Below are 58,646 nucleotides of genomic sequence, written 5' to 3'. Positions count from 1 at the left end.
AGATTATTGTTATGATGTTGTAAGTAGTATAGAGATAATTATGTTATTGATTATAATTGTTATGAGATTCATTATTATGTAGATTTTTGTTATGTTGGTCTCTAAGCTATGTAATCAACTTCATGCTTTTAATAAAATTACTGTCTGTGTGATTCCCCTCTTGGACAGACTACAACATACAGTATGAATTAACTGAGATCAGTCTGTGTGATTCCCCTCTTGGACAGACTACAACATACAGTATGAATTAACTGAGATCAGTCTGTGTGATTCCCCTCTTGGACAGACTACAACATACAGTATGAATTAACTGAGATCAGTCTGTGTGATTCCCCTCTTAGACAGACTACAACATACAGTATGAATTAACTGAGATCAGTCTGTGTGATTCCCCTCTTGGACAGACTACAACATACAGTATGAATTAACTGAGATCAGTCTGTGTGATTCCCCTCTTGGACAGACTACAACATACAGTATGATTTAACTGAGATCAGTCTGTGTGATTCCCCTCTTGGACAGACTACAACATACAGTATGAATTAACTGAGATCAGTCTGTGTGTAGTAGGGTTTCTCATCATCAAGCAGTATCTCCCTCTGGTACCAAACATCTTCATGTATCAGTTAGTGTAGTAGGCTCTCTCTCTCTCTCTCTCTCTATGAAAAAAGACAACAGACATGGCATTGACTCAAATCAAATGTATTTATAAAGCCCTTCTAACATCAGCTGATTTCTCAAAGTGCTGTAAAGAAACCCAGCCTAAAACCCCAAACTGCAAGCAATGCAGGTGTAGAAGCACGGTGGCTAGGAAAAACTCCCTAGAAAGGCCAGAAATCTAAGAAGAAACCTAGAGAGGAACCAGAATTTACAGAATGAAAGGACCAGGGCTGAGCACGGACTTCATTTGTACTTTGGACCTTTAAAGTTAGAAAGTCCATCAAATTCACATACTGTAGTGTACACATTCATTTATTTATGATTTCATGACTGTTTGATAGAAAAAAAACTCTCCACATAGAAGTATGTAGCTAAAAATATTTGGCAGATATATCTTAGTCTCCCAGAGGCAGGTCCAATCAAAGGCTCCAGCTCACTGAAATGGAACCTCCCCTCTCCAACAGAAGATAACAGAATGTTGACATCCTGAATGGAATCTCCCCTCTCCAACAGAAGATAACAGAATGTTGACATCCTGAATGGAACCTCCCCTCTCCAACAGAAGATAACGGAATGTTGACATCCTGAATGGAACCTCCCCTCTCCAACAGAAGATAACGGAATGTTGACATCCTGAATGGAACCTCCCCTCTCCAACAGAAGATAACGGAATGTTGACATCCTGAATGGAACCTCCCCTCTCCAACAGAAGATAACGGAATGTTGACATCCTGAATGGAACCTCCCCTCTCCAACAGAAGATAACAGAATGTTGACATCCTGAATGGAACCTCCCCTCTCCAACAGAAGATAACAGAATGTTGACATCCTGAATGGAACCTCCCCTCTCCAACAGAAGATAACGGAATGTTGACATCCTGAATGGAACCTCCCCTCTCCAACAGAAGATAACAGAATGTTGACATCCTGAATGGAACCTCCCCTCTCCAACAGAAGATAACGGAATGTTGACATCCTGAATGGAACCTCCCCTCTCCAACAGAAGATAACGGAATGTTGACATCCTGAATGGAACCTCCCCTCTCCAACAGAAGATAACAGAATGTTGACATCCTGGGAAGATCACCTCCAAAGGTCATTCTCTCTTTGCCTCTCAACAATCTTCTGACAGGGAAAAATTCTAAACTACAGGGACAAACAATTGCTTCTGGCCTGTTAGGTTGTATTTGACTATATTATTGTACCAACACTTCTCAGACTAGAAAATACAATTAGAAAGAACATTTATCAACTATGATTAGAAACTATGATTGGAAACTATGATTGGAAACTATGATTGGAAACTATGATTGGAAACTATGATTAGAAACTATGATTAGAAACTATGATTGGAAACTATGATTAGAAACTATGATTGGAAACTATGATTAGAAACTATGATTAGAAACTATGATTAGAAACTATGATTAGAAACTATGATTGGAAACTATGATTAGAAACTATGATTAGAAACTATGATTGGAAACTATGATTAGAAACTATGATTAGAAACTATGATTAGAAACTATGATTAGAAACTATGATTGGAAACTATGATTAGAAACTATGATTGGAAACTATGATTGGAAACTATGGCCAACTATGTTCAAACTGATTATAAGCGATAATTAAAAATGGTGAGAAACTATGATAATAAACTGTGAACAACGATGAAGCCACATTTGTGTGTGTGAGAGATGATCTATTATTTAACTGTGTAATATTGCACATTCTCTTTCAATATGTATAACATTTCACTCAAAACCAAAGTAACAAATATTTAACAATGTTTCAATGTTTTGTGTTGCAACAGTTATGAGAGAGAATGACATCCCATTTTTAGGGAATTATTAATATAATGTGTTTTACATAGTGTGCATCTGTGATAACTTTATGTAATAGATCCTCTCTCTCTCAAGCTATGTGACCTTTTTAACCCCTCAAAACAGCACCTGTGACCCAAATCCCTCTCAGCCATCACAGATGAACATAAGTTCATGTAATAGATCCTCTCTGTCTCTCTCGGCATGAAACATGAAAATAATATTAATGACATAGTTAATAACTACTTTAAAATCTATTCATTCTCATTAAAATATGTAAACAGTTAAATTAAAGTAAAATCTCTGTTCATTCCTCCTGTTTGAAATGGGGAATGTTGTTGTCGGAGATATTTCCCAAATCCAGCCAGCAGATCACAATCCAGAGGGTGCTTTTGGTATAAACCACTGCTTTGCATCCCCTTTCTCAGTGTGGTGTCCCATGACTGGTTCAATGGTCTGGAAAATATCTGGTATGCAGATTGGAATTAATAAAATACATCCATGTTTGCTTATATACTTATACGTACTACTTGTTCATGAGATGATTTCTATTTGCATTTACTTACGGTTGGTACAACGCCGACTGGTCCATGTTGACGTCTGAGTCTTCATCTATATGTTCATCTGTAGTTGGTGCCAACACTTGAGCCACTTCCACTGAAATATCATACAGATTAACAAAAACGTTTTTATTATTTTACAATCAAACATAATTGGACAACAGTTCAAATGAGTTCCAATGTAACTTGCACATATATTATTTTATCAGTGTAAAACAGTAGCTTACCCAGTTATTTGATTGTCTTCTGGCTTGTTCGTAACAAAATGACCCATTTGTTCACGATTCTTAATCAGAGGTTGGAGTGCGTCCTGTTGTGTCACGATACAGCTGAGTATTCTGTAGTCAGTGATCCTGCCGTGCCAAAGATGCTCTATCATGGAATCGCGGGAATTATGAACTTCCTGATCAATCTTTGGTTTTGATTCTGTCTTCATGCACACTCTGCTGAGATGTATAGATTATGTTTTCCTGGTTCTTCATGCAAAATCTGCACACAATAGGGATCCTTCTTTGTTTTCTGTGAGACAGTGAATGCACAATAAGTACATGTAATGAAGTTATTACTTAAACCCTCTCTGGGATATGTGGGACGCGTCCCACCTGGCCAACATCCAGTGAAAATGCAGAATGCCAAATTCAAATAAATGACTGTAAAAATTTAACTTCATGAAATTCACACATTCAATATTAAAGCGACACTTGTTGTGAATCCAGTCAGATTTCAAAAATGCTTTACAGTGAAAGCAAACAATGCTATTATCTGAGGATAGCACGCCAGCTAACAATCACAGACCATCATTTTTCAACCCTCACTGCGCGACACAAAACACAGAAATAAAGAGTTGCCAAGTGATTTCAAAAACATTCTGCACACTCTCACCCTCTAACCCTCTGTGAAACATGATATAAAGCAATTCATTTATGGTCTGATTTAAGAGAAAGAGCCAAATGAGAGTCTAAAACCCCCACACTGAGAGGTGTGCTATTCCCTTCATTTAGAGAGAACTTACCTTGAACCAGTAGCAGTTGCAGATGCCATCTTGTTCCAAGGAGAAGGAAGTCAATTCTCAATGAAATGTTTTCAGAATATGGGAAAAGGGCAATAATCCAGCTCCTTCTAAGTGTCTCAGTATAACGTTCTGTAGTGAATGAGTTCAGACTCTGGAAAGGTCTTTATGTTTACAATCAGATAGGCCCAACCCCTTTACACGTTTAAATATTCTATTCAGGGCAAATTGTTTGGTGAAGGGAGGGAATATCACACCTCTGAGTGGGGGGTTTTCTCACAAGTTGAATTTGCATTAATTCCATTTGAAAACAAAAGGTTGGCAGTTTGGAAAAACTCTCTCCAAAGGTCACTATCTCAAACTCTCATAAATGTTCTGAAGGGGATCAAAAAAATGCAGGGACAATTTAAGGTTGCTCCAGGTGTTATAAATAATTTAATGTATTCAATAGCAGAAGCCTTTATCCAGTAGTATTTACAGCTGTAGTTATGTGACTAAATAAAGTACATTTTCGTTATACCTAATATACAACATAATATGTCATGTGTAAAGCCCTGAAAGCCTATGAAAGTACCAGGGCAGGGCTATGGGCTTTGGGCCTTTGGGCCTGTGGCATGTGAGCATATGGGCTTGTGGCATGTGAGATCCCCAAATCCGGAGTGGTGGAGATGGGCACCGCAGTGCGTACAGTGCGGTAACGCGAACGATCCCGGAGGAGCTGGCGGGAGCCCTTGGGAGAGTTCTCTTTTCTTTGTGAAGGGCAGGGCGCCCTGGAATGGGTTCGCCCCGAGAGAGGGGCCAAAGCCCTGGAAAGTGTTGCGGTTCCGGCGGCGTCCGGTGAGCTCTCGCTGGCCCTTGAAATTCTGGGGAAGAGGATGTAAATGTCTGGGGGTGTTTTAAAAATCGAAAAAAACTCAAAACTTTGCCAAAATGCTCTCAAATTATAGGTCGTCACACTGGAACAGAGCATTTGTGATACATCACTGTGACTGTCCAATTTATGGATCTATGCAGCCTCAAAACAGGCTTGTTTTTGCTTAATGGTCAAACCATGATTTTTTCTCTAAATTGTCTGGGGGTTTTTAAAAATCGATAAAAGCTCAAAACTTTCCCCAAATGGTCTCAAATTATATGTATGGGCACCCTGGAACATGGCATGTATGATATATCACTGTGACGTTCCTATTTTGGGATCTATGCAGCCTCAAAATAGGCTTGTTTTGCTGTATGTTCAAATCATGGTATGTTTATATAAATTGTCTGGGGATGTTTAAAAATCTCAGAAAAGCTTCAATGTTTATGAAAATGGTCTCAAATTGGAGATCTAGTTACACTGGAACAGGGCATGTGTGATACATCACTGTGGAGATCTAGTCACACTGGAACAGGGCATGTGTGATACATCACTATGGAGATCTAGTTACACTGGAACAGGGCATGTGTGATACATCACTATGGAGATCTAGTCACACTGGAACAGGGCATGTGTGATACATCACTATGGAGATCTAGTCACACTGGAACAGGGCATGTGTGATACATCACTGTGGAGATCTAGTTACACTGGAACAGGGCATGTGTGATACATCACTGTGGAGATCTAGTTACACTGGAACAGGGCATGTGTGATACATCACTATGGAGATCTAGTTACACTGGAACAGGGCATGTGTGATACATCACTATGGAGATCTAGTCACACTGGAACAGGGCATGTGTGATACATCACTGTGGAGATCTAGTCACACTGGAACAGGGCATGTGTGATACATCACTATGGAGATCTAGTCACACTGGAACAGGGCATGTGTGATACATCACTGTGACTTTCCAATTAATGGATCTATGCAGCTTCAAAACTGGCTTGTATTTGCTGAAAATTAAATTCAGGTATGTTTATCACATTCATCTGGGGATGTATAAAAATCTCAGAAAAGCTTCAATGTTTACGAAAATGGTCTCAAATTGGAGATCTAGTTACACTGGAACAGGGCATGTGTGATACATCACTGTGGAGATCTAGTCACACTGGAACAGGGCATGTGTGATACATCACTGTGGAGATCTAGTCACACTGGAACAGGGCATGTGTGATACATCACTGTGGAGATCTAGTCACACTGGAACAGGGCATGTGTGATACATCACTGTGGAGATCTAGTCACACTGGAACAGGGCATGTGTGATACATCACTGTGGAGATCTAGTCACACTGGAACAGGGCATGTGTGATACATCACTGTGGAGATCTAGTTACACTGGAACAGGGCATGTGTGATACATCACTGTGGAGATCTAGTCACACTGGAACAGGGCATGTGTGATACATCACTATGGAGATCTAGTCACACTGGAACAGGGCATGTGTGATACATCACTATGGAGATCTAGTCACACTGGAACAGGGCATGTGTGATACATCACTGTGGAGATCTAGTTACACTGGAACAGGGCATGTGTGATACATCACTATGGAGATCTAGTCACACTGGAACAGGGCATGTGTGATACATCACTATGGAGATCTAGTCACACTGGAACAGGGCATGTGTGATACATCACTGTGGAGATCTAGTTACACTGGAACAGGGCATGTGTGATACATCACTATGGAGATCTAGTTACACTGGAACAGGGCATGTGTGATACATCACTGTGGAGATCTAGTTACACTGGAACAGGGCATGTGTGATACATCACTATGGAGATCTAGTTACACTGGAACAGGGCATGTGTGATACATCACTGTGGAGATCTAGTTACACTGGAACAGGGCATGTGTGATACCAGGAGTTCAGTAAAACACAACTACACGAAAACCACAACATGCCGTGGCCCCCAGATAGACCCTTCTCAAATATATATGCTAAGTGACTTTTTGGAAACTGATCAGACAAAACAAGGAGTTGCCGATTATTTTATTGATTTATTTTTATTATATATTTTTTTTATTATTATTATAATATTTTCTTTCCGCCTTTATTTAATCTTTATTTAACTAGGCAAGTCAGTTAAGAACACATTCTTATTTTCAATGACGGCCTAGGAACGCAGAATGACAGATGTTTAACCTTGTCAGCTAGGGAGTTCCAACTTGCAACCTTACAGTTAACTAGTCCAACGCTCCAACCACCTGATTACATTGCACTCCAGGAGGAGCCTGCCTGTTACGCGAATGCAGTGAGCTACGTAAGTTTCTAGCTAGCATTAAAGTTATCTTACAAAAAACAATCAATCAATGACTGTCGTTGCTCCAATGTGTACTTAACCATAAACATCAATGCCTTTCTTAAAATCAATACACAAGTATATATTTTTAAACCTGCATATTTAGCTAAAATAAATCCAGGTTAGCAGGCAATATTAACCAGGTGAAATCGTGTCATTTCTCTTGCGTTCATTGCACGCAGAGTCAGGGTATATGCAACAGATTGGGCCGCCTGGCTCTTTGCAAACTAATTTGCCAGAATGTTACGTAATTATGACATAACATTGAAGGTTGTACAATGTAACAGGAATATTTAGACTCATGGACCCGTTAGATAAAATATGGAACGGAACAAACGTCTTGTTTTCGAGGTGATAGTTTCCGGATTAGTCAAAGGTATCTGGTTTAGAGAGAAATAGTTGACGCGTTATACTTCCTGTAATAACTTGCGGCTGAATTTGAAAGGGTTTCCTTCGTTATTTTACTGTTCATGTCTTCCATAGAGAATGTCTTCATCTACTTCAGATAAGGTGTCACGTTCTGACCTTTATTTCCTTTGTTTTGTCATTATTTACTATGTGTGTTTGTCTATGTTGATGGCTTGTTTCAGCGCAGCTCGCATTAGCTTCACGGTTGTTATTTTGTTTACTGTTTTGTATAGGGTTTCAGTGTTCAGTTATTTCTTTAATTAAACATTCAACGTGAACACATATCACGCCGCATTTTGGTCCTCCGATCCTTCTCGCCTCTCCTCTTCAGATGAAGAGGAGGACGACTGTGACATAAGGTCTGTGTTTCGTGCAGGTTAGGGTGCAGGTTAGGGTGCAGGTTAGGGTGAATTTGTCTCCTAAGCAGACTCTTCAGTATCATTGTCACTTCAGAGGTGTGTGTGTGTGTGTGTGTGTGTGTGTATTTGTGTATTATATTAAGTTAAAATAAAAGTGTTCATTGTTCATTCAGTATTGTTGCAATTATTATTATTATATTATTACAAAAATGTGTGTGTGAGTGTAACGGATGTGAAACGGCTAGCTTAGTTAGCGGCGGCGCTAAATAGCGTTTCAATCGGTGACGTCACTTGCTCTGAGACCTTGAAGTAGTGGTTCCCCTTGCTCTGCAAGGGCTGCGGCTTTTTTGGAGCGATAGGTAACGATGCTTCGTGGGTGACTGTTGTTGATGTGTGCAGAGGGTCCCTGGTTCGCGCCCGGGTATGGGCTAGGGGACGGTCTAAAGTTATACTGTTACATGTGTATGATATATATATACACAGTGGGGCAAAAAAGTATTTAGTCAGCCACCAATTGTACAAGTTCTCCCACTTAAAAAGATGAGAGAGGCCTGTAATTTTCATCATAGGTACACTTAAAGTATGACAGACAAAATGAGAAAAAGAAATCCAGAAAATCACATTGTAGGATTTTTAATGAATTTATTTGCAAATTATGGTGGAAAATGAGTATTTGGTCACCTACAAACAAGGAAGATTTCTGGCTCTCACAGACCTGTAACTTCTTCTTTAAGAGGCTCCTCTGTCCTCCACTCGTTACCTATGTTAATGACACCTGTTTGAACTTGTTATCAGTATAAAAGACACCTGTCCACAACCTCAAACAGTCACACTCCAAACTCTATGCTGGATTATACTATAGCTGAGATCCCAATACCCATGTAAACACAGCTAAACATAGCTTACTGCCAGGTTAGATCCCAATACCCATGTAAACATAGCTTACTGATAGATCAATGAGGTTAGATCCAATACCCATGTAAACATAGCTTACTGACAGATCAATGAGGTCAGATCCAATACCCATGTAAACATAGCTTACTGACAGATCAATGAGGTCAGATCCAATACCCATGTAAACATAGCTTACTGGCAGATCAATGAGGTCAGATCCCAATACCCATGTAAACATAGCTTACTGGCAGATCAATGAGGTCAGATCCAATACCCATGTAAACATAGCTTACTGACAGATCAATGAGGTCAGATCCAATACCCATGTAAACATAGCTTTCTGACAGATCAATGAGGTCAGATCCCAATACCCATGTAAACATAGCTTACTGACAGATCAATGAGGTTAGATCCCAATACCCATGTAAACATAGATTACTGACAGATCAATGAGGTCAGATCCCAATACCCATGTAAACATAGATTACTGACAGATCAATGAGGTTAGATCCAATACCCATGTAAACATAGATTACTGACAGATCAATGAGGTTAAATCCCAATACCCATGTAAACATAGATTACTGATAGATCAATGAGGTTAGATCCCAATACCCATGTAAACATAGCTTACTGGCAGATCAATGAGGTCAGATCCCAATACCCATGTAAACATAGCTTCCTGATAGATCAATGAGGTTAGATCCCAATACCCATGTAAACATAGCTAAACATAGTTTACTGGCAGATCAATGAGGTTAGATCCAATACCCATGTAAACATAGCTTACTGACAGATCAATGAGGTCAGATCCAATACCCATGTAAACATAGCTTACTGACAGATCAATGAGGTCAGATCCAATACCCATGTAAACATAGCTTACTGGCAGATCAATGAGGTCAGATCCCAATACCCATGTAAACATAGCTTACTGGCAGATCAATGAGGTCAGATCCAATACCCATGTAAACATAGCTTACTGACAGATCAATGAGGTCAGATCCAATACCCATGTAAACATAGCTTTCTGACAGATCAATGAGGTCAGATCCCAATACCCATGTAAACATAGCTTACTGACAGATCAATGAGGTTAGATCCCAATACCCATGTAAACATAGATTACTGACAGATCAATGAGGTCAGATCCCAATACCCATGTAAACATAGATTACTGACAGATCAATGAGGTTAGATCCAATACCCATGTAAACATAGATTACTGACAGATCAATGAGGTTAGATCCCAATACCCATGTAAACATAGATTACTGATAGATCAATGAGGTTAGATCCCAATACCCATGTAAACATAGCTTACTGGCAGATCAATGAGGTCAGATCCCAATACCCATGTAAACATAGCTTCCTGATAGATCAATGAGGTTAGATCCCAATACCCATGTAAACATAGCTAAACATAGTTTACTGGCAGATCAATGAGGTTAGATCCAATACCCATGTAAACATAGCTTACTGACAGATCAATGAGGTCAGATCCAATACCCATGTAAACATAGCTTACTGACAGATCAATGAGGTCAGATCCAATACCCATGTAAACATAGCTTACTGGCAGATCAATGAGGTCAGATCCCAATACCCATGTAAACATAGCTTACTGGCAGATCAATGAGGTCAGATCCAATACCCATGTAAACATAGCTTACTGACAGATCAATGAGGTCAGATCCAATACCCATGTAAACATAGCTTTCTGACAGATCAATGAGGTCAGATCCCAATACCCATGTAAACATAGCTTACTGACAGATCAATGAGGTTAGATCCCAATACCCATGTAAACATAGATTACTGACAGATCAATGAGGTCAGATCCCAATACCCATGTAAACATAGATTACTGACAGATCAATGAGGTTAGATCCAATACCCATGTAAACATAGATTACTGACAGATCAATGAGGTTAGATCCCAATACCCATGTAAACATAGATTACTGATAGATCAATGAGGTTAGATCCCAATACCCATGTAAACATAGCTTACTGGCAGATCAATGAGGTCAGATCCCAATACCCATGTAAACATAGCTTCCTGATAGATCAATGAGGTTAGATCCCAATACCCATGTAAACATAGCTAAACATAGTTTACTGGCAGATCAATGAGGTTAGATCCAATACCCATGTAAACATAGCTTACTGACAGATCAATGAGGTCAGATCCAATACCCATGTAAACATAGCTTACTGACGGATCAATGAGGTCAGATCCAATACCCATGCATACATAGCTTACTGACAGATCAATGAGGTCAGATCCAATACCCATGTAAACAGCTTACAGACAGATCAATGAGGTCAGATCCCAATACCCATGTAAACAGCTTACTGATAGATCAGTGAGGTTAGATCCAATACCCATGTGTTGCGAACAGGTCGATTGTAGCAGTAGTCGTTTCGGTGGAGAATAACTTTACAGTTATTTTGACCGCGGTGGTTATTGTTGTCGTGGTTTCGTGGAAGAAACCGTTGTTGTGCATCATCTTTCAACGCTCCAATACCTGATAATGACCAAACCTGTTTAGGCTTTTTGGGAATTTAACTTCAATGAACCTGAAAGTGTTCATAGTATAAACATCTGTTGGGTTGGTAGAATGTGGAAAGACCCACCTCATTGGTTAATATTCCCTGTAGTAGAAACATCTGTTGGGTTGGTAGAATGTGGAAAGACCCACCTCATTGGTTAATATTCCCTGTAGGAGAAACATCTGTTGGGTTGGTAGAATGTGGAAAGACCCACCTCATTGGTTAATATTCACTGTAGCAGAAACATCTGTTGGGTTGGTAGAATGTGGAAAGACCCACCTCATTGGTTAATATTAACTGTAGCAGAAACATCTGTTGGGTTGGTAGAATGTGGAAAGACCCACCTCATTGGTTAATATTCCCTGTAGTAGAAACATCTGTTGAGTTGGTAGAATGTGGAAGTAGGTTTTAAATTCATACTTAATACAAATCTGCAGTTGTCTGACTATTATATTATTATTTAATGAAAGAAATGTAAAAATGCACTTTTTGTCTGGAAATAAAATAAACATTTATCTGCGTTAACCACTCCAGTCAACAGATGGCGATATGCGTTTTTCAGGCGATGCTATCAGAGTGACGTATAATGTAGTGGACGGGACGCTTCTTCAACAACATCTCGTCAGCCACCTCGGTAGCTTCCTAGCGGGACGTTCAAGCTGTTCAGACTGCTTCGGTCTATATTTACTTCTGTATTTGGAACATAATTCTGTCTTTTAACTAGTTTCCCCATTTCATGTCATATTTCCGTTTAGTCAGGTAACGGTAGCTGGCTTGATAAATGAGCCTATCACTAGGCTAGTCGCTAACTAGCTAGGTTAGCTGGCTAACATCCCCGACCATGAGCTCAGCAAGCTGCTGCCCTCCTGCTAAAAAAGAGGTCTGCTGGAAGGAGAAAGAAGGTATTTGGCTGAACGTTGTCGTGAAAGAGGAGAATGAAGAGGAGGATGTCACAGTAAACGAAGAAGTCGAGGGTGAGGCTGTTACACAGAAAGAAGAGGAAGAAAACCATTATACTTTTTTTGGAGTGAATGAAGGAGAGATAACTGTCATATTGAAGGAGGAGGAGAGGGAAGAAGAGGAGGAGACAGAAGATCTGAGTAACACCAGTAAGTCCTGTCTTGAAAATAGTTGTTGAACTGATACGTGGTTTTAAAACGGCATTCTACTCTAGTTCTGAGCTTAAATGCCGTTTTTTAATGTAGGAATTGATAAAGCTACACTGTAAGATGTGAATACCATCAAGAAGCTGGCCAACAACAAAACTTTAACAATGGATTTGCACCCAAAATCACAACTTAAATGTCTCACGGAATGGACTTGCCTTCATTCAATACTGCAATTCCACTGTACTAAGCTGGAGGCGATTTCCAGCCCACCGTTGACTGCGGTCAAGTGAGCCGACAGTCGCAAAACGCGGTCAGGCCATCTGCTCTTCGGTTTCTTCCTGAATTTGCGTGCGCGAAAACACTTTACGGAATGGCGTTTTTTCAGGTAGGGAAACTGAGTTGAATGGACACTCATGCACAGGTAGTCGAGACGATGGCTACAAATCATTACAAGCAAACCGTTTGAAGCACACCTATTCAATCTTCCATAATAAAAATGATACCAAATTGTTTATTTAATTTTGGCGTTATCATAAAGTACTTTATCATTGCTAGAGTGTCAAGCGTAGGCTGGACTGGTGTAAACGCTACAACATACAATGACATTCTAGACCATTCTATAGGCCTCTCTGACTAAGAACACACAGAGACCTGCATTTTGTAGTGGCTTTAATAACACTTGTGAAAAGTGACTTCAGGTGATTGAGGGATCTAGTCTAGATTAAATGTCATAGGAAGTTTTATCATGTGGAGGTTTCATTCAGGTCTCTGTTTAATTAAATCATCTGTTTGTCTTTGTCAGGAGAGAGACCAGACTCTCCTTCTGACAGCAGGAAGAGTCCTTCAGGGAAACCAGACCCCGAGACGTCCAAACCAGCAGGACGACATCACTGCTCCCAGTGTGGAAAGAGTTTTACTCAGTTAGGGAGCCTGAGAACACATAAGAGAATACACACTGGAGAGAAGCCTTACCACTGTTCCCAATGTGGAATGTCATTTACCCAGTTAGGGAGCCTGCAAACGCATGAGAGGGGACACACAGGGGAAAAGCTTTTCCAATGTTCCCATTGTGGAAAGATTTTTGGCCAGGTAGGAAACCTGAACAAGCATGAGAGGACACACACAGGTAAGAAGATGTACCGCTGCTCCCAGTGTGGAGAGAGATTTACCCGGTTAAGGTACCTGAAAGAGCATGAAAGAATACATACAAATACACAGGAGGAGAAGACATACCACTGCTCTCATTGTGGAAAGACATTTTCCCAGTCAGAAAACCTGAAAACACATGAGAGAATCGAGAGGCTGTGTTCTGACTTGTGTTTTTGACTGAGAATGTGTGTGTTTGTTTGGGCTGTCAGACTTGAGTTCACTTCGTATAATGTTAGTGCACTATTTTTAATTGTGATTAATCCAGTGTCTGAAAGGGTTAAAAACACACTGAAAACATCCAGAATACATCCTATATACAGCTAAAATCTACAATGCCATGTAAACACAAGATGACATTGAGGTTAAATAAAGTGTGATTTATCAATGGAACATATTTTGACACGTCCACTGTGTGTCTCTGTAGAGTCATAATATTCATAACAACTAGAGGTCAAACAGGGAGATGGTTCCATTCATTTTCCCCACAGGGCTGTGTTTTGTTTAGACTCACCCTGGTGTGATGTTTTGATAACCATGTAAACCTCTCTGGGACAAGGTGACTGAGGACACAGTGTGTTGTGAATTTATTGTCATGTTTTTAAAATGGTATGACTGCCTTTATTTTAGCTGGATCCCAGGAAGAGTAGCTGCTGCCTTGGCAGGAACTAATGGGGATCCATAATAAACCCCAGTAAGAGTAGCTGCTGCCTTGGCAGGAACTAATGGGGATCCATAATAAACCCCAGGAAGAGTAGCTGCTGCCTTGGCAGGAACTAATGGGGATCCATAATAAACCCCAGGAGGAGTAGCTGCTGTCGTGGCAGGAACTAATGGGGATCCATAATAAACCCCAGGAAGAGTAGCTGCTGTCTTGGCAGGAACTAATGGGGATCTATAATAAACCCCAGGAAGAGCAGCTGCTGCCTTGGCAGGAACTAATGTCGATCCATAATAAACCCCAGGAAGAGTAGCTGCTGCCTTGGCAGGAACTAATGGGGATCCATAATAAACCCCAGGAAGAGTAGCTGTTGCCTTGACAGGAACTAATGGGGATCTATAATAAACCCCAGGAAGAGTAGCTGCTGCCTTGACAGGAACTAATGGGGATCCATATTAAACCCCAGGAAGAGTAGCTGCTGCATTGGCAGGAACTAATGGGGATCCATAATAAACCCCAGGAAGAGTAGCTGCTGCCTTGGCAGGAACTAATGGGGATCCATAATAAACCCCAGGAAGAGTAGCTGCTGCCTTGGCAGGAACTAATGGTTATCCATAATAAACCCCAGGAAGAGTAGCTGCTGCCTTGGCAGGAACAAATGGGGATCCATAATAAACCCCAGGAAGAGTAGCTGCTGCCTTGGCAGGAACTAATGGGGATCCATAATAAACCCCAGGAAGAGCAGCTGCTGCCTTGGCAGGAACTAATGGGGATCCATAATAAACCCCAGGAAGAGTAGCTTCTGCCTTGGCAGGAACTAATGGGGATCCATAATAAACCCCAGGAAGAGTAGCTGCTGCCTTGGCAGGAACTAATGGGGATCCATAATAAACCCCAGGAAGAGTAGCTGCTGCCTTGGCAGGAACTAATGGGGATCCATAATAAACCCCAGTAAGAGTAGCTGCTGCCTTGGCAGGAACTAATGGGGATCCATAATAAACCCCAGGAAGAGTAGCTGCTGCCTTGGCAGGAACTAATGGGGATCCATAATAAACCCCAGGAGGAGTAGCTGCTGTCCTGGCAGGAACTAATGGGGATCCATAATAAACCCCAGGAAGAGTAGCTGCTGTCTTGGCAGGAACTAATGGGGATCTATAATAAACCCCAGGAAGAGCAGCTGCTGCCTTGGCAGGAACTAATGTCGATCCATAATAAACCCCAGGAAGAGTAGCTGCTGCCTTGGCAGGAACTAATGGGGATCCATAATAAACCCCAGGAAGAGTAGCTGCTGCCTTGACAGGAACTAATGGGGATCTATAATAAACCCCAGGAAGAGTAGCTGCTGCCTTGACAGGAACTAATGGGGATCCATATTAAACCCCATGAAGAGTAGCTGCTGCATTGGCAGGAACTAATGGGGATCCATAATAAACCCCAGGAAGAGTAGCTGCTGCCTTGGCAGGAACTAATGGGGATCCATAATAAACCCCAGGAAGAGTAGCTGCTGCCTTGGCAGGAACTAATGGGGATCCATAATAAACCCCAGGAAGAGTAGCTGCTGCCTTGGCAGGAACTAATGGGGATCCATAATAAACCCCAGTAAGAGTAGCTGCTGCCTTGGCAGGAACTAATGGGGATCCATAATAAACCCCAGGAAGAGTAGCTGCTGTCTTGGCAGGAACTATTGGGGATCCATAATAAACCCCAGGAAGAGTAGCTGCTGCCTTGGCAGGAACTAATGGGGATCTATAATAAATCCCAGGAAGAGCAGCTGCTGCCTTGGCAGGAACTAATGTGGATCCATAATAAACCCCAGGAAGAGTAGCTGCTGCCTTGGCAGGAACTAATGGGGATCCATAATAAACCCCAGGAAGAGTAGCTGCTGCCTTGACAGGAACTAATGGGGATCCATAATAAACCCCAGGAAGAGTAGCTGCTGCCTTGACAGGAACTAATGGGGATCTATAATAAACCCCAGGAAGAGTAGCTGCTGCCTTGGCAGGAACTAATGGGGATCCATAATAAACCCCAGGAAGAGTAGCTGCTGCCTTGACAGGAACTAATGGGGATCCATATTAAACCCCAGGAAGAGTAGCTGCTGCCTTGGCAGGAACTAATGGGGATCCATAATAAACCCCAGGAAGAGTAGCTGCTACCTTGGCAGGAACTAATGGGGATCCATAATAAACCCCAGGAAGAGTAGCTGCTGCCTTGGCAGGAACTAATGGGGATCCATAATAAACCCCAGGAAGAGTAGCTGCTGCCTTGGCAGGAACTAATGGGGATCCATAATAAACCCCAGTAAGAGTAGCTGCTGCCTTGGCAGGAACTAATGGGGATCCATAATAAACCCCAGGAAGAGTAGCTGCTGCCTTGGCAGGAACTAATGGGGATCCATAATAAACCCCAGGAGGAGTAGCTGCTGTTTTGGCAGGAACTAATGGGGATCCATAATAAACCCCAGGAAGAGTAGCTGCTGCCTTGGCAGGAACTAATGGGGATCTATAATAAATCCCAGGAAGAGCAGCTGCTGCCTTGGCAGGAACTAATGTGGATCCATAATAAACCCCAGGAAGAGTAGCTGCTGCCTTGGCAGGAACTAATGGGGATCCATAATAAACCCCAGGAAGAGTAGCTGCTGCCTTGACAGGAACTAATTGGGATCCATAATAAACCCCAGGAAGAGTAGCTGCTGCCTTGACAGGAACTAATGGGGATCCATAATAAACCCCAGGAAGAGTAGCTGCTGCCTTGGAAGGAACTAATGAGGATCCATAATAAACCCCAGGAAGAGTAGCTGCTGCCTTGGCAGGAACTAATGGGGATCTATAATAAACCCCAGGAAGAGTAGCTGCTGCCTTGGCAGGAACTAATGGGGATCCACAATAAACCCCAGGAAGAGTAGCTGCTGTCTTGGCAGGAACTAATGGGGATCCATAATAAATACAAATACTCTTATCAATATATTTGTCTCTCTTTACTCTCAGATTTGAAAATGCTAATTAGCATCAAAGTAGACAACATGCAAGACTACAAATCCCTGCAAGCTCCTGCAAGTCATCTCTAGCCAACACATTTCACAGAACAGTTCATAGAATTGTCCATTGAAATAAATGTTGACAATTTAATCATTGCTACATTAAGGCCTGATTGGTGGAGTGCTGCAGAGATGGTTGTCCTTCTGGAAGGTTCTCCCGTCTCCACAGAGGAAATCTGGAGCTCTGTCAGAGTGAACATCGGGTTCTTGTTCACCTCCTTGACCAAGGCCCTTCTCCCCCGATGTCTCAGTTTGGCCGGGCGGCCAGCTCTAGAAAGAGTATTGGTGGTTCCAAACTTCTTCCATTTAAGAATGATGGCGGCCATTGTGTTCATGGGGACCGTCAATGCTGCAGACATTTTTGGTACCTTTCCCCAGATCTATGCCTCGACACAATCCTGTCTCAGAGCTCTACGGACAATTTCTTTGACCTCATGGCTTGGTTTTTGCTCTGACATGCACTGTCAACTGTGGGACCTTATATAGACAGGTGTGTGCCTTTCCAAACCATGTCTAATTTATTGAATTTACCACAGGTGGACTCCAATCAAGTTGTAGAATCATCTCAAGGATGACCAATGGAATCAGGATGCATCTGAGCTCAATTTCGAGTCTCATAGCAAAGGGTCTGAATACTTAAGTAAAGACATTTGCGAAAATGTCTGAAAACCAGTTTTTGGTTTGTCATTATGGGGTATTGTGTGTCGGTTGATGAGGGGAAAAACATTCAATTTTAGAATGAAGTTGTAACGTAACTAAATGTGGAATAAGTGAAGGGGTCTGAATACTTAATGAATACACTGTATACGACTGGAAGAGGTTTCTATCATTGGCAGTTTTGTACACAGTCAGGTGATACGTGGTATAGAAAGTCCAATCTTAGGAGAGAACATGGGAGGCACTATACTGTGTGTCTGCAGGTGTCTATCTGGTCAAAACCACTGATACAGGTGCCCCTCCATTCTCTGGTGGGATGGATCATGTCTACAGAGGAACCTACATTCAAATACTTAGATTTGTGAAATTATTAGATATTACTTGTTAGATATTACTGCACTGTCGGAGCTAGAAACACAAGCATTTTGCTACACCTGCAATAACATTTGCTAAACACGTGTATGTGACCAATAAAATGTGATTTTGATTTGAAATAAACGTCCTATTTATCAAAGGTGCTTTTGGCTGGAGTCAAAATGACTCCAAATGATTTTAATTTGTTAAAAGTCCTTATTGATACAGAAACACTCAACCATGATTTAGATGTATTAAGAACAAGTTGATTGACAAAGTCATGAAAAATTGGATGAATTGACTAAACCACATTTTGGCTGTGATAAAAGATATGCCTCAGTTCAAAATGATCCATGTCAGAACTATGGTTCAATGTAAATATGTAGTGGGTCTAAATTATCCATGTCAGAACTATGGTTCAATGTAAATATATAGTGGGTCTAGAGTTTGTTTTAAATTCTCACTCATTAAAAACGAATCAATCAACACATGCTTTTCTTTGAACGACTTAATATGATAATCAACTTTAATGAAATAAATGAAAAATAAACTTTTGGTTCCTCAACTGCGTTGCCACTCCAGTCAGCAGATGGCGATGTGCGTCTTTTAGGTTCAGGCGACGCTGCCAGTGTGACGTATAATCTAGTGGACGGGACGCTCCTTCAACAACAACAGTTAGACACCTCGGTAGCTTTATAGCAAACATAGCTACAACATTCACTCTCTTTACACTGTTTTGGTGTATATTAGTCGCTGTGTACACTTCTGTCGTATGTACGTGTTGGCCCATTTAATTATATAATTACGTTGTTTGTCAGCTAGCTGGTTTGCTAAATTAGCTTAGAGCTAGGCTAGTTGCTAATGCTAGCTAGCGAACATCTCCTCCGACCATGAGTTCACTAAGTTACTCTCCTCCTGCTAAAGAAGAGGAGGTCTTCTGGACGGAGAAAGAAGCTCTCCTGAAAGAGGAGGAGGAAGAGAAGGATGTTACAATACAAAAACAAGTAGAGGGTGAGGCTGTTACCGTGAAAGAAGAAGAGAAAGACGTTTCAGTGAAAGAAAAGGAAGTCTCGTTCAGAGTGAAAGAGGAGGAGGATGTTACAGTAAAAGAAGAGGAAGCGGAGAGAGAGGAGGCTGCAGTTTATGGAGTGAAAGAGGAGGAGGAGGACGAAGAGGAGGAGGGGGAGATGACTGTCACATCGAAAAAGGTCGAAGAGGAGGAAACTGGATATCTGGGCCCGGTTTCCCCAACGCATCTTAACGCATCCTATGGTTCTGACGGTGAACTTAGCCATAAGATGGTTTTGAGAAACCGGGCCGTGATTAACACTAGTAAGTACTGTCTTAATAACAGAGGCACAAACTCTGCAGTTGTTGAACTGATGTGTGGTGTTAAAGGGGAAATATGTAATTGCTACATTTATATTATTTATAGTCATTGATTGTTGAAGAATATAACACATACCTCATGAGCTTAGTTCAACTGTTGTACCCCATCAGAACCCCAAATAAGATTTTTTTACTCCAATGTTTAGAAACAATGTGAATCAACACTGTAGAGCCTCAACATGGTTAAAACTATCATGTTGATTTCATGGATGGTCAGTCCTTGCATCCGTAGGTCTGTCTATGAATTTGAGAGTAGTTACATTTCTCCAGACCCATCCATCATCTTATTACCAAAACAGTGGTGGAATGACATCTTTGTTATTGTTTGATCTGCAGATTGGTTGATCGATTGATTTGGCTTTTTTAAAGGGACAACCTAGGATTTAAACGGCAACAAAATGCCTGCCCTGAGACTTGGTTTGGTAAACAGCTGAGGGATGGGGGCTGAATAAATGTAACCACTCTCACATTCAATTCATTGCCCTCGTGCGCCTATTTTAGCAAACACAGAAAGGGGCCTATATTGGTGACCAAAGGTTGTCTGGCACACTGCTTAGTGGTTCAGCAACTGTAATAACTTATTTATAGCCGACAATCATCGATGTTACAACTAATGTGAAAACAAGACTATGACTATTGTTGCTCACTTGACTGTCTCAAGACAATTGTCAAATGATTTTAACATTCATTACAGACGTCACTTGTTGTACAATATCATGGCTACGCTGTTGGCATCACCTTTTACAGTGGATTTCTGCTGTTGTGGGCCTTTAACCATCTGTCTGACTTGTTGTTCACACAGGAGAGAGACGTGACTATCGTGGATCCTCTGGGGAGCCTCAACAACATCATGAAGCTGACGAGGCAGGGAAGAGTCCCTCCCGATCAGAACACCTCAAGAAACACCAGTGGAGACCAACAGGGAAGAAATCTCACTGCTGCTCTGACTGTGGGAAGAGTTACTTAAGATCAAATTCACTAAAAGTACACATGAGAATTCACACTGGAGAGAAACCTTATAGCTGTGATCAATGTGGAAAGAGTTTTACTACATCTAGCCATCGGATTGTACACCAGAGAACACACACAGGAGACAAATCTTATAGCTGTGGTCAATGTGGGAAGAGTTTTACTCAGTCAAGCAGCCTGTTATCTCACGAGAGAAAACACACAGGAGAGAAATCTTACAGCTGTTATCAATGTGGGAAGAATTTTACTCAGTCAAGCAACCTGGTATCACACCAGAGAACACACACAGGAGAGAAACCTTATAGCTGTGAACAATGTGGGAAGAATTTTACTACATCTAGTCATCTGATTATACACCAGAGAATACACACAGGAGAGAAACCTTATAGCTGTGAACAATGTGGGAAGAATTTTACTACATCTAGTCATCTGATTATACACCAGAGAACACACACAGGAGAGAAACCTCATAGCTGTGGTCAATGTGACAAGAGATACTCTGATGAAAGATCTCTGATCAAACATCAGAAAATACATTAATGATGGAGTTGTTTCATGATATCAATGAATTAATGTCACAATGTAGAATGTTTAAACGTAGTAGTAGAGGTATTTTAATGATGTCACAATGTAGAATGTTTAAACATTGTAGTAGGAGTATTTTAATGATGTCACAATGTAGAATGTTTTAACATTGTAGTAGAGGTATTTTAATGATGTCACAATGTAGAATGTTTAAACATTGTAGAAGGAGTATTTTAATGATGTCACAATGTAGATTGTTTTATGTAGAACAATGTAGAACACTAAACGTTTGCACCCTGTTCAATTGATTTCTGCATGATATGGATATTAGCCTCAGGGGGAAAATCCAGGCTCTGAATTGAAAGAGTGCTATTTATATGATATAACAGAAAGTGACTAACACAAAAAAGAGCTGTGTTACACTTACAGCATTGGTGACCCACTTGAATCAAAATGTAGCTAGATGTTTTCTACAAGTTGTCCTCTAACCAGTGATGTACACATTATTCCCAGATTCCATGTGGTTTTTGAGCTGTTAGTTTTAACAGGACAACCTCATCTCCCCACTCTCACACAAATGATTTCAACATGATATCGCTGAGGGATGAAAAATAAGTGTTGTGTTCCTTTGTTTAACGACCTCTAAATGTAAATGCATCTCTCCAAAATGTAGCTGACTGTCTTCTGCAGGTTGTCCTCTAACCAGGGAGGTAAAATATATCTCCCATTTCCATGTGTGTTTTTAGTTGTGTTAGTTTCAACAGCACCAACAACCTGATTTGTCCTCTAACCAGGGAGGTAAAATATATCTCCCATTTCCATGTGTTTTTAGTTGTGTTAGTTTCAACAGCACCTACAACCTGATTTGTCCTCTAACCAGGGAGGTAAAATATATCTCCCATTTCCATGTGTTTTTAGTTGTGTTAGTTTCAACAGCACCAACAACCTGATTTGTCCTCTAACCAGGGAGGTCAAATATATCTCCCATTTCCATGTGTTTTTAGTTGTGTTCGTTTCAACAGCACCTACAACCTGATTTGTCCTCTAACCAGGGAGGTAAAATATATCTCCCATTTCCATGTTTTTTTTTAGTTGTGTTAGTTTCAACAGCACCTACAACCTGATTTGTCCTCTAACCAGGGAGGTAAAATATATCTCCCATTTCCATGTGTTTTTAGTCGTGTTAGTTTCAACAGCACCAACAACCTGATTTGTCCTCTAACTAGGGAGGTAAAATATATCTCCCATTTCCATGTGTTTTTAGTTGTGTTAGTTTCAACAGCACCTACAACCTGATTTGTCCTCTAACCAGGGAGGTAAAATATATCTCCCATTTCCATGTGTTTTTAGTTGTGTTAGTTTCAACAGCACCAACAACCTGATTTGTCCTCTAACCAGGGAGGTAAAATATATCTCCCATTTCCATGTGTTTTTAGTTGTGTTAGTTTCAACAGCACCTACAACCTGATTTCCCCCCTAATTGATATCAGTGATTTATTGCTACTTGTCAGAACAACAGTGTTTCTGGTGCTGGTGCATTTTAAAAGGTGCTTGTTTCAGTAATATGATTATTGTTGCAGATGTTTGTGCAGATGGTACATTTTATGTTGAGGTTTTCAGTATCACAAATGGTTTCTGCATATTGGTTATTGATTTGGACACATTAAAGCTGTGTTTTGACATTGGGCTGTACCACCAAGCTAAATGTCATTGAAAAGACGTTGAAAAGAAGACGATACCCAACTTCCAATATACGTTTGGTTTTAGTTGAAGGTTGTTGTTAATAACGACTTGAAAACAACTTAATTTCAAAGTTCTTACAGTTTAGACACATTGACTGTTGTTGAAAATATTGAATCAACTATTTCACCAAACCAGAACCTGTGAATTCAACTAGACTTTATTACCAACAGTAACAAAGCTGAACAATTCCATGGAAGAACTGACTCTTCATTCTTAGTACTTGGCTTTTATACAGTCTGACCCTGATATAACATTCTAACCACTAGGCTACCCTGCTGCCCCAATAATACACTAAATACATGTAATATAGCCTATACAGTCTGATCCTTATATAACATTCTAACCACTAGGCTACCCTGCTGCCCCAATAATACACTAAATACATGTAATATAGCCTATACAGTCTGATCCTTACATAACATTCTAACCACTAGGCTACCCTTCTGCCCCAATAATACACTAAATACATGTAATATAGCCTATACAGTCTGATCCGTACATAACATTCTAACCACTACCCTGCTGCCCCAATAATACACTAAATACATGTAATATAGCCTATACAGTCTGATCCTTACATAACATTCTAACCACTAGGCTACCCTGCTGCCCCAATAATACACTATATACATGTAATATAGCCTATACAGTCTGATCCTTACATAACATTCTAACCACTAGGCTACCCTGCTGCCCCAATAATACACTAAATACATGTAATATAGCCTATACAGTCTGACCCTTATATAACATTCTAACCACTACCCTGCTGCCCCAATAATACACTAAATACATGTAATATAGCCTATACAGTCTGATCCTTACATAACATTCTAACCACTACCCTGCTGCCCCAATAATACACTAAATACATGTAATATAGCCTATACAGTCTGATCCTTACATAACATTCTAACCACTAGGCTACCCTGCTGCCCCAATAATACACTAAATACATGTAATATAGCCTATACAGTCTGACCCTTATATAACATTCTAACCACTACCCTGCTGCCCCAATAATACACTAAATACATGTAATATAGCCTATACAGTCTGACCCTGATATAACATTCTAACCACTACCCTGCTGCCCCAATAATACACTAAATACATGTAATATAGCCTATACACCTCTTGCACTGAGATGCAGTGTCTTAAATACATAAACATACATTAAATGGCCAGCAGCATACCATCCTGCATACCACTGCTGGCTTGCTTCTGAAGCTAAGCAGGATTGGTCCTGGTCAGTCCCTGGATGGGAGACCAGATGCTGCTGGAAGTGGTGTTGGCGGGCCAGTAGGAGGCACTCTTTCCTCTGGTCTAAAAAAAATATCCCAATGCCCCAGGGCAGTGATTGGGGACATTGCCCTGTGTAGGGTGCTGTCTTTCGGATGGGATGTTAAACGGATGTCCTGACTCTCTGAGGTCATTAAAAACCCCATGGCACTTATCGTAAGAGTAGGGGTGTTAACCCTGGTGTCCTGGCTAAATTCCCAATCTGACCCTCAAACCATCACGGTCACCTAATAATCCCCAGTTTACAATTGGCTCATTCATCCCCCTCCTCTCCCCTGTAACTATTCCCCAGGTCGTTGCTGCAAATGAGAATGTTGTTCTCAGGCAACTTACCTGGTAGAATAACAGATAAATAAATACAAATGTGTTGAATACAACAGGTGTAGACTTTACTGTGAAATGCTCTGAGACCCAACGATGAAGAGTTAAAACATCATAAATTTTATGAGGTACATTTTCACATCTCATAGTACAGAACTCCTAACTGGTCACCTTGTGACACAGACAGTCTTTCATTCAAAACCTGTCATTCATTCATTCATTTGGATTGTAAACATCTCACCACACAACCATTGATTCAAAATATAAGTTTATTGTGAAATGTAATTAGAACGTTGGTTTAATCACCAAAACACAACATATTGAAATCTTTTTTCAATTTAGTCGTTTTAACTACCAGTTGATCCAATAGAAAACAATGCAGGATACGTGTTTCAAATGTCCCTTAGAAGTGCTGACAGTAATATACTACAGTACTGTAAATTATAGTAGATTACACAGTTCACATTAGACAATACACTTAGTGAAATTACAAGATGATGTCATAATACTGCATCAACTGGTTGTTTGATGCAGCAGAATGAGGTTCTTAGAGTTCTACTGTGTCTGAACTGAGAGGAGCTTCTGAGATGGAACTCCAGCTACTGATTGATGATGGTCAGTAGATCTTCTGAGATGGAACTCCAGCTACTGATTGATGATGGTCAGTAGAGCTTCTGAGATGGACCTGAATCAAATCAAATGTATTTATATAGCCCTTCGTACATCAGCTGATATCTCAAAGTGCTGTACAGAAACCCGGCCTAAAACCCCAAACAGCAAGCAATGCAGGTGTTGAAGCACGTTGGCTAGGAAAACTCCCTAGAAAGGCCAAAACCTAGGAAGAAACCTAGAGAGGAACCAGGCTATGAGGGGTGGCCAGTCCTCTTCTGGCTGTGCCGGGTGGAGATTATAACAGAACATGGCCAAGATGTTCAAATGTTCATAAATTACCAGCATGGTCAAATAATAGGTCTGGGACAGGTAGCACGTCTGCTGAACAGGTCAAGATTCCATAGCCGCAGGCAGAACAGTTGAAACTGGAGCAGCAGCACGGCCAGGTGGACTGGGGACAGCAAGGAGTCATCACGCCAGGTAGTCCTGAGGCATGGTCCTAGGGCAACAGGTCCTCAGAGAGAGAGAAAGAGAGAAAGAAAGAGAGAATTAGAGAGAGCTTACTTAAATTCACACAGGACACCGAATAAGACAGGAGAAGTACTCCAGATATAACAAACTGACCCTAGCCCCCAACTACTGGAGGATGAGACAGGAGGGGTCAGGAGACACTGTGGCCCCATCCGATGATACCCCCAGACAGGGCCAAACAGGAAGGATATAACCCCACCCACTTTGCCAAAGCACAGCCCCCACACCACTAGAGGGATATCTTCAACCACCAACTTACCATCCTGATGTCCACATACTTTTGTTGATGTATTGTATGTACTGCAGACAGACAGACAGACAGACAGACAGACAGACAGACAGACAGACAGACAGACAACTACTAGTCACCCCTCCACTCTCTCCCTGAGTCCAGGCCCCAGACATACAGAACAGCAACACCGTCAGAACTATAGCAGTCTTCATTCTGAAATGACTCTGGTCTTCTTCAGAAGTAGTGCAGTAGTCTACACGGTTCAGAACTCACCTTTTTAAACACTTCTTATCACTCATATCATGAGGTTTCACATGTGTTTGGTTACATAGTGCCCAATGTTCTTCTGAGTGATAAAACAGCAAACATTAAGCGTGTTTATTTATCAGACCCACATATATAATAAATATACTATAATATACTACATTCAGGTGCTTTTAGTACTCACACATGAATTATATCCTGTTTGCAGGTCATGTGTTGTTTTGAGCCAGCAGTAAAAACACACTGACAGGACAGTTCCTCTTATGGCCACTAGCATTGCTTGCTGTTTGGGGTTGTAGGCTGGGTTTCTGTACAGCACTTTGAGACATCAGCTGTGTAAGAAGGGCTTTATAAATAACATTGATTTGATGATTGATTTGATAGTCCTCTGAGTGGAACGGTGGGAGACAAACAGGACCCCCCCCCCATCTCCCATACTCTTCTTCTCTCCCCTCTCCACTTCTCTCTCTCCCCTTTTCTACCCCTCTCATCTTCCCCCGCTAATCTCCCCTCTCCTCTTCTCCCCCTCTCATCTCCCCCCCCCCTCTTCTCTCTCTCCTCTTCTCCCCTCTTCATTTCTCCCCCCTCTCCTCTTTTCTCTCCCCTCTCCTCTCCTCCCCTCTCCTCTCCTCTCCCCTTCTCTCCTCTCCTCTCCTCTCCTCTCCCCTCCTCTCCTCTCCCCTCTCCCTCCCCTCTCCTCTTTTCTCTCCCCTCTCCTCTCCTCCCCTCTCCTCTCCTCTCCCCTTCTCCTCTCCCCTCTCCCCTTCTCTCCTCTCCTCTCCTCTCCCCTTCTCTCCACTCCTCTCCTCTTCATATTTTATCACTGACTTCTCACTAATGATGTCATCATAACCAGTAACCTTTTCCTCTCTTGAGTTGACTTGGGTAACAGACCTCTAGCTTCTACACCACATCCCCCCTTCCCCTGCGATGAGACCTCATCAGTACTCATTTTGGGTGCTGGTACTGTTTATACAGTATTTAGGTGCTGGAACATTAAGCTAATATTCTATAAGAGGTGAACTCAAGCAGTATAAAGTTAGAGGTGATATTATAGGTGTCACGACTTCTACCGAAGGTAACTCCTCTCCCTGTTCGGGCGGCGCTCGGCTTGTTTTGTCTGTGTTCCTTTTCACACCTGGTTTTCAATTGCTTTGATTTCTGTGGGTATATAGGGCACCTGTTACCTGCCGTAATTCGTGCAGGATTAGACTTGTGTGTATTGCGTTCGATGGTATTTGATGTTTGTTGTTTTTTCGCTATTACGCACGTGTATGTAAAGTGTCGGAACTGTGTTTGTTCCTCCGTGTGTTTGCACGATTATTCGAGAGCGTAGTTTTGGGATTTTGTTCTGTGCCGTTTGCATTGGTGGACTATATTATCAAACACGCTTCTCAGACATCCCTGCTCTCCTGCGCCTGACTCCTACACCTCTCACCAAGACGCATGTTATCACAATAGGACACACTATGTGAAATGTTGCTGCTCTGCCAGCAGTTTCCTGTGGAGTTTTTTTAACATATCAGTTTGCTGTAGTGTGTTCAACCACTGATCCAAGATAAGTTGCTAAGAAGTTAATCTCACATCATTGACGTTAGGACGTAATGAGATAGAAGTCATATAGTCTAGCAGTATTTCTCACTCTTCAGTCCTCTCTTTATGACAGTAGACTTGTTTCGTCAGTGGAGCCCCAGTTAGAGACAGATATGATACCTGCAGTGGTACTGATGACCCTGTTGTGGAGCAGAGGTAGGATTTTGTTACACTGATATACACTTGTGACAGTTACTGAGATATGTTTTGATATTGTAAGATATATTATAATTTGCAGGGTTAGTAAAATAACATACAACTGGAAGCAGACAGTAAAAATGTGTCTCAAAGCAGGACAATGATGTGATCACCTGTAAATGTACTTTACTGTAGTCTAACTGTCCATCTGGGGACAGGCACTAATGTCAGTTAAGTTGTGATGGTGTCATGCATCTGACTGTTGTATATTCAGTGTGTCAATGATTGATTGTATCTGTCTCTATGTAAATGAATGAGAGTATATATTATGTATTATATAGGTGTTATGTTAGAGTAGGAGAAGGGAGGGGTGTAGATGATAGAGGTCTATGAACTGAGTCAAGATCAACAGGTCCAACACTATATGTCAAGAAGAGAAAGAGAACGAGAGAGAGAGAATGAGAGAGAAAGCGTGCGCGCAAGAGAGGAAGAGAGAGAGATTATCAGAGCAAGAGGGAGGAGAGAGGAGAGGTGTGGAGAGCAGAGGATAGGAGGGGACATGGGAGGGTGAGGGAGAGAGGAGGGTGAGAAAAGAGGGAGGGGAGAGAGATTTGTGTAGGAGAGAGACAAAGAGAGAGAAGTGGAGGTTAGAGAGAAGGGGAGGTGAGAGAGAATTGTGGAGAGAGAAAGAGAGAGAAGGGGAGGTTAGAGAGAAGGGGAGGTGAGAGAGAGAATTGTGGAGAGAGAAAGAGAGAGAAGGGGAGGGGAGGGTAGAGAGAGAATTGTGGAGAGAGAAAGAGAGAGAAGGGGAGGTTAGAGAGAAGGGGAGGTGAGAGAGAGAATTGTGGAGAGAGAAAGAGAGAGAAGGGGAGGTTAGAGAGAATTGTGGAGAGAGAAAGAGAGAGAAGGGGAGGGAAGAGAGGGGAGGGGAAAGAGATGATGGAGGAGAGAGCAAGAGTAAGGGAAGTGCTCCACTAGGGCCCTCTCAGCCAGCCGGCTCCACTAGGGCAATCTCAGCCAACCGGCTCCACTAGGGCCCTCTCAGCCAACCGGCTCCACTAGGGCCCTCTCAGCCAACCGGCTCCACTAGGGCCCTCTCAGCCAGCTGGCTCCACTAGGGCCCTCTCAGCCACATGGCTACTTTATGGCCCTCTCAACCACCTGACTACTCTATGGCCCTCTCAGCCCGCCTGTCCCACTAAGGCCCTCTCAGTCAGCTGGTGTGTGTAGGACAGTGTGAGCTGTGTGTACAAAAAGTAGAAGTACAAATGTCAAGGGAAATGAACTAAAGTGATAAATCTAGTCCTAGGTTTTATTTACTGTGGTGTTTGTTCTCCACTGGTTACCCTGTTCTCATCACAACAGGTCACACATTCTGCTGACATCATTACACACTATGGTATTTCACCTAACAGATACAGGAGCTTGTCAATATTATAATTGTTTTCAAAATATTTTGGGGTCTTTGTAATCTGAGGGAAATATGTATCGTCGTACATTTGGCAGGTTAGGAAGTACAGCTCAGTATCCAACTCATTTTGTGGGCAGTCTTCTCTCTGCCTATGATGACCTCTCTCAATAGCAAGGCTATTGTCACTGAGTCTCTACATTTTCAAAAAAAAATTATGTTTTCTATCAGTCACAGTGGTCAGATAGTCTGCCACCGTGTACTGTCTGTTTAGGGCCAAATAGCATTTAAGTTCACTTTGAGATTTTGTAGCTGTGTAGTTCTAGATACTGTGTGGGTTTACTATATTTCCTAGTCAGTAAAAATGTAATAATTGTGTAGTTCTAGATACTGTGTGGTTTACTATATTTCCTAGTCAGTAAAAATGCAATAATTGTGTAGTTCTAGATACTGTGTGGTTTATTATGTTGTCACCCACAGCAGTGAATGAAAGGGAAGCCAGTGAGCATTTGGCCTCCCTTGATAAATGTTTAACTAATTATTAGCCAATCAGCATTGAGCTAAACTGAGTGAGCTCAGCTGTGAATGGTCCTGGTGCACCAAAATAAAAGTGTAAAGGGAAGCCAGTTTGGATTTGGCTTCAGACCAATCACATCACAAGCCAAATGTCATAATTTACAGGATAAAAACTTGTATGCATCTCATTGTGTTTTGTCTAGCTAGCTAAAATTGTCCCTTTCCTAAATTAGCCATGGATGGAGATAGGGATTTGGACTTGTGGTTTTAATTCTCTGTACTGGACAAATATTAAAACAGAGATTCTATTCCAACTATAAATTCCTACATTGTGCCCCTGGCCTGAGAGGATAGAAGTTCAACATGTACTGTAGCTAGATGTAGTAGGCTAATGTTAACTAGCTGGCCTGAGAGGATGGAAGTTCAACATGTAGCTAGATGTAGTAGGTTAATGTTAACTAGCTGGCCTGAGAGGATGGAAGTTCAACATGTAGCTAGATGTAGTAGGCTAATGTTAACTAGCTGGCCTGAGAGGATGGAAGTTCAACATGTAGCTAGATGTAGTAGGCCTAGTAGAACTGTAGAGCTCTTTAACATCCACACAATATAGCTGGGTCTCCCTGTCCTGTCCCTATGTGTCCACTGCCCTGCAGAGCCCCAACCCAACACATCCCACTCAGCTTTAGGGTCTGAGTGAAACATTCATTATTGGTTACAGGTGTGTTAAGTCAAGGCCAGAGTGACAACACACAGGACAGCAGACCCCCAGGGCAGGACTGAACAACCCAGCAGCTATTGAAAACAGGAAGTGGGCATCTTTTCAATAGACTCCTTTTGTTGTACTGTTTTCAATATAAGACATCCAGACCTTATTCAAGTTGTCCAGTAAACCCTTATAAGAGGTGAACTCAAGCAGTAGAAAGTTAGAGGTGACATTATAGCAGACACTATGAAACATTGCTGCCCTGTGAGCAGTTTCCTGTGGGGGTTTTCAGAACAGATGAGTTTGCTGTTGGTAGCTTGGTTCAACCACTGATCAAAGATAAGTTGCTGAGAAGTTTATCTCACATCATTGAAGTAAAGAACTTACGAGATTAAAGTCATACAGACTAGCAGCATGTTCCACTATTCAGTCCTCTCTCCCTGACCCCCACCAGTCTAGTACATAACTCAACTCTCTCCCTGACCCCCACCAGTCTAGTACATAACTCATCTCTCTCCCTGACCCCCACCAGTCTAGTACATAACTCAACTCTCTCCCTGACCCCCACCAGTCTAGTACATAACTCAACTCTCCCACTGACCCCCACCAGTCTAGTACATAACTCAACTCTCTCCCTGACCCCCACCAGTCTAGTACATAACTCAACTCTCCCACTGACCCCCACCAGTCTAGTACATAACTCAACTCTCTCCCTGACCCCCACCAGTCTAGTACATAACTCAACTCTCTCCCTGACCCCCACCAGTCTACTACATAACTCAACTCTCTCCCTGACCCCCACCAGTCTAGTACATAACTCAACTCTCTCCCTGACCCCCACCAGTCTAGTACATAACTCAACTCTCTCCCTGACCCCCACCAGTCTAGTACATAACTCAACTCTCTCCCTGACCCACTCCAGTCTAGTACATAACTCAACTGTCTCCCTGACCCCCACCAGTCTAGTACATAACTCAACTCTCCCACTGACCCCCACCAGTCTAGTACATAACTCAACTCTCTCCCTGACCCCCACCAGTCTAGTACATAACTCAACTCTCTCCCTGACCCCCACCAGTCTAGTACATAACTCAACTCTCTCCCTGACCCCCACCAGTCTAGTACATAACTCAACTCTCTCCCTGACTCCCACCAGTCTAGTACATAACTCAACTCTCTCCCTGACTCCCACCAGTCTAGTACATAACTCAACTCTCTCCCTGACTCCCACCAGTCTAGTACATAACTCAACTCTCTCCCTGACCCCCACCAGTCTAGTACATAACTCAACTCTCTCCCTGACCCCCACCAGTCTAGTACATAACTCAACTCTCTCCCTGACCCCCACCAGTCTAGTACATAACTCAACTCTCTCCCTGACCCCCTCCAGTCTAGTACATAACTCAACTCTCTCCCTGACTCCCACCAGTCTAGTACATAACTCAACTCTCTCCCTGACCCCCACCAGTCTAGTACATAACTCAACTCTCTCCCTGACCCCCACCAGTCTAGTACATAACTCAACTCTCTCCCTGACCCCCACCAGTCTAGTACATAACTCAACTCTCTCCCTGACCCCCACCAGTCTAGTACATAACTCAACTCTCTCCCTGACCCCCTCCAGTCTAGTACATAACTCAACTCTCTCCCTGACCCCCACCAGTCTAGTACATAACTCAACTCTCCCACTGACCCCCACCAGTCTAGTACATAACTCAACTCTCTCCCTGACCCCCACCAGTCTAGTACATAACTCAACTCTCTCCCTGACCCCCACCAGTCTAGTACATAACTCAACTCTCTCCCTGACTCCCACCAGTCTAGTACATAACTCAACTCTCTCCCTGACCCCCACCAGTCTAGTACATAACTCAACTCTCTCCCTGACCCCCACCAGTCTAGTACATAACTCAACTCTCTCCCTGACCCCCACCAGTCTAGTACATAACTCAACTCTCTCCCTGACCCCCTCCAGTCTAGTACATAACTCAACTCTCTCCCTGACTCCCACCAGTCTAGTACATAACTCAACTCTCTCCCTGACCCCCACCAGTCTAGTACATAACTCAACTCTCTCCCTGACCCCCACCAGTCTAGTACATAACTCAACTCTCTCCCTGACTCCCACCAGTCTAGTACATAACTCAACTCTCTCCCTGACTCCCACTAGTCTAGTACATAACTCAACTCTCTCCCTGACTCCCACTAGTCTAGTACATAACTCAACTCTCTCCCTGACCCCCACCAGTCTAGTACATAACTCAACTCTCTCCCTGACTCCCACCAGTCTAGTACATAACTCAACTCTCTCCCTGACTCCCACTAGTCTAGTACATAACTAATCTCTCTCCCTGACCCCCACCAGTCTAGCACATAACTCAACTCTCTCCCTGACCCCCACCAGTCTAGTACATAACTCAACTCTCTCCCTGACCCCCACCAGTCTAGTACATAACTCATCTCTCTCCCTGACCCCCACCAGTCTAGCACATAACTCAACTCTCTCCCTGACTCCCACCAGTCTAGTACATAACTCAACTCTCTCCCTGACTCCCACTAGTCTAGTACATAACTCATCTCTCTCCCTGACCCCCACCAGTCTAGCACATAACTCAACTCTCTCCCTGACCCCCACCAGTCTAGTACATAACTCAACTCTCTCCCTGACCCCCACCAGTCTAGTACATAACTCATCTCTCTCCCTGACCCCCACCAGTCTAGCACATAACTCAACTCTCTCCCTGACTCCCACCAGTCTAGTACATAACTCAACTCTCTCCCTGACTCCCACTAGTCTAGTACATAACTCATCTCTCTCCCTGACTCCCACCAGTCTAGTACATAACTCAACTCTCTCCCTGACCCCCACCAGTCTAGTACATAACTCAACTCTCTCCCTGACTCCCACCAGTCTAGTACATAACTCAACTCTCTCCCTGACCCCCACCAGTCTAGTACATAACTCAACTCTCTCCCTGACTCCCACCAGTCTAGTACATAACTCAACTCTCTCCCTGACCCCCACCAGTCTAGTACATAACTCAACTCTCTCCCTGACTCCCACCAGTCTAGTACATAACTCAACTCTCTCTCTGACCCCCATCAGTCTAGTACATAACTCAACTCTCTCCCTGACCCCCACCAGTCTAGTACATAACTCAACTCTCTCCCTGACCCCCACCAGTCTAGTACATAACTCAACTCTCTGCAACACAATTTCCTTCCTACCTTTTGTTTTTGTTTTCATCCCAAGGGAAAGGTTTGGAAACACCTGCACATATATTAACACAGAAACAGCCCAATTAATATCTTATGACCTAGTAGTACTGTAGAGCTGTTTAACATCCACACAATATAGCTGGGTCTCCCTGTTCTGTCCCTATGTGTCCACTGCCCTGCAGAGCCCCAACCCAACACATCCCACTCAGCTTTAGGGTCTTAGTGAAACATTCATTATTGGTTACAGGTGTGTTAGGTCAAGGCCAGAGTGACAACACACAGGACAGCAGACCCCCAGGGTAGGACTGAGCAACCCAGTAGCTATTGAAAACAGGAAGTGGGCATCTTTTCAATACAGACTTCTTTTGTCGTACTGTTTTCCATATAAGTCATCCAGACCTTATTCAAGTTGTCCAGTAAACCCTTATAAGAGGTGAACTCAGGCAGTAGAAAGTTAGAGGTGATATTATAGCAGACACTATGAAACGGTGCTGCCCTGTGAGCAGTTTCCTGTGGGGGTTTTCAGAACAGATGAGTTTGCTGTTGGTAGCTTGGTTCAACCACTGATCAAAGATAAGTTGCTGAGAAGTTTATCTCACATCATTGAAGTAAAGAACTTACGAGATTAAAGTCATACAGACTAGCAGCATGTTCCACTATTCAGTCCTCTCTCCCTGACCCCCACCAGTCTAGTACATCACTCAACTCTCTCCCTGACCCCCACCAGTCTAGTACATAACTCAACTCTCTCCCTGACCCCCACCAGTCTAGTACATAACTCAACTCTCTCCCTGACCCCCACCAGTCTAGTACATAACTCAACTCTCCCACTGACCCCCACCAGTCTAGTACATAACTCAACTCTCTCCCTGACCCCCACCAGTCTAGTACATAACTCAACTCTGTTGAGTGTATCAAAGATTAATTATATTCTGCCAAGTCATTCATTACATCTCTGGTATAATTGACGAAGCACTGTGGATAATCCTAAATATAATTGATCCAGTTCACATTCTTATTTGAGTGTGGATCACTAGAAAATACTTAACTCTAATCCTGCTACGATCTGATTTCTTGCTTTGAACTTGTCTGGTATTCCCCGTAGAACCCCAATGTTATCAATATATATATTCTCTCGTCAAAAGACCCAGATGGAGTACTTCTTTTCTCCCGTTTGGCCAACTTCATGTCTTGGTGTTGAATGAGTGTGAAAGGCGTTCCCAAATGTCCAAGGGAGCATAATCCTGTCCAATCTGCCGGTAAAACCTGGCCATAACATCATTCCCCCACACAACCTCCAGATGTCAGCCCTGGCCCACCTTGCCGTATTGAAATCCCCAGAGTTCAACCAGCCTGTCAAATTAGACATGGTCTCATCAGTGGTAATATTCTCTGTCCTATTGCAAGTACTAACTTCCCCCACATATTTCCCATGAGTACTATACCGGGCCAAACAGTAATAATCTCCTCCGGTCACTGTAAAGGGAGGAAGTCTTGATTTAAAGGGGAACCTGTGGATATAAATAGTACAAATCAATACAACTGTCATTATCTGACATTCCTGCTTTGGTGAACAGCTTTACCATACTAGCCTAACCTCCTCTACCCGGAACCGTACTAGGGTGTCGACCAAAAACTGGTCAAATCCAACATACCATAACCCTAGATGCTGTTTCATTACTTTTTTTAATTAAGGGTAAGGCGTATCTTTATGCAATACATCCCTCTCTCCGGATTACAGTCAAAAACTCTCACCTTCACTATACTCCACCTTCTTCCATACTGGATGAGTGGATTCATATAGCCCTCTCTCTCCGTATTTGCTATGACCTGTGTCCACGATCAACATGGGGACCTGTACCGATATATACCATAATGGCTCAGAGTCCTAGACTGCCATGTAGTTAGAGACCCCATTTGGTCTACATAAACCTCCATTGAGAGATCCTTCCCAACCTCTACTCTAACTTCCTGTCTACCCAGATCTAGGGATCTCTTATGCTTGTTTGGAACAAAATCCTCAGTCTAAACCATGGGTCAAATTACCACGCTCTGCATACTCAGGTGGGACGTGCTGTATCAGAAATATGGCACCCACGATAAGACAGCTCAGACCTAACAGCACTCCGATGAAGCACCACCCTTTTCCCAGAGAACACATCATCAGCAAGAGGCCAAGACACACTTTCACTTCTATGAACGCTCACAGCTGGGAAAAAGTCAGGTATAAGGGAATCTTCAGTAGAAGTTTGATCCCCGTACCCTATTGGTTGCGGTTCCTCTCCTACTTCTGTAATGGTCGACAGTGTCAGTGTGTCCTACCCTCCTACAATGTGTGATATGCACCCCGGGAGCTCTTTCGGCTATCCTCACCGCGTAGACAGTCACCAGGAGTACTTGGTATGGTCCCGCCCACCGTGCTGCTTCCCGTCTATCCTCCTCGCGTAGACAGTCACCAGGAGTACTTGGTATGGTCCCGCCCACCGTGCTGCTTCCCGTCTATCCTCACCGCGTAGACAGTCACCAGGAGTACTTGGTATGGTCCCGCCCACCGTGCTGCTTCCCGTCTATCCTCACCGCGTAGACAGTCACCAGGAGTACTTGGTATGACCCCGCCCACCGGGCTGCTTCCCGTCTATCCTCACCGCGTAGACAGGCACCAGGAGTACTTGGTATGACCCCGCCCACCGGGCTGCTTCCCGTCTATCCTCACCGCGTAGACAGTCACCAGGAGTACTTGGTATGACCCCGCCCACCGGGCTGCTTCCCGTCTATCCTCACCGCGTAGACAGGCAACAGGAGTACTTGGTATGGCCCCGCCCACCGGGCTGCTTCCCGTCTATCCTCCTGCGTAGACAGTCACCAGGAGTACTTGGTATGGTCCCGCCCACCGGGCTGCTTCCCGTCTATCCTCCTCGCGTAGACAGTCACCAGGAGTACTTGGTATGGCCCCGCCCACCGTGCTGCTTCCCGTCTATCCTCCTGCGTAGACAGTCACCAGGAGTACTTGGTATGGTCCCGCCCACCGGGCTGCTTCCCGTCTATCCTCCTCGCGTAGACAGTCACCAGGAGTACTTGGTATGGCCCCGCCCACCGTGCTGCTTCCCGTCTATCCTCCTGCGTAGACAGTCACCAGGAGTACTTGGTATGGTCCCGCCCACCGGGCTGCTTCCCGTCTATCCTCCTCGCGTAGACAGTCACCAGGAGTACTTGGTATGGCCCCGCCCACCGTGCTGCTTCCCGTCTATCCTCCTGCGTAGACAGTCACCAGGAGTACTTGGTATGGTCCCGCCCACCGGGCTGCTTCCCGTCTATCCTCCTCGCGTAGACAGTCACCAGGAGTACTTGGTATGGCCCCGCCCACCGTGCTGCTTCCCGTCTATCCTCCTGCGTAGACAGGCACCAGGAGTACTTGGTATGGCCCCGCCCACCGGGCTGCTTCCCGTCCATCCTCCTGCGTAGACAGTCACCAGGAGTACTTGGTATGGTCTCGCCCACCGTGCTGCTTCCCGTCTATCCTCCTCGCGTAGACAGTCACCAGGAGTACTTGGTATGGTCTCGCCCACCGTGCTGCTTCCCGTCTATCCTCCTCGCGTAGACAGTCACCAGGAGTACTTGGTATGGCCCCGCCCACCGGGCTGCTTCCCGTCTATCCTCCTGCGTAGACAGTCACCAGGAGTACTTGGTATGGCCCCGCCCACCGGGCTGCTTCCCGTCTATCCTCCTGCGTAGACAGTCACCAGGAGTACTTGGTATGGCCCCGCCCACCGGGCTGCTTCCCGTCTATCCTCCTCGCGTAGACAGTCACCAGGAGTACTTGGTATGGTCCCGCCCACCGTGCTGCTTCCCGTCTATCCTCCTCGCGTAGACAGTCACCAGGAGTACTTGGTATGGTCCCGCCCACCGTGCTGCTTCCCGTCTATCCTCACCGCGTAGACAGTCACCAGGAGTACTTGGTATGGTCCCGCCCACCGTGCTGCTTCCCGTCTATCCTCCTCGCGTAGACAGTCACCAGGAGTACTTGGTATGGTCCCGCCCACCGTGCTGCTTCCCGTCTATCCTCCTCGCGTAGACAGTCACCAGGAGTACTTGGTATGACCCCGCCCACCGGGCTGCTTCCCGTCTATCCTCACCGCGTAGACAGGCACCAGGAGTACTTGGTATGACCCCGCCCACCGGGCTGCTTCCCGTCTATCCTCCTGCGTAGACAGTCACCAGGAGTACTTGGTATGGCCCCGCCCACCGGGCTGCTTCCCGTCTATCCTCACCGCGTAGACAGTCACCAGGAGTACTTGGTATGACCCCGCCCACCGGGCTGCTTCCCGTCTATCCTCCTGCGTAGACAGTCACCAGGAGTACTTGGTATGGCCCCGCCCACCGGGCTGCTTCCCGTCTATCCTCACCGCGTAGACAGGCACCAGGAGTACTTGGTATGACCCCGCCCACCGGGCTGCTTCCCGTCTATCCTCACCGCGTAGACAGTCACCAGGAGTACTTGGTATGACCCCGCCCACCGGGCTGCTTCCCGTCTATCCTCACCGCGTAGACAGGCACCAGGAGTACTTGGTATGGCCCCGCCCACCGGGCTGCTTCCCGTCTATCCTCCTGCGTAGACAGTCACCAGGAGTACTTGGTATGGTCCCGCCCACCGGGCTGCTTCCCATCTATCCTCCTCGCGTAGACAGTCACCAGGAGTACTTGGTATGGCCCCGCCCACCGTGCTGCTTCCCGTCTATCCTCCTGCGTAGACAGTCACCAGGAGTACTTGGTATGGTCCCGCCCACCGGGCTGCTTCCCGTCTATCCTCCTCGCGTAGACAGTCACCAGGAGTACTTGGTATGGCCCCGCCCACCGTGCTGCTTCCCGTCTATCCTCCTGCGTAGACAGTCACCAGGAGTACTTGGTATGGTCCCGCCCACCGGGCTGCTTCCCGTCTATCCTCCTCGCGTAGACAGTCACCAGGAGTACTTGGTATGGCCCCGCCCACCGTGCTGCTTCCCGTCTATCCTCCTGCGTAGACAGTCACCAGGAGTACTTGGTATGGTCCCGCCCACCGGGCTGCTTCCCGTCTATCCTCCTCGCGTAGACAGTCACCAGGAGTACTTGGTATGGCCCCGCCCACCGTGCTGCTTCCCGTCTATCCTCCTGCGTAGACAGGCACCAGGAGTACTTGGTATGGCCCCGCCCACCGGGCTGCTTCCCGTCCATCCTCCTGCGTAGACAGTCACCAGGAGTACTTGGTATGGTCTCGCCCACCGTGCTGCTTCCCGTCTATCCTCCTCGCGTAGACAGTCACCAGGAGTACTTGGTATGGTCTCGCCCACCGTGCTGCTTCCCGTCTATCCTCCTCGCGTAGACAGTCACCAGGAGTACTTGGTATGGCCCCGCCCACCGGGCTGCTTCCCGTCTATCCTCCTGCGTAGACAGTCACCAGGAGTACTTGGTATGGCCCCGCCCACCGGGCTGCTTCCCGTCTATCCTCCTGCGTAGACAGTCACCAGGAGTACTTGGTATGGCCCCGCCCACCGGGCTGCTTCCCGTCTATCCTCCTCGCGTAGACAGTCACCAGGAGTACTTGGTATGGTCCCGCCCACCGTGCTGCTTCCCGTCTATCCTCCTCGCGTAGACAGTCACCAGGAGTACTTGGTATGGTCCCGCCCACCGTGCTGCTTCCCGTCTATCCTCACCGCGTAGACAGTCACCAGGAGTACTTGGTATGGTCCCGCCCACCGTGCTGCTTCCCGTCTATCCTCCTCGCGTAGACAGTCACCAGGAGTACTTGGTATGGTCCCGCCCACCGTGCTGCTTCCCGTCTATCCTCCTCGCGTAGACAGTCACCAGGAGTACTTGGTATGACCCCGCCCACCGGGCTGCTTCCCGTCTATCCTCACCGCGTAGACAGGCACCAGGAGTACTTGGTATGACCCCGCCCACCGGGCTGCTTCCCGTCTATCCTCCTGCGTAGACAGTCACCAGGAGTACTTGGTATGGCCCCGCCCACCGGGCTGCTTCCCGTCTATCCTCACCGCGTAGACAGTCACCAGGAGTACTTGGTATGACCCCGCCCACCGGGCTGCTTCCCGTCTATCCTCCTGCGTAGACAGTCACCAGGAGTACTTGGTATGGCCCCGCCCACCGGGCTGCTTCCCGTCTATCCTCACCGCGTAGACAGGCACCAGGAGTACTTGGTATGACCCCGCCCACCGGGCTGCTTCCCGTCTATCCTCACCGCGTAGACAGTCACCAGGAGTACTTGGTATGACCCCGCCCACCGGGCTGCTTCCCGTCTATCCTCACCGCGTAGACAGGCACCAGGAGTACTTGGTATGGCCCCGCCCACCGGGCTGCTTCCCGTCTATCCTCCTGCGTAGACAGTCACCAGGAGTACTTGGTATGGTCCCGCCCACCGGGCTGCTTCCCGTCTATCCTCCTCGCGTAGACAGTCACCAGGAGTACTTGGTATGGCCCCGCCCACCGTGCTGCTTCCCGTCTATCCTCCTGCGTAGACAGTCACCAGGAGTACTTGGTATGGTCCCGCCCACCGGGCTGCTTCCCGTCTATCCTCCTCGCGTAGACAGTCACCAGGAGTACTTGGTATGGCCCCGCCCACCGTGCTGCTTCCCGTCTATCCTCCTGCGTAGACAGTCACCAGGAGTACTTGGTATGGTCCCGCCCACCGGGCTGCTTCCCGTCTATCCTCCTCGCGTAGACAGTCACCAGGAGTACTTGGTATGGCCCCGCCCACCGTGCTGCTTCCCGTCTATCCTCCTGCGTAGACAGTCACCAGGAGTACTTGGTATGGTCCCGCCCACCGGGCTGCTTCCCGTCTATCCTCCTCGCGTAGACAGTCACCAGGAGTACTTGGTATGGCCCCGCCCACCGTGCTGCTTCCCGTCTATCCTCCTGCGTAGACAGGCACCAGGAGTACTTGGTATGGCCCCGCCCACCGGGCTGCTTCCCGTCCATCCTCCTGCGTAGACAGTCACCAGGAGTACTTGGTATGGTCTCGCCCACCGTGCTGCTTCCCGTCTATCCTCCTCGCGTAGACAGTCACCAGGAGTACTTGGTATGGTCTCGCCCACCGTGCTGCTTCCCGTCTATCCTCCTCGCGTAGACAGTCACCAGGAGTACTTGGTATGGCCCCGCCCACCGGGCTGCTTCCCGTCTATCCTCCTGCGTAGACAGTCACCAGGAGTACTTGGTATGGCCCCGCCCACCGGGCTGCTTCCCGTCTATCCTCCTGCGTAGACAGTCACCAGGAGTACTTGGTATGGCCCCGCCCACCGGGCTGCTTCCCGTCTATCCTCCTGCGTAGACAGTCACCAGGAGTACTTGGTATGGCTCCGCCCACCGGGCTGCTTCCCGTCTATCCTCCTCGCGTAGACAGTCACCAGGAGTACTTGGTATGGTCCCGCCCACCGTGCTGCTTCCCGTCTATCCTCCTCGCGTAGACAGTCACCAGGAGTACTTGGTATGGCCCCTCCCACCGGGCTGCTTCCCATCTATCCTCCTCGCGTAGACAGTCACCAGGAGTACTTGGTATGGCCCCACCCACCGGGCTGCTTCCCGTCTATCCTCCTCGCGTAGACAGTCACCAGGATTACTTGGTATGGCCCCGCCCACCGGGCTGCTTCCCGTCTATCCTCCTCGCGTAGACAGTCACCAGGAGTACTTGGTATGGCCCCTCCCACCGGGCTGCTTCCCGTCTATCCTCCTCAGGGACTGGGTTGAGGGAATCACCTTATCCTGTAGTTCACCTGTAGTGCATAAATCCTGGACATACAGGTTTGGTTAACTGGGAGTCTCGTGAGTGAAAACATCCGAAGCTCAACAAAGGTAAACGATTTAATTTGATTGCTTTTCTGATTTTCGTGACCAAGTTACCTGCTGCTAGCGGGACATAATACTATGCTAGGCTATCGATAAACTTACACAAATGCTTGTCTTGCTTTGGCTGTAAAGCATATTTTGAAAATCTAAGATGACAGGGTGATTAATATATGTTGCATAGTGTGTGGAATACCTTATCTACAGTATTTTATCACCCCTAAAAACTGAAACTTATTTTTCTATGTAATTTCCTGCCCTATTGGCTTAATACGGTGTCCTGTCCAAACCTCAAAGGACCATCCACTCCCATTTATTATCGATGATTAATATGATTTCTGTTCCTGTTGCAGTAATATAAACTCCATTATAATACATTTACCTTAAAAACCAGTATGTCCCATGACGACAAATTCATTATTCAAATAGCTCCCCCTGTGGCTGATCAGACCAACTGGGAGAGCCATGGAAGCTTGGTCAATGGTTATACCACCCTTTAATAGTGATGTTCCATACCACATTAGACCTATTAAAGAACCATTTACACTTCAAATCAAAATTCACTTGTGTAATTAAAACTCAGAAAATAAAACTCCTAATGTTCCATATGTGAGTGTACCCCTTTAAGATATCTTGTCTCTGGGAACAGGGAAATCCCCTTAACCCAAACGTTTACTACAACAACGACACCCAATAATTCTGATAATCCCTTCAAATCGTTTGTTTAAAATCTCTTGATGTTTCATGTAACTCATTCAGTCTCCAAATTGTCGCCCCAAAATATTTTATACACTGCCATACACTCAAACCACTGTGATTGACGTGCACTGTCCCTTTAAGATAAGACATTCCTAGCCAGCCATACCCTATTGTAGATATTTCATATTTCCCCGTGATGAAAACAGATAATGTTTAGAATACGTTTACTTCTTATTTGAATTCACTGGTGTTACCTAACCACAAATCAATACTCGGGAAACAATCACAACTTTTTACGATTCAACTATTCTTACCTCATTTATAGTCAAATATAGCCCAATGGAACGCCTAGTAATTCCGTTGCTAGCTGTAGCATCTTTTCAGACTATCCTTACGATTTTCAGCTCCTTAAAAAAAATGTATTTGGAACTTTTAGCTACTTTTGAAAAGTAACTCAAAGCTATATGCACGCATTTTCCCTCTAAATGCCACAACCCATTTTCTCTGTCATAATTTGAGGAACGGTGTTGTGTAGCCAACGTAAAATGACGCCGCAAGTCAGCCTGCCTCTGTAAAATATATATATTCCCTATTCAGATTGAGTTCTGCTTTAAATTCTATCAACAAAGTAAAGCCAACCGAACTTCTCAACTTTCTATACCCTAACATTTAAACGTACCATGTCCTGTGCTAAATTTATCGTATGTCAGTCGATTCATAAAAAAATATATCATCCTGGTGGCAAAAAACTGTATCGTATCTCTCCGTTATTCCCTACATTTAATCAGGTTTAGGTGACTTTCTCTTCTATGATACATTTTATTTAAATACGACTCCCATCTCAATACATTATTCCACCAGATCATTTTGGGCAAAATAGCGTATTACATCGAAATTGTCTCGCCATTATTTTGAACGAATTCTTCTTTCAATTCAATCTAAACAACATATTAAACGCTCAGTTCATATCTTATACAAACACTAGCGACCGTATTTTTTTCAGGCAAAACATACAAATAGATGAATTACAATCTAAAATCAATTTTATTCTATCGGTTTCAAAGCTGAAATACGAACCTTAGTGTCCCGCTATTGAAATGATTGAGTTTCCCTGCCAATAACTACATTATTATAATTGTCTGTAGTCGCAAACTTCGAAACCGAGAATTCCCAGAAAATAGTCTAAGCTTTTCCCCAGCGAGGATTCTCCTTATTCTCCGTTTTAGCGTCTCCAACATCCAACCAAGTTCCCCCTTGACTGGACGCGGCGATACTGCCCTCTTCTGTCCATTCTCTGTGTATAATTGTCTGTGTATATATTCCTATGACCTATGTAAGTGTATTTATCGTTACACAGTTATTTTAGTTGCTCTTCTGTCTGACTATGTGTGCGTCTCTTTAATGAAAATCAATGTGTATGGGATTCTATATGTATTTCTCCTTTCTGGAAACTTCGTCAATAGATTTGACTTTTGATCGGACATTACATTTCACCCGTATAATATTCTCCTTGGGACTTTCAACGTTAATACCTCATATCTCACTACTCTAGACTAAGTTTCCCTCTCCTCCTCTTTGGATATTCATTTCTTTCTGTAACGGCGTTCGTCTGTTGAAAGAGGAGCGGACCAAAATGCAGCGTGGTGGTTACTCATGTTCTTTAATGTAGAAGAACAAACGAACAAATACAAAACAACAAACGTAACGGGAAAACCTATACAGCCTATCTTGTGACAACAAACACAGAGACAGGAACAATCACCCATGAAACACTCAAAGAATATGGCTGACTAAATATGGCTCCCAATCAGAGACAACGATAATCACCTGCCTCTGATTGAGAACCAATTCAGACAGCCATAGACTTTGCTAGAGAACCCCACTAAACCACAAACCCGATACCTAACAAAACCCCAGGACAAAACACACCACATACAAAAACCCATGCCACACCCTGGCCTGACCAAATAAATGAAGATAAACACAAAATACCTCGACCAGGGCGTGACACTTTCAGCATTTAACAGGTTCGATTTTTCTGTTTGCCTAGAATTACCCTGCCTTCTCACCTAATTTATCCTCACCTGTTTTAATATATATATCTACTACTTCTTCATAGTCAGACTACTTCCCATATACAGATAGACTCAGGTTCAAACTTTATTTAGGTATGTTTTTTGAATTAATGGCTATCCTATTTGTACAGAACGACCGTCCAATCAAACAATACGTACTATATCCCTTCCTTAAGAACCTTCCAGCTTGCAAAACCAGGATTTATTAAGCTCTAGTTTATTGATGGTAGTGCACCTTACCACAGGTCCTTTCAGACCTGTTTAGATCCGGCGTTCGAAGGACCAATTGTTACAGGATTTAAATTCCTCTATGTTTTAATACCCAATTAAAAATAAAAAAATAAACACTCTGTCAATTCATAAGAATTTGTAAGACCCTTATTTGTAAAAAATGGACAGAGACCAGTCTTTGAAATCAACCCGCTGCGTTTATTCTCGAAGAGTACTGCCCATGATACATTTTATCACAGGTTATAAACTGAAAATGACGTCAGCGTTTTCTAAACTGTTCCGTCTTTTCTTGACACTGGTACAAAGGCTGTATAGTTCTGAAGCCTTCCCACATCGTCTAGAGCCAAGGTCAGCCTGTGTAGATAAGCATTCTAGCCAGTCTGGCGATATAGTTCATTCATTTCTACCAAAGAACAGACAGTCATTGTTCTAATTCTTGATTATATTTACACACATTATATTCAGTACTAGGATTAAAAATAATATTCATACACATACAGTAACATAATAGTATTCTGATTAGTCAGTCCTGATTGAAATGTATACATAATTAGTCATTATTGATTAAAAATTTCCCTTAACATAGGCTATGATAAACTAAACTAAACACAAATGCTTGTCTACCTTTGGCTGTAAAGCATATTTTGAAAATCTGAGATGACAGGGTGATTAACAAAAGGCTAAGCTGTGTCTCAATATATTTTGTTTGTGATTTTCATGAATAGGAATATTTTCTAGGGATATTTATGTCCGTTGCGTTATGCTAATTAGTGTCAGGCGATGATTACGCTCCGCATGCGGTGTGGGGAGTCAGTAGAGGTTCTAACTCAATTCTACTGACAATATTTGTCTATGGAGATTGCATGGCTGAGTGCTTGATTTTATACATCTGTCAGAAGGGGTGTGGCTGAAATAGAATCCACTAATTTGAAGGGGTGTCCACATACTTTTGTATATCTAGTGTATGTACACATATATAGTGTATGTACACATGGGTGTTGTTGCACCATACCAACGATAAGCCTGTCTTCCCAATCACATTAACCTCTGCCTCTCTCTTCCTCTGACTCCTCCCTTTCTCCTTTGTTTCTCTCTATCTCTCTGTCTCTTTCTCTCTCTTTCTCCTCTGTCTCTCTCTTTCTCCTCTGTCTCTCTCTTTCTCCTCAGATCTCCAGGCTCAAAGTGTCAGTCCACCAGGTAGGTAGAGTATAAATCTACAGTGATTATAGCAGTTCAATATTAGTCAACTTTATTATCCCACATGGAGAAATTCATGTGTCCATACAAACCATTCTAAAACCCAATAACAAGTAGTGTTTTATGGAACTACTAATACTTGTCAACCACAAAGCACTACTGCTGTTAGAATAACAGAATCACTGTCATCATCTGTCCTCACCACTGTGTTTTCCTCTCTGCTGTTTACAGCTGCAGGCTCAGTCAGACTGGTGGATGGGACCACTTCCTGTTCTGGGACTGTGGAAGTCTTCTACAGAGGAAAGTGGTCAGGTCTATGTACTGGGTGGTGGAGAATGATGAGAGAGACCAAGGTTGTGTGTAGAGAGCTGGACTGTGGAAATCCTGTAGCTGAATCTGGAGTTCTGATTGAAGATGGAAGAAGAGGAGTCAGACTATATAGGTGTAGTGGACATGAGTCTTCTATTGGACAGTGTGAAATCATAGGAGGACGTGGTTTCTGTAATGGTGGATATTATCATCATGTGACCTGTTCAGGTAAGAGACTGGTCATATTGAGAGATTTATTTATACATTATACAATATTACCATTTATCATGTTTTATGTGTTTTTATTTCATTTAAATAGAGGGAGAGATGTCAGATGTATTTAAACATTATATTTGTGTTTGTCATATTGGTTTATGGGAGATGTTCATGGGCAGATCATTGTAGTTCAGATGGTACTGAAGTGAAGCTGCCTGATGGATGACCAGCTGTTTATTTTCTATAAAGTGAAGTGAACTTACTCCTGTCTCCTGCCTGCATTATTCCCAACCCGATCCTGAGTGACTAAGAACCCATTTCTACCTCTTACAGTGTCAAACATAGCAAACTACAATCTTTTATCCAACATGTTGTGTTTAGTCCTTGACAGTGTCATCAACAAAACTGATTGAATGTTCAACCAACTCTTTTTCTCCAGAGTCTGTGCGGCTTGTGGATGGAGCTGGTCTCTGCTCTGGGAGAGTGGAGGTGAAGTCCAATCAGTCCTGGGCCTCAGTGTGTGAAGCTGACTTTGACCGGCAGGATGCAGAGGTAGTCTGTAGGGATGTTGGCTGTGGGGCTCCTGCAGCTCTACAGGGGGGGCTCTATGGAGAAGGTGAGGGTCAGACCTGGGATAAAGAGTTCCAGTGTAAAGGCAAAGAGTCCCTTCTCCTGGACTGTGACACCTCAGACAGAGAGAACAACACCTGCCTACCTGGTAATGCTGTTGGACTCACCTGCTCAGGTAAGAAACAGTTTGTCACTCAATCAACATTGTTTCTCACCTGGAGTGAAGAATATGAGAGGCAATATAGGTGTATTTTAGTGAGAAAATAGTAAGATTACTGTCTCTCTCTTTTCTTTTCTCAGAGCCTGATGATGTGAGGCTGGTGGGAGGAGGCAGTCGCTGTGCTGGTGGAGTGGAGTGGTACGACCAGGGAGAGTGGAGGACTGTGGGAACTGAAGACTGGGACCAGAGGGATGTAGCTGCAGTAGTGTGTAGACAGCTGGGTTGTGGCTCCACTGTTTCAGCACTACCTGGAAACACCACTAGAGGGTTTGGAGTTTCCTGTTCTGGGTCTGAGCCTTCACTGAGGGAGTGTTCCAGAAGTTATGATCTCCTTCCTGGACTCACAGTGATCTGCTCAGGTAATAACAAGATACACTATATGGCCAAAAGTATGTGGACTTTATTGGATTCGGCTTTTTCAGCCACACCTGTTGCTGACAGGTGTATAAAATTGAGCACACAGCCATGCAATCTCCATAGACAAACATTGGCAGTAAAATGTCCTTACTGAAGATCTTAGTGAATTTCAACGTGGCACGTCTAGGAGCAACAACGGCTCAGCCGTGAAGTGGTAGACAACACAAGCTCACAGAACGGACCGCCGAGTGTTGAACCACGTAGAGCGTAAAAATAATCCTCTGTTGTAAAACTCACTGCTGAGTTCCACATACTTTAGTCCATGTATTATATCTCCTTCCTGGACTCACAGTGATCTGCTCAGGAAATATCAACATGTTATAATTATATTCAACTGATTTCCTTCATTCATACAACTTCCTCTGCACCTCTCATGATGACTGTTTAACTTGTCAGTCTGCTTTACTAAATAGATCACTCAGTCAAATAGGAATCAAATACAACTTAAATATCCCAGAATGCTTTTGTATGTGAGGGTTATCTCAGTGAACGTCTCTACTAACTACCACTGTCACATGGTAGTCACATGGTTGTCTCAGTGACTGTAGGCCGACTACTCATGTTGCCCTGTGAGGGAGGGTGGCTGGCACTGTTACATGCTGATGTTATTGTCATATCTATAGGAAACTAGTTGAAGAGGTTTTTCTTGTTCTCTTTTATTGTTACAGATCTCCTGGTCCAGCCTGATATCTTCCTGACTGACTCAATGGGAGGGGTCTCCAGGGGCCACCAGGGGCCCGAGATGTTCAGGGGCTACAGCTTCACCATCACCTGCTCCACTCAGCCACAGTACCCAGGAGGCTCCTTCCTTCTCACGTTCACCGGCTCCAACAGAACTCAGCCAGCTGTCAATCACTCTGCTGCCTTCCTCTTCCCTGCCGCAGATGACTACCACCAAGGGAACTACAGCTGTGTTTATGACAATTACGTTTTCTCTCATAGCTTCTCCTCTGAGAGTGAGTTCCTCTCCCTCACCATCACAGGTAACTGAACATGAACCAGACTTATAACTTTGTCATTGACAGATTTCCCACAGATCTATGTGATGATGATCAGTCCCCTCATCAAAGGTGTTTCTGTTTGCAGCCTCTCCTCTGCCAGCCTTCATCATCAGACACGTTGTAGTGCTGCTGATCCTACTGACAGCCATCACCACCTCCTACCTGTACTACAAGGTAAAGACATTTACTCAGACGTTACAAGTCATTTAAACTAGAGGGAGAGGGTGAGGGGGAGAGGGAGGGAGAGAGAATGGAGATACTAGAGAGTAAATGTCTGACTGTTGGTGCTGTGTCTCCCTAGCCCACCAGGAGGCAGATGAGAGTGAACAGGGTGAGCAGCATGGATCTTTATGTCAATGCCATGGAGATGGTCTCTCTGAGCTCCAGAGCTGAAGCTGGACCGGGAGAGGAGAGAGCAGCCCAGGGGACGGAGTAGGAGTAGAATGAAGCTGACCCTACATGCTGATCTTAGGTCAGTTTTGTGTTTTAAATCGATGGTCAGCAGTGGACTGGTGTTTAAAATGTGGTGACAAACCTGAAGTGGTTCTAATTTTAATAACAAGTTCAGAATTAGTTTCTCTTTCTAGAACCTTGGAAGAAATCTAAAAGGAGTGACTGCAACCACCATTATTCATTTAGTTTGGTTTTTACCACCAGAGAAACATGGGGTTCTGGGTAACATGGGGTTTGGGTAACATGGGGTTCTGGGTAACATGGGGTTTGGGTAACATGGGGTTTTGGTAACATGGGGTTTTAATTATTTTCAATTACCTCTGTTTTGTGTCCAGAATGTTTTGATTTTTGCTTTTGTCTTCATGTCTTTATCTTATTTAGTGTCTCTTAGATTCTTTATCTTGAAGTGTCTCTTAGATTCTTTATCTTATTTAGTGTCTCTTAGATTCTTTATCTTATTTAGTGTCTTAGATTCTTTATCTTATTTAGTGTCTCTTAGATTCTTTATCTTATTTAGTGTCTCTTAGATTCTTTATCTTATTTAGTGTCTCTTAGATTCTTTATCTTATTTAGTGTCTCTTAGATTCTTTATCTTATTTAGTGTCTCTTAGATTCTTTATCTTATTTAGTGTCTCTTAGATTCTTTATCTTATTTAGTGTCTCTTAGATTCTTTGTCTTATTTAGTGTCTCTTAGATTCTTTGTCTTATTTAGTGTCTCTTAGATTCTTTGTCTTATTTAGTGTCTCTTAGATTCTTTATCTTATTTAGTGTCTCTTAGATTCTTTATCTTATTTAGTGTCTCTTAGATTCTTTATCTTATTTAGTGTCTCTGATTCTTTATCTTATTTAGTGTCTCTTAGATTCTTTATCTTATTTAGTGTCTCTTAGATTCTTTATCTTATTTAGTCTCTTAGATTCTTTATCTTATTTAGTGTCTCTGATTCTTTATCTTATTTAGTGTCTCTTAGATTCTTTATCTTATTTAGTGTCTCTTAGATTCTTTGTCTTATTTAGTGTCTCTTAGATTCTTTATCTTATTTAGTGTCTATTAGATTCTTTATCTTATTTAGTGTCTATTAGATTCTTGATCTTATTTAGTGTCTCTGATTCTTTATCTTATTTAGTGTCTCTGATTCTTTATCTTATTTAGTGTCTCTGATTCTTTATCTTATTTAGTGTCTCTTAGATTCTTTATCTTATTTATTCGTCCAGGTATTATTATAATAATCTTTTACTCAATTCGTTTTGGTTTGTTGTTGTTTACCTCATGATGTTGTTGGTGGTATATATATATATGGAGATAGTGATGCTATTGATAAAAAATGTTAAGATATTGATTATTGATTATGATGTAGATTATTGTTATGATGTTATTAGTAGTATATGTAGATAATGATGTTATTGATTCTAAATGTTATAATATTGATTATTGATTATGAAGTAGATTAGTGTTATATTGTTAGTAGTATATAGATAATGTTATTGATTATACATGTTATGATATTGATTATGATGTAGATTAGTGTTATGTTGTTAGTAGTATATAGATAATGTTATTGATTATAAATGTTATGATATTGGTTATGATGTAGATTAGTGTTATGTTGTTAGTAGTATAGAGATAATGTTATTGATTATAAATGTTATGATATTGATTATGATGTAGATTAGTGTTATGTTGTTAGTAGTATAGAGATAATGATGTTATTGATTATAAATGTTATGATATTGATTATGAAGTAGATTATTGTTTTGATGTTGCTCTCTAAACTGCCATGTAATCAACTGAATGCTTTTAATAAAATTACAGGCTGTCAATCTTGTGTGATTTAATTATTAGACAGACTACAACATACAGTATGAATTAACTGAGATCAGTCTGTGTGATTCCCCTCTTGGACAGACTACGACATACAGTATGAATTAACTGAGATCAGTCTGTGTGATTCCCCTCTTGGACAGACTACAACATACAGAATGAATTAACTGAGATCAGTCTGTGTGATTTAATTATTAGACAGACTACAACATACAGTATGAATTAACTGAGATCAGTCTGTGTGATTCCCCTCTTGGACAGACTACAACATACAGTATGAATTAACTGAGATCAGTCTGTGTGATTCCGCTCTTGGACAGACTACAACATACAGTCTGAATTAACTGAGATCAGTCTGTGTGATTTCCCTCTTGGACAGACTACAACATACAGTATGAATTAACTGGTCATACATTTGGCAGGAGGATAGGAAGTGCATCTCAGTTTCCACCTCATGTTGTGGGTTGTGTGCATATAGCCTGTCTTCTCTGGAGAGCCAGGTACTGACCTGTATATAGTCCTGCTGTTGTTATTTTACTGTTGCTCTTTAATTACTTTTTACTTTCATTTCTTATTCTTATCCATATTATTTTAACTGCATTGTTGGTTAGGGGCTCGAAACTAATACAATTTGATTTGAGGTCTGCCTACGGTGGCCTTTCTCAATAGCAAGACTATGCTCACTGTGTCTGTTCATAGTCAAAGCTTTCCATAAGTTTGGGTCAGTCATAGAGGTCAGGTATTCTGCCACTGTGTACTCTCTGTTCAGGGTCAGTCACAGTGGTCAGGTATTCTGCCACTGTGTACTCTCTGTTTAGGGCTAAACAGCATTCTAGTTTGCTCTTTTTTTGATAATTATTTCCAATGTGTCAAGTAATTATCTTTTTTTCTCATGATTGGCCTAATATGTTTGCTGTCCTGGGGATCTGTGGGGTCTGTTTGTGAACTGGCTTAGGGGACTCTTATTGTCTGTCTCTCTTTCACACACAGATGAGGGGCTAATAATATCACCTGCTAATTCAAACAGTGAGAAACTACAAACAAACAGAAAGAGAGAAGATAAGACATCACTGTAGTTATTTATCCTCCACATAGACTATGATGTATTGTTGTCCTGGTGTGTAGTTATTTATCCTCCATAGACTATGATGTATTGTTGTCCTGGTGTGTAGTTATTTATCCTCCATAGACTATGATGTATTGTTGTCCTGGTGTGTAGTTATTTATCCTCCATAGACTATGATGTATTGTTGTCCTGGTGTGTAGTTATTTATCCTCCATAGACTATGATGTATTGTTGTCCTGGTGTGTAGTTATTTATCCTCCATAGACTATGATGTATTGTTGTGTGTGTGTGTGTGTGAGAGTGTAAATGCAGAGCCAACTACTCCTGTCTGATCAGGGTCCAGCAGTCACCATCCTGGAGAGATACAGTCACCCACCAACCCTGGAGAGATACAGTCACCCACCAACCCTGGAGAGATACCGTCACCCACCAACCCTGGAGAGATACAGTCACCCACCAACCCTGGAGAGATACAGTCACCCACCAACCCTGGAGAGATACAGGCTTTGCAGGATTTTGTTCCAGACCACCACTGAAACACCTGAAGTGAAATTGGCTCATCATAAAGGATTTGATGATATATTGACTGATAGGTATTTGTTGTGGTGGTACCTGGCTGGGGAAACCTGGTCTTCTCAATTACAATGTTTTTACACTTAATGAGGAGTAGTGAATGAGTGCACACTTCAGGAAGCAGTAAATACTTTTGGGACGCACCCCTGGCCCAGGCCGGAGGATCTCCAAATTGACCACTTGGCAAAGGGAGCCTATTAATTCTGTGATGCTCTCTTCTGGAATATTAACTGGCGTTTGTCACCCCCTGGTGGAACTAACCTATTATTGATCTCCTTCTCTGTATATTTTTGTGCAGTTTGTACCTCGCAGCACACCGTACAAATATGAGGTTAAACTCCTATATTACTGTTCTGCTGGCAGCAGGATAATATGCTGGCAACACAACAGTAGATTATTTTATTCTAAATAAGAGTCCCCCTGCAAAGACAAACTCAATTTTGAGAAGATCTATTATATAGATATCTAGCACTATTGTTGTATTAGCAGTGTTAATATAGTACAGACACCTAGCACTATTGTTGTATTAGCAGTGTTAATATAGTTCAGACACCTGGTGGAACCAACTTCACATCGCCCCCCAGAAGAAAGGCACACGGACACCCACACTTCAGGTTGACTCAGTTTTTATCTGCAGTAAAAGATAACAAACAGTGATGACAGGACAGCCACACGTTCACTGGTTAGGTAGGACACAAGATATATATTAGATAGGAACAACAGTAGTGATACATGGTTAGGTAGGACACAAGATATCTGTTAGATAGGAACAACAGTAGTGATACATGGTTAGGTAGGACACAAGATATCTGTTAGATAGGAGCAACAGTAGTGATACATGGTTAGGTAGGACACAAGATATCTGTTAGATAGGAACAACAGTAGTGATACATGGTTAGGTAGGACACAAGATATCTGTTAGATAGGAACAACAGTAGTGACACATGGTTAGGTAGGACACAAGATATCTGTTAGACAGGAGCAACAATAGTGATACATGGTTAGGTAGGACACAAGATATCTGTTAGATAGGAGCAACAGTAGTGACACATGGTAAGGTAGGACACAAGATATATGTTAGATAGAAACAACAGTAGTGATACATGGTTAGGTAGGACACAAGATATCTGTTAGATAGGAACAACAGTAACGTTATTGATACAAACCCTCAATGTGAAGTGATATTAATCCATAAATACAGAGCACAAGTACAACCCTTTCATATAAACCTTTTACGGTAGTAAGAAAATAAACATTAACTTAATATTTCAACAAGTCACCTGCTAGTAAATCACCTGCTGGTAATAACTAGCGTGACATTATAGTGCAGAGACCAACGGTGCTCGTTAGCTCGTCATTAACACGGCTAGCTAAGACAGCAACAACTTGGTTAACTGGCTGAAATAGGTCTTCAATTCATGAACGGCTAAATAAATATCTACAGAGCCACATTCGCTATTGACTTTAGGATATGTGAACCAGTTTTCCAAAACCACTATTGTGTTATACAGTTTGAAACAGTTTTTATGTACAGAGGAAGAGGACTCGAACCTGCTCTCAGAATATCTGTCAGACTGAGGAGCGGGCAGACCAACTTCCCAAATAGGGGAGAAGCACTCAAAACACACTAGTTGTTCTTTCAAAGAAAATTATACAAAAATGGTAAGTCCGAAGACCTCTCGTATTACCAACCTTACTACAATGGCAGCAAATATTTTAATGAATTCAGTAACACATAATGAAAGGAAACGTTATTTATATCACCCCTTTTCCTGAGGTGAATGGTTTCACCCACGACTCTCCCGGAACTGAGGCTTTGACATCAACAGTTTCACTTTGTTCCACCTTTGGTGAGCAAAACAGCTAATAACGTAGCTCAATACTGACATTATCCTCCATCGAGATATCTGTTCATATCTAAATACATGGCTCTGCTTTGGTCTATTCCATTGATATTGTCAAACTGAACATTACATTGAACATGTGAGTCATTTAGCAGACGCTCTTATCCAGAGAGACTTACAGTAGTGACTGGATACATTTTCATACGTTGCATTGGCAGGACAATTCCATTAGTAGTGGGAGGAGAGCAGAAACAGCCTAACACCTCCACTGATACTGTGTAACCTGTCTGCAGTCAACCAGCCATCCAGACTGAAGTGAAGGCCTTGTTACAGAATGAAAACACCTTCTCTTTCGTCGGCATGGCAACCTGTAAACATGTCAGTGGCGTCACAATGTTGCACAACAGCAGCAGAACATTGGATGGAGGGTCATTGTGTCATTACACAGTGTCCCTGTCTATTCTACTGTATTGGTACATGTGGTATTACAATACATTAGAAGATCTGTAGACGGCAGCATTGAAACAATTTACAACACATCGTCAACTAGCAACCTACTCTGTTTCAGTGCTGTTTAAATATCCCACTTATTTTATTCTGCTGTTAGAGGCCTTCAGTAGAGACAGTCAGGAAAATAGTCTTTGTAGCAAGGTTTTTTACTGTCAAACCTGGGAAGTGTGTCTATATAGGTAAGTATATATACAATTAGGATTTTACTTTAAGGTCAAATGTACTGTAACTGTCTAGTTGTGAAGAGAATCTAAATATATTGTTTACTGATCTCCTCTCCATTCTAGCACCATACGTTCTGTTGTTTATTGTCCTCCTCCCCATTCTAGCATTCTAGGGCCATTCCCCCCAGAAATGTCCGGGAACTTGCAGGTGCCTTGATGGAAGAGTGGGGTAACATCCCACAGCAATAACTGTTAAATCTGGTGCAGTCCATGAGGAAATGCACTGCAGTACTTAATGCAGCTGGTGGCCACACCTGATACTGCCTGTTACTTTTGATTTTGACCCCCTCCCCCCTTTGTTCAGGGACACATTATATATTTCTGTTAGTCACATGTCTGTGGAACTTGTTCAGTTTATGTCTCAGTTGTTGAATCTTGTTATGTTCATACAAATGTTTACGCATGTTAAGTTTGCTGAAAATAAAGGCAGTTGACAGTGAGAGGACGTTTCTTTTTTTGCTGAGTTTAGTTCTTACTGACAGACTGGGTTGGTAGAAGGAGACAGGGGAGGAGAGAGAGATGAGAGAGAGAGAGAGATAGGACTTAATGACAGACTGAGTTGGTAGAAGGAGACAGGGGAGGAGGGAGAGAGAGATGAGAGAGAGATATAGGACTTATTGACAGACTGAGTTGGTAGAAGGAGACAGGGGAGGAGGGAGAGAGAGATGAGAGAGAGAGATAGGACTTATTGACAGACTGGGTTGGTAGAAGGAGACAGGGGAGGAGGGAGAGAGAGATGAGAGAGAGAGAGAGGACTTAATGACAGACTGAGTTGGTAGAAGGAGACAGGGGAGGAGAGAGAGATGAGAGAGATGAGAGAGAGAGATAAGACTGAGTTGGTAGAAGGAGACAGGGGAGGAGGGAGAGAGAGATGAGAGAGAGAGAGATAGGACTTATTGAGACTGAGTTGGTAGAAGGAGACAGGGGAGGAGGGAGAGAGAGACTGACATTTAAATCAGCTGAATATATTTGTATCACTGACTTCTCACCAGTGATGTCATCATAACCAGTATCCTTTTCCTCTCTTGGCCCAGCCCAGCCTGACCCTGACATATAGCATCAGGCCTGTTGAGTTGACTTGGGTAACAGACCTCTAGCTTCTACACCATATCCCCCCTTCTCCTGCTCTAACATGAGACCTCATCAGTACTCATTTTGGGTGCTGGTACTGTTTATATTTAGGTGCTGGAACATTAAGCCAATATTCTATAAGAGGTGAACTCAAGCAGTAGAAAGTTAGAGGTGATATTATAGCACACACTATGTGTAACTTTGCTGCTCTGACAGCAGTTTCCTGTGGAGTTTTTCTAATGTCAGTGTTTCCTGTATGTAGGTGTGTTTAAGTGATCTTATCTTCTTAGTTTGTCACGTCATAGAAGTAGGGAAGTAATGATATAGAAGTCATATAGTCTAGCAGTATTTCTCACTCTTCAGTCCTCTCTTCATGACAGTAGACTTGTTTCGCTCAGTGGAGCCCCAGTTAGAGACAGATATGATACCTGCAGTGGTACTGATGACCCTGTTGTGGAGCAGAGGTAGGATGCTGTTATACTGATATACACTTGTGACAGTTACTGAGATATGTTTTGATATTGTAAGATATATTATAATTTGCAGGGTTAGTAAAATAACATACAACTGGAAGCAGACAGTAAAAATGTGTCTCAAAGCAGGACAATGATGTGATCACCTGTAAATGTACTTTACTGTAGTCTAACTGTCCATCTGGGGACAGGCACTAATGTCAGTTAAGTTGTGATGGTGTCATGCGTCTGGGGAGATGGTGTCATGTGTCTAGGTAGGGGAGTGGAGAGAGAAGGGAGGGTGGAGAAGTGGAGGGGAGAGAGATTTTTGGAGGAGAGAGAATGATAGAGAAGGGGAGGGGAGAGAGGAGGGGAGGGGACATTTGTGGAGGAGAGAGAAATTGTCTCAGTCAGCCGGCTCCACTAGGGCCCTCTCAGTCAGCTGGCTCCACTAGGGCCCTCTCAGTCAGCCGGCTCCACTAGGGCTCTCTCAGCCAGCCGGCTCCACTAGGGCCCTCTCAGTCAGCCGGCTACACTAGGGCCCTCTCAGCCAGCCGGCTCCACTAAGGCCCTCTCAGTCAGCCGGCTCCACTAAGGCCCTCTCAGCCAGCCGGCTCCACTAAGGCCCTCTCAGCCAGCCGGCTCCACTAGGGCCCTCTCAGCCAGCCGGCTCCACTAGGGCCCTCTCAGTCAGCCGGCTCCACTAGGGCCCTCTCAGCCAGCCGGCTCCACTAAGGCCCTCTCAGTCAGCCGGCTCCACTAAGGCCCTCTCAGTCAGCTGGCTCCACTAAGGCCCTCTCAGTCAGCCGGCTCCACTAGGGACCTCTCAGCCAGCCGGCTCCACTAGGGACCTCTCAGCCAGCCGGCTCCACTAAGGCCCTCTCAGCCAGCCGGCTCCACTAAGGCCCTCTCAGCCAGCCTGCTCCACTAGGGCCCTCTCAGCCAGCCGGCTCCACTAAGGCCCTCTCAGCCAGCCGGCTCCACTAGGGCCCTCTCAGCCAGCTGGTGTGTGTAGGAGAGTGTGAGATGTGTGTACAAAACATAGAAGTACAAATTACATGATTACACACTGTGGTATTTTACCTAACAGATACAGGAGCTTGTCAATATTATATTTGTTTTCAAATTATTTTGGGGTCTTTGTAATCTGAGGGAAATATGTGTCTCTTATATCGTTGTACATTTGTCAGGAGGTTAGGAAGAACAGCTCAGTATCCAACTCATTTTGTGGGCAGTAGGCACATAGCCTGTCTTCTCTCTGCCTACCTCTCTCAATAGCAAGGCGATGCTCACTGAGTCTGTCAATTGTCAATTTTTTTCTCCGTTTTTTCTCAGTCACGGTGGTCAGATAGTTTGCCATCATTTATATATGTTTGGTTATAATTTGTTTGGGCCAGACTGTCTGAGTTCTGTCCTGAGGCTTTGTTGGGTTAGTAGTGGTTTGTGAACTAAGCTTCAGGACCAGCTGGATGAAGGGACTTTTCTCTATGTTCATCTCTTGGTATTTCAGTGCTGCTCTCTTGTTTTTATGTGGTTATAGACATTGAAGACTTGTTTCTGGATATTAATTAGTGATGGATATTAATTAGTGAGGGATATTAATTAGTGATGGATATTAATTAGTGATGGATATTAATTAGTGATGGGTATTAATTAGTGATGGATATTAATTAGTGAAGGATATTAATTAGTGATGGATATTAATTAGTGATGGGTATTAATTAGTGATGGATATTAATTAGTGATGGATATTAATTAATTCTTCTGTCCAACATTATTTGGGTCTTTTTCTAAGAATGTTTATGCAGATAGTACATAACTCAACTCTCTCCCTGACCCCCATCAGTCTAGTAAATAACTCAACTCTCTCCCTGACCCCCACCAGTCTAGTACATAACTCAACTCTCTCCCTGACCCCCACCAGTCTAGTACATAACTCATCTCT

The 58,646-nt window shown here is 43.5% G+C and overlaps 4 protein-coding genes and 1 long non-coding RNA gene across 5 annotated transcripts; 4 read left to right on the top strand and 1 right to left on the bottom strand.

The window, feature by feature from the left end:
* The first annotated feature begins 12,103 nt into the window (after nucleotides 1-12,103).
* Nucleotides 12,104-14,149, top strand: LOC149974783 (uncharacterized). Its single transcript, XM_090209997.1, has 2 exons — nucleotides 12,104-12,606; nucleotides 13,409-14,149. The coding sequence occupies exons 1-2, from the start codon at nucleotides 12,339-12,341 to the stop codon at nucleotides 13,930-13,932; spliced, it is 792 nt and encodes a 263-aa protein (XP_090066123.1). The 5' UTR covers nucleotides 12,104-12,338; the 3' UTR covers nucleotides 13,933-14,149.
* Nucleotides 14,150-19,102: 4,953 nt separating this feature from the next.
* LOC149974782 (uncharacterized) lies at nucleotides 19,103-23,034 on the top strand. Its single transcript, XM_090209994.1, has 2 exons — nucleotides 19,103-19,793; nucleotides 20,653-23,034. Exons 1-2 carry the CDS (start codon nucleotides 19,352-19,354, stop codon nucleotides 21,357-21,359), a joined length of 1,149 nt encoding a protein of 382 aa, XP_090066120.1. The 5' UTR covers nucleotides 19,103-19,351; the 3' UTR covers nucleotides 21,360-23,034.
* A 1,927-nt stretch (nucleotides 23,035-24,961) lies between these two features.
* On the bottom strand, nucleotides 24,962-26,869 carry LOC149974781 (uncharacterized). Its single transcript, XR_016488753.1, has 2 exons — nucleotides 25,662-26,869; nucleotides 24,962-25,395 (listed from the first exon to the last, which is right to left on the bottom strand). It is a non-coding gene; the product is annotated as an uncharacterized LOC149974781 (long non-coding RNA).
* Nucleotides 26,870-44,071: 17,202 nt separating this feature from the next.
* Nucleotides 44,072-48,029, top strand: LOC149974780 (CD5 antigen-like). Its single transcript, XM_090210003.1, has 5 exons — nucleotides 44,072-44,479; nucleotides 45,926-45,955; nucleotides 46,187-46,492; nucleotides 46,920-47,225; nucleotides 47,351-48,029. Exons 3-5 carry the CDS (start codon nucleotides 46,291-46,293, stop codon nucleotides 47,779-47,781), a joined length of 939 nt encoding a protein of 312 aa, XP_090066129.1. The 5' UTR covers nucleotides 44,072-44,479; nucleotides 45,926-45,955; nucleotides 46,187-46,290; the 3' UTR covers nucleotides 47,782-48,029.
* Nucleotides 48,030-48,246: 217 nt separating this feature from the next.
* Nucleotides 48,247-49,124, top strand: LOC149974779 (uncharacterized). The gene is made up of 4 exons (XM_090211803.1): nucleotides 48,247-48,256; nucleotides 48,356-48,670; nucleotides 48,774-48,862; nucleotides 48,990-49,124. The coding sequence occupies exons 1-4, from the start codon at nucleotides 48,247-48,249 to the stop codon at nucleotides 49,122-49,124; spliced, it is 549 nt and encodes a 182-aa protein (XP_090067929.1).
* Nucleotides 49,125-58,646: the final 9,522 nt, after the last annotated feature.

The sequence above is a fragment of the Oncorhynchus mykiss genome, chromosome 19, assembly GCF_057628025.1.
Source record: "Oncorhynchus mykiss isolate SJ-2025 chromosome 19, ASM5762802v1, whole genome shotgun sequence".
NCBI classification, from domain to species: Eukaryota; Metazoa; Chordata; class Actinopteri; order Salmoniformes; family Salmonidae; genus Oncorhynchus; species Oncorhynchus mykiss.
The sequence above is the reverse complement of the archived record's forward strand: the minus strand, read 5'-3'. Positions and strand labels throughout refer to the sequence as shown.

Bases quoted from the DNA above. Each gene is read 5' to 3' on its own strand.
- LOC149974783 (XM_090209997.1), top strand. From the start codon at position 12,339: ATGAGCTCAGCAAGCTGCTGCCCTCCTGCTAAAAAAGAGGTCTGCTGG. The intron at 12,607-13,408 runs GTAAGTCCTGTC...TGTCTTTGTCAG, and splicing joins AGAAGATCTGAGTAACACCA to GAGAGAGACCAGACTCTCCT.
- LOC149974779 (XM_090211803.1), top strand. The intron at 48,671-48,773 runs GTAACTGAACAT...TTCTGTTTGCAG, and splicing joins CCTCTCCCTCACCATCACAG to CCTCTCCTCTGCCAGCCTTC. The intron at 48,863-48,989 runs GTAAAGACATTT...GTGTCTCCCTAG, and splicing joins CCTCCTACCTGTACTACAAG to CCCACCAGGAGGCAGATGAG.
- LOC149974780 (XM_090210003.1), top strand. From the start codon at position 46,291: ATGATGAGAGAGACCAAGGTTGTGTGTAGAGAGCTGGACTGTGGAAAT. The intron at 46,493-46,919 runs GTAAGAGACTGG...CTTTTTCTCCAG, and splicing joins TCATCATGTGACCTGTTCAG to AGTCTGTGCGGCTTGTGGAT. The intron at 47,226-47,350 runs GTAAGAAACAGT...TTCTTTTCTCAG, and splicing joins TGTTGGACTCACCTGCTCAG to AGCCTGATGATGTGAGGCTG.
- LOC149974782 (XM_090209994.1), top strand. From the start codon at position 19,352: ATGAGTTCACTAAGTTACTCTCCTCCTGCTAAAGAAGAGGAGGTCTTC. The intron at 19,794-20,652 runs GTAAGTACTGTC...TTGTTCACACAG, and splicing joins CCGGGCCGTGATTAACACTA to GAGAGAGACGTGACTATCGT.